General features: G+C 46.6%; 3 protein-coding genes across 6 annotated transcripts; all 3 read left to right on the forward strand.

The window, feature by feature from the left end:
• The first annotated feature begins 9257 nt into the window (after positions 1 to 9257).
• LOC144150175 (amine sulfotransferase-like) lies at positions 9258 to 20175 on the forward strand. The gene is made up of 2 exons (XM_077682019.1): positions 9258 to 9466; positions 19067 to 20175. Exon 2 carries the CDS (start codon positions 19069 to 19071, stop codon positions 20011 to 20013), a length of 945 nt encoding a protein of 314 aa, XP_077538145.1. The 5' UTR covers positions 9258 to 9466; positions 19067 to 19068; the 3' UTR covers positions 20014 to 20175.
• Positions 20176 to 30314: 10139 nt separating this feature from the next.
• LOC144150139 (amine sulfotransferase-like) lies at positions 30315 to 33109 on the forward strand. Its single transcript, XM_077681972.1, has 2 exons — positions 30315 to 30534; positions 31907 to 33109. The coding sequence occupies exon 2, from the start codon at positions 31914 to 31916 to the stop codon at positions 32856 to 32858; it is 945 nt and encodes a 314-aa protein (XP_077538098.1). The 5' UTR covers positions 30315 to 30534; positions 31907 to 31913; the 3' UTR covers positions 32859 to 33109.
• An 818-nt stretch (positions 33110 to 33927) lies between these two features.
• LOC144150111 (amine sulfotransferase-like) lies at positions 33928 to 60271 on the forward strand. 4 transcript variants are annotated; one of them, XR_013318436.1, is made up of 3 exons: positions 33928 to 34164; positions 34254 to 34402; positions 42065 to 42352. XR_013318436.1 is itself a non-coding variant. In XM_077681930.1 (2 exons), the coding sequence occupies exon 2, from the start codon at positions 58907 to 58909 to the stop codon at positions 59852 to 59854; it is 948 nt and encodes a 315-aa protein (XP_077538056.1). In that variant the 5' UTR covers positions 33933 to 34164; positions 58882 to 58906; the 3' UTR covers positions 59855 to 60271. The 4 variants fall into 4 exon arrangements, 2 of the variants coding, with proteins under 2 accessions (XP_077538056.1, XP_077538055.1); XR_013318435.1 differs by lacking the exon at positions 34254 to 34402; XM_077681930.1 differs by lacking the exons at positions 34254 to 34402; positions 42065 to 42352 and adding an exon at positions 58882 to 60271 and having other exon boundaries at positions 33933 to 34164.
• Positions 60272 to 71906: the final 11635 nt, after the last annotated feature.

The raw sequence follows: 71906 nt of genomic DNA on the forward strand, positions 1-71906 counted from the left end.
TCTGCCTCGCGGGCTCGCACATCTGCAGCCTTATCCATCGGGCGACTCCGAGCGCGCGCCAACAGCGAACGGATTTTATTACAACGCTCCCCGCCATCTAGTAAACAATCCAAGAACTAAACTAGAGGTAGCCACGCCATCTAGTAAACAATCCAAGCGCATCTTTTCATCATATACAAGTACCGCCATCTAGTAAACAATCCAAGAACTAAACTAGAGGTAGCCACGCCATCTAGTAAACAATCAAAGAACTAAACTAGAGGTGGCTACATACATACGTCGAGGATGGACAGACCCGCGCCCTAAGGAGCTTCGCCCCTAAAATGTTTTTGCGCCTGCTGGTTACACCAACGTTTGCACCGCCTTCTCTTTGGGAGCGTTTTATGCTCTAAGTGTCCACTTTTCTCGGACACCTCGGCGCGGCGGACAAGTCGTCAAAACAAGTTGGCGCCGTACATCCTAAAGCCATAACTTCCTTATTTGGACCGATCACGTAACGTCAAATATCTAACGTATTTCCCCATAACCGAGTTGGTCAACTGAAAGGCTCTAGTAAGATCTCTGGACAGGTGGCGCTTGCGTGAAACTGGGGTTCCATTGTTTGAAAAGAGTTACTTGAAATAAGATTAAAGAAACTATTCTGAGATAAGACAAAACACGCATCGAAACGAAGAAGGAGTACAGTGTGCACCTTTATCTCATAAACCTCAAGTCGCTAAACGTTTACTTGGTTCGTTATTGCATATACCCTAGTGCCCGAAAAATCATCGCATGGGCTCGTCCTACGTATGCGAGGTGAGCGTTTGAGATTGTGAGAGAGACAGGGCCAACTTTATTCGGCACCCCAAGTCCGAGCCGCGGTTTAGCATTTCAAGTTATGATGATGGATGGGACGCGCTTTAAGCGAAGGTTGGTCACTTTTGGCTTTCCCCCTTCTCCCAACCTTCTTTAGGGAGAAATGGTAAACATTTGGAAGTGGACTTCATAACTATTCACTTCATAGGTCCACTTCATAAAGTGGACTGCGTATAGACCGGTCTTAAGCTTTGCTAGCCATCATACTTCATAGCTAGATAGCTAAAGCTCGCGAGCTTTCGGTCTTTTTGCGAGATTTGAACGCGCAGGATTCGACCTCTACGTGGGATTTTTGCGGCTGCTACGTGGGTGCGCGCGTTTTGATGAAAACCATAGTTGTTTACGTTTTTGCAAGTATTGAGGCAGAAAAGTAACTGTGAAGTACGCCGTTGTGCCCTAAAAATCGGACCACGATCTCAGCGGAAGATTTTTAAGAATGGAATACGGAGCGCACGCCGGTAAAGGGAACAACAGCGTTTGAGGAGTTTTGCCCGAAGCAGCGTGTTCAATACAAGCTGACATGGTTGGTGGTGGCCCTAGGGGTAACCGGATGCTTACGGTGAAAGCGAGCCACCGGAACGACTTTTGGAGCTGGCTGTCCAAGGGTTGGTCAAGTGGAGCAAGTGGTGAAGAGTGAGGCCGCAAAGATTAAAACTAATGGCAAGAGCAGATAAAGAATGGAACCCACGATGTTCCCGGCTTCACATTCTTAAAAAGATTGCACCAACTACCTGAGTGACAATTTCCCGGTAAAGTTTTTGTTAGTTATGGTTTGAATTTGCATTAAACGAAGGCGAAGAGAGTGTGGCAAGGGTGTTTCTGTACGCCACTGCCGCTCATTGCCTAAAGCCGAGTAAAGATAGATAAAATAAACCACGTCTTTTTCTTCCGCTTAGAAATGTGCGCATAAGGTAAGTTTACTCAAGGACATCAATATTATGATAATGCTGATTGCAAACGTAGCACTTTTTTGTTTTGTATAGGTGTGTGAGTGCGTTCGGCTGAAGCGTTGTCTTTCGTTTTTCTTTTGGTTATTTGTGTTAATAATTTTACCATTTCACCCACACTACATGTTCGCCAACCATCTGAAGTAGCAAGCACAGCATTACGCAGGGGTGACCTCTTCATCTCTTAAACTATTCTCTACTCTGTCCTCGCGGTAATTTCATCTGTTGAACAGACACCCAGCATGAGAACTTCTTATATGTACCTAGTGCACGTTACGCCGGCTACATGCGCTCTCTGCGCAAGTGTTTGTTCTGCTTTTTTGTTTCGGGAGACAGCCTCTCCAATGCAATCCTGAGATTCCTTTACTAAACCGATAAATGAAATCGAGAGCATGACGGAATCCCGTCTGGCCGGGAGGGTACATTAGGAACGAAAACGAGACGCCGACCAGTCCAAACAAAACGTACTGACGTTTCGGCTTCCAGCACGGATTTGTGAACAAGGCTTCCGTGCTGGAAGCCTAAACGTCAGTACGTTTTGTATGGACTGGTCGGCGTCTTTTTTTCGTTCCTAATAAACCGATTAATTTGCGAATGATGCCATATGAATTCAAACCACAGTAGTGCCGTCCCGGCCAAGTAGAAGACGACATTCGCGAGCTTCACAGAGGCGTCCCGTCGGTTATACTTGCTGACTCGCTGGTAGTGTTTGAACCAATACTCCACGTATTCTTCGGCGCTTCCATTAAATGTACGGGGTTCTCTTTGATGAGGTCAAGCGCTTACTTTGGCGGAGGAGTTCACATCAGTGTGCTCCGTCGGTGCTATAATGGTTTTTCCTGGGGTAGAGCAGTAAGTTACCCTCTGCGTCGAAAACAGATTTCTTTCAACTCGTTTTATCCACAATTACCCACTTTTTTATTAATTTGCTCAGCGCTGCGCCACCCATAATCTTGACCGGAGAACGAAAACAAGAAGAGCGCTTTTCCTGAGAATGGGGCACTTAAGGGTACAATGTTCCAAAACGGGAGAGAGATAGAAAGAGGTAGTTTTGTTTGAGCAAGCGGACTCTAGGTTCGTTGGGGAAAGACAAAAGGGGGCGCACTCAATCGCGACTTCCGCAGTGCCCAAAAGGGGTGCTGCCGCGTGTGACACCTCAAACCCATGTCTTTCTTCCTGTTGGTGGATGGTGGTGGTTGTACGGTGGTCCACAACGTTCGCTCTGTACTTGAGGCTTTCTCGTTAAAAACAGGACAATGTCAAACGCGGATTTTGGGGCGAGCTCACGAATCAAAGCTATAGTAAGTGGGCTGAAAGATAAACAATGTATATGTTACCAGCAATATGTCCTGTATCCTCCGGCTTGCCTGAATCCATAGTAGTAAGTTGAATGTGCTATTGAACGGAGACGACATGTAATCACTCTGCGCACCGAGTTCCGTCCCCTTGACGGTGCGCCACCCACCACCGCAGGAGTCAGCAAAGATTCAGGGTAGTATGCCGCCACCCACTAAACGAGCCTACTCATTCAGCTATCACACGCTCGTGCCTGAGCAGGCTCTACATCACAGAAACGGCTGATGCGCCCTCACATTTTTGCATAGCAGCTTTGTGGAGGGGCTTGATTTTTAGTCGTCTTTTACACAGACGTAAATTTTACTGACTTATGTGTCTGCATGGCCTCCATTCAAAAAAAGGCGCTTCACCAATTGAGTTGTTATGCCAGGATAAGACACCCACGGGTGTCTTATCTTGGCTCACTTTGAGCTTAATAGAAATTACTTTTCTCAGATTTTTTTCCAACAAAAGTATACACTGAAAACAAATGCCAGAAGCAGTTGCAGGTTTAGTTATAAATCCTAGCACTGAGACTCCGCGGTTGCACAGCTCCAAAGGCGTCGTGTAGCTGAGGGGAAGTGCAGGGGTGCTGGTTTGATATCGACCGTGAAGACCGTTCTTGTAATAAAGAAAAACTAACACACCCGCTTGTGCACATTTTGGGTCATGTCAAAAACCCCCAGTCGCGTCAAAAGCCTTCGAGTCGGCAATGCACCCGCCGCGTTGGCTCAGTGGCTAGGGCGCTGTGCTTCTGGGCCCGAAGACGGGGGTTCGATTCCCGTGCGCGGCAGTCACTTTTATGAAGGAGGTGAAAAGCAAAAACGCCCGTGTGTACGAGATTTCGGCGAACGTTGAAGATCCCCAGGTGGTCGAAATGAATCCGGAGCCCTCCACTACGGCGCGCCTCATCGCCTGCATTGCGTGGGGGTGTTAAACCCTACAATCAATCAAATCAATCCAGTCGGTGACGCTCTTATCCCAGGTTAAGCTTTGGCACGTAAACCCATAGAAATCTTACCAAGGGAAGCCCATTACTTCAGATAAAACACAAAGAAACGCATGATAGCATTCTTCTGACCAGAACGCTCAGACTATCTCTAGAAACCTTGTCAGCAAACATGTGCCGAGGTTTCGCGGTGCCGACGGAAGCGCCACCGTCCACGCTTCGGTCGCCGACCGCAATAGGATTGAAGGTAATGCTTGGAGCTGCGACCTAAACAGCACGCGGGCCACGTACGCAACGCTTTGAGAGTAGATGTGTGATTGTTTGAAAAAAAAAAAAAAACTTTGAGATATACCACAGGTGTTTTTTGTTTTGTCCAGCCAAGATAACATTGGCAAAAAAATGAGTTTCTTCGGTGTGAATTCCCCTTGGTGCGACCAATCCGCAGTCAGGGAAGCGCTTTCTGAAATCAATGGCTTGACGGGAAATCGTACGGAGATTTTGATACCACAAGCTTTGCTGGGACTTTGGCGATGTTGCATGTAACAAATATATTATTTTTAGTATTACCCGAAATTTCATCAGGCACTTAAGTCTCTTAAGTGATTTGAAAGGGAAAGCCAGCGATCATCGAGCGCTTCTTCACAGTTGCGTCGTGCTTGCGGCGCCGCCACGTTCCCCTGTCATTCGGCACGCATCCGGATAATCCTTGTTCCATCCGACACCACTTGGTAACCACACTTGCTTTCTGCTCTGGAGACCCGGGTTCAAATCCCATTCGAAGCAAATTGGTTTCTATGTCTACTTTATTGACCCTATCTCTTGCTACAGCGGCTGAAATTGTGATTTATTCATGTAGTCGCCAAAAAATACCGTCACTTTCCGCGTTTCCTGAGGCATCTAGGGCTTTCTTCTTAAGAAGTATGCCGACTTTTCATAGACGTGTGCCAAATTGTCGTTTTTCATATTAACAAAAAACATGAATGAAACCGTTTCTTTTTTACGCCCCTGAAGAATTTCGGGAAACCCACATTTTTACACTTGAGACGAGCAGGGTGGTGAGCACTACTACCAACACTTACAATCACAAGAACGTCTTATATCCATGCCAGAGCAGCACGTGACGTTTATCGTGCAGAAATATGCTTCTGACAGCAATTTCTTAGGTAAGAATGTAGAACGGTATGCAATTCGTGCTTCCCTTCAAGTTTATTTCGACATATGAGCGGGATTTGAGAAGTGTTTTTGATTGTTCCATGCGTTGCCGCAACCGATTGCGTTGATTGGTGTTCAGGGTCGAAAAAGGAACCGCCGCAAGGTGTAATGACGCAAACTGGTTTTGAACGGTATAATTTTCCAACAAGAAAAATGAAAGAGAAATATTCACAAAAAAGACTATGTATGCTTGTTTTCAGATGCGGATCCGTAAATGTGCACAAATGCTTTCTTTGCCTCAGGAATTGCACCAGCAAAAATGCGCCCGCGAGGAAGTTTCTTTAAAGAACCTCACGGCTTTGATACTCGCATCGATGGCATCCAATATGGCACCCCAAGCATCTGCCCGCTGGGACGCATCGACAAAACTCAACAGCAATTACGAGACTGAGGCGGCACCCTTGTTTGATTAAAAACAGCGGGAAGGAAGGTTTCGTGACGTTTTAGAAGAACCCAGTTCGACTAGCTGGATTGACTTGTGAAAGTCTATGGTTCGGACGATTTGCTCGTTTCTCGCCCGTCAGATACGCTCACTCTAAGTTTTCTTCGCCTTCATTGCCGTCCCCGCGCAGGGCTTATCCACCCGTGGGTGAACGAGTACCCCCGCGGATAATTAGGCTTCCCGTTTACGAGAGCCCGCGGCCGCCACCAGATGTTACAATCATCGCAACCGTAGCTCTCTCTGGTACTGCGAAAAAATAGTAACTAAACATTTGTGCTTTATTAATTATTAGGGTGTTTTTTGATGAGAGCAACATACCACGATCATGATTATGGCACGAATACGATCTCCCGCAGTTTTCGTTGGTGCGAGAAAAATTGGAAACGTTCGCGCTACTTATTAAATGTTCAGTCATTGTCAAGGCCACGGGACGCTACATGCGTCGTGGCGCCTGAAATTGGACATCTTGAACAGCCTACTTAGGTCCGCTGCAGTACAAATGCCTCTCCCTTAGACCGCCACCCGCTTCTGTCCTGCGCTGCCCGAGTTCCTTATTCTCCCGAATGTCCTTATTTCGTCGCTCCATCGAGTTATTGGCTTTCCCATTGTTTAAGCCCGTCTCTCGTTACCCGCTCTCTCACCCTTATGGTATGCCAGTTGTCCTTTCGTCTCACTTAAATTTGAAACATGATATCGTCTACTCCAGTTAGCTATCCGATTCAGGAAGCTCTTTCTGCTACCTAAATTTTACTCCTATCGTTATTCTTTCCATGGCGTCTGGAGCCGACCTAAGATTTCTTTCCAATTGGTAAAGCGATGCTTAGTGCCCTCACTGAGGCCGTTTCGCCAATACGCCCTGTACAAAAGCCGAATTTTTTTACCATAATAATGAATGATCATTGGTGAAGTGAAAGAAAAACCTCTTCCCTAGGTGGGTATTAACCTGTGTCCGTCGTGTTATGAAGACGGATCAAATCCGATTGCTCCATTTCGACATGGTTGAAGTGAACGCCAAGCTGCAGACACTCATTCGCGCCGTACACCCCGATCCCAAACGTTAGGCTTACGTAGTGCACAGGCGAGGGTTGCTGCGGGTATTATACTTGAAAAGTGGTGCCCAACTCCAGATCCAGAGTAGCAATACTCGCAGTGTGAGATTCGCCAACAAGGGCATTCATCACGAGAAAGCTTCGTGTTCAACCATCGTCGTGGTTAGACGGAGGTGTGCTTGATTTTTACTGAAGCGGCAAGCTTCGACCCCGTATGTAATTACTTACAGAATACATTGGTCGTGGATTCTTCTTTTTGGTGATAGGAGAACCTTTCTTTTGAATATTTGGGAGTGCTGACCAAAGGCATTTAAGCCCATTCCTGTTTTAGGCCGTATTACTCTCTCGTGTCTAGGGTTACCGCTGGCAACCCATTCAAGGTTGTTATATTGTTGCAGTTGTTCTATCCTTCCGTTACACACGCATAAGAAGCCCTTTCCGCATGTCTGCATTGCTTTAGGTTTATTTATATTTACGTTTAGCCACACGGTCATGCGTTTTGATGGTAGTTACGCATTTTTGTCGGTGTTCTCCCGACTCACTTAGTACGGCAACGTTGTATGAAAACCTCAAATGGCTCAATAATTCTCTGTTTATCCGTAATATTGTGTTTTTCAAGTCAAGCTTCCTGGATACCGTTTTCAGACATGCAGTGCAAGTTTGGCGAGAGGGTATCCCGATGTCGTACGTCCTTGGGGATTGGAAATTTGTTGGTCTGCTGGTGAAGGCCTGTTCTTCCCTTACATTCCTTGTATAAGAAGCCTGAAAGTCCAATGCATGTCTGCTTCATTTTCTGGTGTTTTAAAGCTTCCAGCACTGCCGGGTGTACACTGGATCAGATGCTTTTTCATGGTCTATCAAAGCCCCTAAATGTCGTTAGTGTACCCTTCAGATTTTTCTATTCCTTTATGAATGTGATTCATTGTTGAATACCCTCTCCCAAACATTGCCTAGCTTGTCTCTGTGTTGTTGGGAATCAAAGCTCTCACTTGTGCGGTTCACGGTTACGTGACAGGGAGTAGCCTAATGGGTCTGTATTTCTTAAGGTTTTTGCAATCTCCCGTCTTGTAAATCAGAATTGTGTTGCCGTTTTTCAAGGCTACGGCCAGTTTTAGAATCTGTAAGAGTTCTGAAAATAGTGCAGAAAGCTTTTTCCGTACAATATCTCCTCCCTCCTCTAAAATATCTATGGATTTGCCGTCATCAGCTGCAGCTTTTCCTCGTTTCATCTCCTTTCCCCTTTCAGTGCTGACGTGATAATTAACTAAACTTCCCCACATGGGAATTTGAGCGTTAGCGTTCGTTACTCACGGCTACGGGCACGTGCACAGAGTTATGCACTAAAATGTATTGTGCGCGACTTGATGCGGAACCGACGATGGTCGGGTGTCATTTCGCACGTCGCTTTGCATCGTGCTAAAGGTGGCTGGGGTTGCCCATGTGAATTCCACTGTATCTCATTCCTCCACGCGATCCCCCAACCGAAGAATACATGCATTTGTGTGACAATACCGCGTCGTTTTAAAGTGGCGGCCATCATTTTAGAACATTTGGCCCTATATGTATCCTTCATGGTAACTAATAACGCTGGCTCTCAAGCAAGTTACATTTTCTCGGAGATACTGAAATTTCTACAAAAGTTTGTTGCAATCCTCGCTGAACGTAAATAACGTGCACCCAGGGCACCCGACACACCGTGGTAAGCGTCTTCCATTCTCGCACGACGTACCACCGTTGTATCTCACGGTAGTGTGCGCCACTACGTGCACACACGACTGGCGTCAGAAAGAAGATAGCAGAATCGACTAAAATGGCGCCCATGCTTGTCTTACCGAACGCTTTTTTATACGCACTTTTGCCGCAGACGTTCAAAAGCTAATTTGCAGTCGAGCGAATTTTGAGGCGATCCATAAATTTTGAAGCAGGAGCATTTTAAGTACGATTTGAAGTACGATACGATTGCGGTACGCCGCAACGAAATTGCTGAAGAAATGGGTCAACGTTCGTTCAAGAGCCGAAAAGAAGCCGAAGAAAAGATGCAGAATTGTCTGTCTCTAGGACGAACTGGATTTCGCAGTAGTTGCACGTCGTACACAGCCGGCCCACAAGCAAAAATGAATGTCATGTATCAAACCGCGGGGTTGACAAGGCGTGCCTTGGCATAGCGCAATAAGAAAGCAAAAAAAAAACCTTTTCTGACGTACTCGGCGAACTATTGGCGTTAAAAAAATGAGCTTAATCAGCACAAAATACAAGAAAACTACACATATTGTACTTCGCATGCTTTGAAGTAGATATGTGTTAGATTTCAACAATACCGGTCGCTCTAAAAGTCAGACTTGCTTGTGACCCCGCGGTATATTCGGAGGTCAGTATGGCTGGACTGCCTCTCGGCAAAGTTTTATCGTTCTCTATCGGCCCCGTCGCGTGATAGACGAGTATCTACTGCCTCGCAAGGTCAGCAGTAATTGTGTCCTGGCGGAACGGCTGTGTTCTGCATCGACCCTCCACGCACACCGCTTTACGTCTCTAATGCCTAAGCTGGAGTACTTGGCTTTTTGATTTGGCGCAACTGCTCTCAACGCTGTGTTTTATGCGTGCTGTTGACTCCCAACCATATCCAGCAAAATAGAAAACACTCCGTAGAAAACACGTTCTCAGGCGATCTCCAAATAAGGTAAGTAAGCGTACTTTTCAAAATTCTTTCTATTAGTTTCACAACTTATGCAGGGTAAACATTTGCTCCCATTAAGCCCTTTACTTACAGGAAGCTCAGCGAATAATAATAGCGGCTTACACATGTGCCAAAAGGGTACTGACCAATGAGGACCCGCAAGGAGAGTAAAATCCTCTTCCTCATTTTACTTTATCCGCGTATCGTCTAATAAGGACTATCGCCCGGTGGTACCAGCTTCATCTCTTGTGGCCGTAATGTTATAAAACTTTTTAGTGAACCAAAAAAAAACGAATTCCGGCCTTCTCAGCCGCCGGAGCGAACGAAAATTCTCAGATATATTTTAAGACAGCCATGCATAAGGAGAGGCAAAGTAAATTTGAACAAACACAACTACAGCCGGCTGTTACCAAGGTTATTAAATCCGTGGAACAATTGTAACAACTAACCAAACAATGCGGCGATGACAAGTGGGAGGCAGAGTCCCTGTTTTTATTTAACGCTTTCGGAAAGTCCCAAACGCGCACACAAAACAATTCCCTTTTAAAGATAACAGTCTTGGTTGGCCTAGGGCTGATTTCACGAGAGATCTAACATAGGTGTTGACGGGTATTTATTGTTCCTTTCTCATGTTTTTATGAGTGAAACGCAAGCCAGGAAGTAGCTTCAAACTGCAATCAGTTTTAAAGCAAAGCTTTTTACTTCTACCCACCAAGGGCTTCTTCGCGACCGTTGGTGTCAACAGAAAACTCCTGCGAACAAATAAAAGAATTCACTGGCACTGCCAGGAATCGAACCTGGAACTAACACAGTAACAGAGACAGAGCCCGTTGTTTTACCAATTTAGCTACGAGCCCACGCGGAGACGGGGAAGACAAGTGGGGAACTCACCAAGCACATCTACGGGTTTAACTCTTGCATTCTCGCTGAGTGCCACGCGATAGCGGATAAAGGAAGCTCACACCAACCCATATCATCTCACTTATAGTACGCCAATGTGCTAAAGCCTGTGGCTTCCACTCTTCACGTAAAAATCTCAGCTCCTTGTCGTCCGCCCTAACGCCAAACCACACCTCAAGGAACACATTCAAATACTCCTTGATGGCCAGGCCAACACTCCAAGCCCCAGCATCAAGATCCTGGGCCTATACATCTTCAGGCCAACACCAAGAGTGACGTATCCTTGCAGCGCCCCAAACACAGCATCAACAAAATCATACACAAGAAGCAAGGCCTATCTGAATCCGATACCTTTCGATTTGTTCAAGCTTTATTCCTCTTGAGAATCACATACGTCAAGCCCCTGTCTTCTTCTCGGCAAGGAGGAGATAAAGATGCTTTATATAATGATTAGAAAGTCGGTTGAGCAAGCCATTGGTCTTCCCATGAGTGTGTCCACAGACAGGCTGCTTAGGATGGCGCTCTACAACACGGTGGAAGAGCTAATAGAGGGCCATCTCTCTATCCAGAAGCTCCGAATGAGCAGAACAGCGGCGGGTCGCCGCATCCTTCATCATATTGGCTGGGAAGCACAGAATGTCACTCCGCTTGATGTACTGTTGGACCTTTAGCCGCAAGAACTAAATATGCTCCCTTTGCTTAGAAATATGAACCCCTCACACGACGAGGGTCACCGACAAGCATGGGCACAAGAGCTCAATACCACCCTTGTTGGGGCTCATGAAGTTATCTACGCTTACGCCTCCCAACGTAGAGGGCAGCAGTACGCCATCATCATGGTTACCTCCAGGACCAACCTCCTTGCTTGTGCCTCACTCAAGACCGAAGACATGAATGCAGCAGAAGAGGCATCCATTGCCTCGTCTCTCACTCAACCAGGGGTTCGTAGGGTAGTCAACGATTCCCACAAAGCCTACCGGAATTAGCAGTCGGGTTTGTTGTTCCGACCTGCACTGCGTGTGCTAAAAATCCACTCCCCAAATGGTTCCATTCAGCTCATCTGGACACCCGCTCACGCTTCCATGGATGGCAACGAATACACCCACCAAGCCTACACTTTTACCCCGCGTGCTATGAAGCTGCACGAGTACAGATACCCGCTTGTCTCGTCGAGGGACATGTCGCAGCATTATCGCCTTTTGAGACAGACCTGACCTTTCCATAGAACAACCAACTATCCTATGGCTCATACAACCTGGCTTCTTCCCATACCAGACGCGTCTTCACTTAATGCACCCGAATCACTACGACGCTGAGTGTCAATTGTGCACCGAAATAGGAACACTCTGCCACATAATCGGGGTGTGCGACTTTAGCTCTGAGCAGCGTCCTCCCTTTCCGTCAACTACCGATCAATAGCAATGGGAGATGCTGCTGTCCAGCCCTCCTCTGCCTACCCAGCTTCAGCTGGTGGACTGAGAACAGGCGGCCCGGTCTGAATATGGCCTGCAGTGAAGAAGGAACCACTCCCTGGTGCTGCAGTCTGGGCCTTTCAGAAATCTGAGTAGAAGCATGTCCTCCTGCTTCTGCTCCTCCTCCGCCGTCACTGCCGCTGATCTCGTCGCCTCCGTCCGCGATGGCAGAGACGGATAAGTGAGATCATCTAACACCGGGTTTGGGCTTTAATTTTGTAAAAAAAGAGTTCCCACTTATGTGCTACACAAATACAACTCAACCAACCACCGCTCATGCTTCATGCATCAATTTAACCGTGCCAAGAATATCTCTTTGAATTAATAGAGGGTGTGGTTAAGTGTATTGCACTTCTCTCTGGTTTCGCTATTTGTAGAGCGACATGAGTTAATTTAAGGCACGTCGCATGGATAATCGTTGTGGGTCCCGTTTACAGCTTTGTTTTCCAACCACAGCCACAGGGTGAACTGGCGCTATTTTTTTTATCTAGCATGCGTACTTTGCGAAAGAAATTTTCATAGGCGGCATGGGTGCGGCATGTTTCTGCGGCAGCAGTTCTTATCCAACTTGGTGTCTTTGCGCACTGCCTGGTGCAATTGTTCTCACTAAAATTTGTTCGTAAACAAACACTACACCAAAACGACAAACAGTGCAAAGAAAGCTTTGCGGTTTGCCGAGAACAAGAACTTTAGAAAAGAATTGGGAATTCGGACCGGACGCTCGATTGTCGCTTACTTTGACGTCCACTATTTCCTTATGCGCAGTGGTGATCATCTTGTAAGTGATGGGTAATGTCGGCCACATATTCGTAAACATTTCTACAAAATATCGCCTGCCTAAAAAAAATATAAATGCGCGCAAAAAAATGACTACTGTACTTTTTCGAAATTTGCGTACTTTAAAACCAACCTTAAAAAAACCCGGTCTAGATTTTCTTCAAAATTCGAAAAAACGGCAGCACTGCGGAAAGACATGTTGCATTATTCGGTTCGTACCGTACTGATAAGAGGCTGCATTCCCGCGTTCGAGACGTGTCTCCGTGCCGTGCACTCCGTTACTTACTCTGCTTCTCTGGCTTCGGCATTTATTGAAAATTGTCTGTTCGCATTATGCGGCCAAAGCAAAGCTTTTTCAGCCTTCTATGTCCTCATCAAACCTAAATCCACGTTTCAAATCGTTTTTGTTTGCGATGGTTCTCTGTATAAGCGCTAGCACTGCTGTGCCTGTGGCGAAGACCCACAAAATGCGTGCCTCGGCGGGGGTAACATGTCTCTCAGAAAACAAAGAGCAGGGTAGCAAAATAAGCAGGTATCTTTGTGTGCGACTGCCGTAACTAACCCGGTGCTGGCCACTTGTTCAAAGCGAGCGCTTGTTTCAAAGCGGGGCAGTTGTTTATGTAATAATTCCCTATCGATCACACCGCTCAATCCACGCAGGAACTGCTTCAAATACTCATACTTCACAAGAACCATTGTCGGTTGGAACGACGTCTCTAGCAATGCGGCAACCGAAAAATCACTATCTGCTTTCGAGTCGCGTCTGTTCATATGATGCATCTTTTTCCTGTTTTCTGTATATTTTGTGGCCGTTTGTGTGTCGTTTTGCCGCGAAGGTGACTCATGCAGATTATATCTCTCCCACCGTGTTAAGATCTTGAATAATAAATAAATAAATAAATAAATAAATAAATAAATAAATAAATAAATAAATAAATAAATAAATAAATAAATAAATAAATAAATAAATAAGAAATACAAACTGCAATTGCTTTCTATGTCAGAACATCAGTAAAGCGCGAAATAAGACGTACTCGTTAGCGTTGGGCACGAAGGAATTTATTAAAGTTAAATAGCGTGGACTCCTGGTAATTTGCTCAAAAAATGCGGCTCAGATTCAAAATCATTTCTGTTCTAGTTAAGCCGCTCAGTACACATGATCATAACCACAAAATTCAGGCAGAGTGCTCAACATTCTTAATACAACTTGGTCGTTCGCGCAATCAAACACAGCGCACCAAATTTGTTGTAAGGGGGGAAAGAAAAGCTCACGTTGCTACTGTGAAGGGCAGTGAAGAATAGACAGCAGTGCTTTCTTTGCAAGGACTGCAAAACAGATCTCAGATAGCGTCACGTGTGTGGTGCTTTATTACAACCGGCTTACTATCCAGCCTCACGATAAGTTAGTGTGCTCGCCTGTTCAGGATGGGCGCGTCACAGCCATTGCTGGAATCTTGGTCGCCATGTGGGGAAGCTCGCTACCTTATTGGTTCTTTCAATGCTCGGTATTGTTGGGCCTTCGGTGAAGACAGATGTCATCTTTTTTGTTGGAGTGCGTCCAACACTCGTCGCACGTGGTAATGCGTCTGTTGAGGAGAGGCAGTAAGTTTGTACATAATGAGGTCGATGCACTCCCTCTCTTGGACCAGACAAGCACCGGGTCCGTATCGGCACTAGTCCCACCAAGAAAACTCTTTGTTTTGCAACCCTGCTCTTTGTTATTGTGAAACAAACTTGCGCCCGCAAAGGGACGCTTTTTGGTGGATGTTCGCCACAGGCGTAGCTGGGCTAGCACTTATTCACTGAAAAATCGCTAATAAAAAAGATTGAGAACACGGAGCTTTCGTTTAGAATGACGCGAAAGGTTCAAAAGTCTCTGGTGCGGCTGCGAAACACGGACAGACATTTTTTAACAAAGCGCGAACCCTGGAAAGCAGTAGCAGTAGCGGAGCACACGGCGCGCAGAGGCTTCTCAAGGGCGTGATTTTAACCTCTCATAACTTCGGTACAAACAAAATAATGCGACATATTTTTCAGTAGTGTTTTTGGCCCCCGTGAAGGGACTCGTTTCCAGAATTTTGAAGACAATCGAGACAGAGAAGAAACATTTAATAGAACAAACGGTGGTGGTTGAGCCGTAACTCGGTGGGGTATCAGTCCAGGTACCCTTGGGCCTTGGCTGCAGCCCTGACACTGGTGACCAGAAAGATCTGGTCAGCATGAAGGGAGCTGGTCAGCAGGCCCTCCCACTGCTCTGGGGAACGTTTGGGATTGGGGGCAAGCGATGCCGTCTTTTGAAAGGCCCACACCATGTGGTAGGTAGTATTAAGACAGGGGCAGAATTGACAGGTGAGGGTGTATTGGGTAAGGGAGATAGCGTAGAGGATGGGTGCGTTGTAATAGCTGTTTGTTTGGGATCGACACCAGATGACTGCTTACTCCTTGGTTAGTTGAGGGTGAGGTTGAACGTCTATTTTTATTTTTATGTTTAAAATAGCGCATTTTTAGAAAAACAACAACACAAAAGTCAACAGGTTGGTGCGTATATTTACATTTTTTCTACACAAGCGGTATTTTACGGATATATTTAGAAAATCTGTGGCCGACCATACGTTTCAATTAAAAGTTTGTCACTATTGCGGGTACGGAGATTAGGGGCGTCAAAGTAAACGACAATCAAGCGTCTAGTCCAATTTCACAGTTTTTTTTGTAATATGTTTTTTTCTTCGCTGGGGAACGCAAAGTTTGCCTTGTACGTTTTCTCATTTCAGGGTAGTGTTCGTTTTCGACAAAAATTTAATCGCAGCAATTACAAGGTGCCGTGCGGGAAGCCTTCAATTTCGAGAAAAAAAAGCTGCAGCGGCCGGCAGCCGCGGGTCACCCATGCCACATTTTCAAATTTTGGCCTGGCGTTGTACCCGTACCCAAGGAAAACGGATTGCAGTTTTGAGCTTTTCCCTGTAGAGCAATCAAACATTTTGGAAAAAACAAGACATGCGCCTGTACACTCACATTAGATCTCGTGAAATCAGCGCTTACTGAACGCAGAAAAATGGGTCTTTGAGCCTCTTGAACTGTCTGCTTATCTATATTGCGACTCAGCCGAAAGCCCTACTCGTGGGTCACTGACTGATATGCAGTTAGTGAAGTGTTACCTACTCAAAGCTAAAGACTGATTTGCTGCTGCGTCCCCGGTTGGTCGCCCACAAGTGATCGGCTACCCACAAAATACTAGTTTCGGAGCTGCCGACACGCTCACGGGTAACCCGTGGGAAATGAGGACGATGTGCGCATAACGTGACCAGAAATGAAAGGCGGTACAGCCGGAGAACAGGGAATGGGGACAACATGGTTGAAATAGAAATGTATGTTGGTGTGCGAGTAGGTTACGAGAAGAAAGAGAGGAATCTTTCGAAAAAGGCTTAAGCTACTTTCACGAGGGCGAGTGTGGGAAGCGAAATTTTGAAAGAGGAGGTGGGGAGAGGGCGATAGCATAGAACCAGGCGATGAGGACGGCTTGCAGTGGAATCAAGAGGTATACAGAGGCATTACGAGCAAGAGGCGAAAGAACATTGTGACATCTTTTGGCACACCTTTTTTTCAAGCGGTGAGTAAACTAAGGGCTTTGCGCTTCTGAAGCTTGATTTGGCTAACGCCAAATTTAAGATCAATAATTTACACTGCTTAAAAGGAAGTGGTTCCCATCTATCTAAAAGTGGCTTCAGCAAGCTTGCAGGTAATTGCATGGTTGCTAAGTTTAGTGCAGTAGGTCTGGTGTGATAGAACGAGTTTAGGTACCAGATCTTTTGGGGAACAAAAACTCTTAAATGGGACCTGATAACCCTTTGCCGAACCATAGGTGTACGCATACCCAAATAAACGAATGTATTTTTCACCGCTTTTAGAATTTCCTTAATGTTATGTGTATAAGCAAAGAAATGCACAATCAGAAATCGTGCATTGCTGTCGAGTCGCGTTTCCGTCTCTTTTAGCCATTTCCTTCGCTGATGACTGCGCGCAAGCGTTCCCTCCAGTGATGTTTCGCTCTTCGGACGTTACGCCTCCAAACATTTCGGGTTTTTCGCAGCGTTGAGCGCACATTTTGGGGGTTGCTATCGGGGAACACAAAAACAAAAGTTTAAAGCAGTGAAACAATGGGGTTCGCGAATGCATCTGTTCAGAAAACTTTATTAACGCGCGGGGAGGATCGTATGCGGCTTGTTCTTCCTCGCGCAGCGCGCACACTGCTTCTCCCGAAAATCACGTCTCACATATCGCACGCCGCTGTCTAGCCTGATTTTGCAGTGTTGAATTAATTCCTGCCAGCGGTGTGCCAAAAAGACATATTTAAGCCGCCCAAAAGCCGTGCTTGAAACGCTCTGGTGTGAACCGCTTTATCAGTCGCAATCGAACGCCTTCCACAGTGCAAACTACGAGCACACTGAAGCAAGATGCATGCGTGTTTTGACAAGCTTCATCTGTGTCTTATAACGAGAAGCGTGGTGATAAAGTAAAAAATGGTGGCATCTCCACTGCGTAGATGATGGGGAGAGTGCGGAGTACGGGGACTCGAAATTACATCCAATATGCGCCTAGAGTGACATCCGATTGGACTCCCGAGCGTCATTCGATTGTAGCCGTGAGTTTCACCTTGATTATTTCATAAATGAAACTGCAACTCAAGGCTCAAATCGAATTTCGCTTGATTTGCGCTTGCTGGCGGTGTGCGCACGGATGGACGTGGACGGACATGTGGAGGTCCTAAGCTACTCCGACCAATACAGGCGAGGGATAAGCCGTTTGACTCTCGGGTACTAACGCACGGTCGTAGCCCAATGGGTAAGACAACTGACACTAACTCTGTCTGGTCGACCAGACAAGGGATCGAATCCTGCCGGTGCCTGCGGGATTTTTAGCTATTGTAAAAGCTATGCGCATGGACGAGGACGGCCATTGTGCGGTCCTAAGGTACTCCGCACCTGAAACGGCAATTATTGACAAGCAGACGGGCGTGCAAGCGTGCTGCAGAAAGCGCCGGTTAAACAGAGGCGCCACCGCAAACAGCGGACACTGAGCTATGCGGCGCTTCTCTCCGCCAGAAGTGCGGTAAAAAAGCCGTCCAATGCAGGAATTCTACTTCGTTACGCCCTTAGTGCAATCAATGATGTGCATGCGTTTAAATGGAAATGTCGAAAGCTATACAAAAAAGGGGAGGAAGTGGCGACAAATTGAGCAGCGAAATTTTGGCGTTTCCATAGTACAAAGAAAAGTTATACTTAGCACAGACGACGTTCGCCGCACTAGCTAACGAGTGCGCCTATTCATTACTTTTCTCGAAACGACTTTCAGGACGGCATTAAAAGGGTCAGTATGACCAAATGCATAGTTTATTTATTTATTTGTGTATTTATTTATTTACTAATTTATTTATTTTTAATTACTCACCACTTCTCCGGCTGATACAGGGCAAGATAATGACTATAGATATAGGCGTACAAGTCAAAAGACTATTGTACCCAAGGAACAACAGCATCCCTTGGCACGAGTCCAAATAACCCCGACGAATCAACAGCTCCCGTGCATCGCCGTGACCGGGGCCAGAAAGGCGTCATTGTTGCATGGGCCAGATGCGACAGTTCTCGCTACTTTCGCAGGCTCTCAAAAAACTAAGAAAACGAAGTTTTCTGTCTTCCCAAACAGGTTTTCTACATGTTACAGAAACGCATCTTCAGATACAAGACTAACACAATCATGACACACTTAATAATACTCTTCCACTACCAACGGCCCGAATTAATATTTAAAAGCAGTAAGGCCCAATATGAATAGTCTGACGTACTTATTATGGTTAGTACCAAGCGAATGGTGATTAAGTGACTGCCTAATTGCATTAATATAATTCTAAAATTGTTTCCACAGGCTAAATAAATTCCGTTCCTCGTGCATTCGTTATTGACAAGTTCACAAATGGTTGTGTGAGAAGGGCGCTCCCTGCGTCGACACCTGTTTTTAGATTTTACATTTCTTTTTGGTAATCTGCAACTGCTGCTCCCGTGAGTGATATATTTTAACTTACTACAATCGAACTAGCAGGTACCGACCAACTTGCTTCTATTATTTACTGTCAAGGTATGGTTTAAATCCTCAGCGGGAGTAAGGTAAAAAAAGTGCGGCATTCATGATCATCGCGACGTGCAACGTAGTTTCCCAATCGTTTGGAAAAATAGTCGTGCCCCAGCAATTCGAAACGTATATGTTAGTGAACGAAAGCTTTTCTCAGCAGAAAAGTGTCGTTCAACTCACATAGCATAGTGCCATATCGACAACATTGATTGCCAGTGATTGACATTTGTTTCAGAACTTAGGAGCGAAAATTGTTAGATTTATAATGGATGTTGTGAAGCTATGTATTCATATTGCTTTTTCTTCCATCGACCCCCTCCCTGGCTTCCAGTCATGAACCCCGATGCCTACCGAGACGTCGACGGCCTGTGGATGCATTCTTTCTTCCACGAAGACATGGTACGGTCCGCTCTGGCTTACAGCCCGCAACCTGACGACTTATTTATCGTCACTTACCCCAAGTGCGGCACAACATGGATGCAGTACCTCATCCTCAGCATCCTCTCAAAAGGCCACCCACCAAAAACAGTAACGGACTTCATGTTGGCGTCTCCTTTTCTTGAAATGATGGGAGCCGAATCAGCCGAAATGATGCCCAGGCCAGGCCCAATCAAGACGCATCTGCCGTTCGACCGACAGCCTTACTCGGAACAAGCAAAATACATATACGTCACGCGAAACCCGTATGACGTGTGCGTGTCATTCTACTACTACATGAGGTGCTTTACGCCTAGGAGGGTGGAGGACGTTTCATTTGCGAAGTTCCACGAGATGTTCCTGTCCGGTAAACTTGCCTTCGGCCCTTACTTTGATCATTTGCTCTCGTGGTACGAGCACCGAAACGATCCAAACGTACTCTTCTTCACATACGAAGAGATGAAGAAAGACCCAAAGATTTGGACTCTAAAAATTGCCGACTTCATAGACAAGCAGTATGGTGATGAACTTCGCAAAGATGATACCATGCTACAGGCAGTTTTAGATGCTTCCAGTTTGAAAAACATGCAGGGTGTTTTCAACGATCATATTCAACCGGATGTAAAGGACCTCCTGTGCCTGCCACCTGAGAGAAGGATTAAATCTATTGAAGTCTACAGAGAAAGGACTGTCCAGGAGGAAGAACTGCACCAATATACGGGATTCGTTCGCAAAGGTATCGTTGGTGACTGGAGGGCGCACTTTACTCCTGAACAGATTGAAAAGACAAAATCTTGGATCCATGAGAAAACAAGAGGCTCCGACGTGATGGCACTCTGGAAAGACATTGATCTACCCTGAGGGTGTTCGCGCTCTCATGTTTTTATAGCACTATACTCCACGCTAAAAGAGCATTTTCTCGCAGCTTTAGGCCCTCCATTTTTCAATGTTATGCTCTGTCATCTGCTGCAACTAGCACAATTATTAATTTTGTTTTAATGTAATAAAAGAACATTCACGCTTGATACTTGTAGTTGGAGTATTTTACCGACATTGAGTGGCTTTAGCTGCCTGCTTTGGGTAGCAAGAGGCATTATATCTATTTGCGAATAATGTGTCTGTTATATATGGTTTCTGCTCCCCACAATTCTACTTTTATCGTGCGTGTTTTTTTCTTAAAAGCACACATGTGGAAGGACGAGCCTGCAGTGAACGCACGCTACTCGAACGTCCTCGTCCTTCTCTTCGAAACCTGTGAGCGTCGCAAAGGGTCTTGGGTCACTGCCTCATGATCTTTTTCTTCTCAGTTCAGTGAAATTTGAGTATGTGGAAGTCATTTTTCGGACTGGAAATGTTCGTCCACCAGTGGCTTAAGACACTACGTTTTGTTAACGCAGTATTAGTATTACAATTGTTTATTTACCTCACTCTACCTAAAGTTGATGTATGGGTTGGTCTTACGAAGTTAAGCTGAAAAATTGGGAAAGAACTTCGTCGTAGGCGTAAAAGGCAGCCAGCCCCGTTTTAAACTTTACTCTTCCAGCAACAAATCTTTAAATAAAATAAGAGCAAAGCCAAAATCCCCGCTTTTCGTTGTCACTTAATGTCTGTAAACAAACTGTATGCGCCGCTTCGAAATCCCTACTAGTAAAATTGCCAATCCTGTGAGGTCGCATGAAGGGTGACGCCATCTGAAGAAAACTGTTCACTCCTAGTCTTGAGTGGTTGTTCAACAATCTTGACTGGCAATACACAGAATTGCGGATAAATGGGGAATACTTGAGCTACTGGAGGTTTTCCCACGATATAGCCTTGCTAAGCTAGTCTGCAGAACAGCGAAAAATTCTTAAAAATATCTTCAAAGAGCACGTTCAATCTTAAGTAAGGAAGGATTAACACGCTGAAAGCGACCTGAACCGTACATGTAACCAAACGCTAGAACAAGAACACGATTACAACTATCTCTGACAGGTCGTCTGTCCTGATCTCGATCAAGAGAAAGAAATCCGGCGAAAAATTGGCATGTGCTGGGGTGGACTCGGCAAACACTCCCAAGTAATTTAAGCTAAGCTACCTGTGTCACTAAAAAGGAGAATGTACAACGAAGTCTCCTGCCGGTAATGACAAATGGGGCGGAAACTTAGCTCTTTACGAAACAACTTGAAAGCAAACTTAGGTAGGTTCAGCGGGCCACGGCAAGAATTATGGCGGGACAGGAAACGAGCTACCTGGAGCAGAGAACAAATGAGAGTAGAAGATATCATAAATAAAATTGGTAAAAAGAAATGTATTCGGGCTGGCAACGCAGTTAGGCGACGTAACAACCGGTGGGCGGCCAGGGTTATAAAGAGGACACCCATAGAATGGTCTAGAAAAAGATAAAGACCATTTACTCAGAGGAAAGGTGCGATAAGTACTTTCATGTGCAAATAACGGGCTGGAGCGGCGCGGGAAAGCAGCTGTTGGAGGTCTATGGGAGGGGCCTTTGTCCTGCACTTAACCTAAAGGGCTGATGATGATGACGAAGGGTTTCAGTTTGTGGTTTCGGTGATTGCCAGTTCTGTATAATGCAAATTCCAAGCGCAAACCCTGCGGGAGGCGTAATGTGGATATGAGCTAACTTCCAGGTAGCACTTATTCTATCACCCAAGAGTGTCAGAAAGGAGACGGGACATCTTCGCAGGTGATTATAAAGTTGCGCTAAATAAACGGGAGAAAGGAAGAAACATACGTACAATCCGCGTTGTGTGATCGTTCTTGTGTTTCTTCTTGTGTCCCCGTTTGTTTTGCGAAGTTTAGTACTGAATATTTTCCAACTTGCCTGCTCGCTGTGATGCTTCATTTTAATAAAGATTTGTTTCATTCATTTCGCACAACAACCGCAAATGAAAGTGACGTTACTTTGTTTGTCTTGTAGCGCTCCATTACCTTCCAGGCAAAAGAAAACGATACGCAATACTTCGACACCGAGCTGAAGAGGAATTTGGTAGCTTGTACTTTTTTGACCAAAGTATACTCTAGAAGAGCTACGCGAAGAATTCCCGTGCTTTGAGAGCTTAACACTCCACCTTGCTCAGGGTACGCACGACTTCGGCATTATTCGCGATTTGTTGCAGTTTTGATATTTTTAGTTTTCAAAGTTTCGTTCTACCAATTTCGCAATTTTAACGATTGCAGCTGGAACTTTCGCGAAACCTGCATTACGGCAGTATAGAAGGGTGTTGCACGGTGCTGGTTGTGGGAGTACTCGACAAAGATTGCCACGCATTAAACATATTTCTGTGGTACGATTGCGCACGTGCGAGTGCACTTGCATGCACATGCATTCACACGTGCAAACACGGCACAAATCACCACTGGTGTCGTGTTTTAATCTGCACATCCTACTTGAACTAACAAGGCCACGTGTCTAACGACGTTGCCCTACTTTCACAAGGAAGATTTTCCACGTAAAATTGAGCACGCCTCCGATTGTAGAGCTGCGACTTGAAAGTATCAGCTTTGAAACACTTCAAATCCATCCCTCAATCATATGCAAGGGTACCAGAGTGCAGCTTCACATTGAAGTTTAATTGACCGTATGCCACGAAAACGAATTAAAAATCTCCTACCGCACCTATAAACTCGCGTACTGCCCTTGTAGCAGAATGGTAATATATTAGCATTCGTCGACTGGAGTATTCATCATCATCATCGTTAGCCTGCTCAGGTGCACTGCAGGGCGGAGACCTGTCTCATTGACCTCCAACCGCTCCTGTCCTGCGCTGCTGGAGTGCACATCTTACCCCCGAATTTCTGTATTTCTTCCATGTTTTGGTTTAGTGGCTTTCCCTTTCTTGTACACCCATCTTTCGGTATCCGCTCTGTAACCCCAGTTGTCCACAGGTTATCGGTTCTTCTCACTACATGTCCACCCAAGTCCATTTTTTTCTTTATTTGAAGTATGATATCTTCTACTCTATTTTGTTCTCTAATCCAGGTGGCTCGTTTGCTGTCGTGAATGTTATTCCTCACATTATTCGTTCCATTACCCGTTGGGCAGGCCTCACTTCCCTTTCTCGTTGTTTAGTAGGACGCCACGTTTCAGCTCCGTATTTCACCCCCGGCAGTACACATTGGTTGTAAATTTGTCTTTTGAATGACAGAGGTAGCTCACTTTTCATAATTTGGAAGTGCTTGCCGAGTGCACCCGAACTCATACCTATTTTGCGCCGGATTTCTGTCTTGTGATTGGGGACAGTGCTAACCCTCTACCTGAGGTAGTTATATTCTTTCACTTGTTCGCGCGTTCTGTTTCTTAAGCTGAAGTGGACGTTTTTTGCATGCTTATTCCTAGTTGCTTGAGATTTATTCATATAGATTTTTAGCCCCAAACCCGTGCTTTCTGATTATGGTTCCTCAAGCATTATTTGCGTGTGTTCGGCAGTCTCAGTCAGCAAACCCATGTCGTCCGCAAACCTTCAAAGACTCATGTGTTCCCCGTTGAATTTTAATCCGACATTTTTCCACTCATTCTTTCCAAACACCCCTCTCAGGCATGCTGTGAATAGTTTTTACGAGATAGTATCTCGCGCGATGGGAAATTATCGCATTTATTGGGGGTGGATGGGGGGGGCGGTTGTCCTGCCTGTGCGTTCCTTATATAGGCATTCTAAAACTCTCGCGTAGGTTTCCTCTATTTCCTTGTTTTCTAGTACTTCTAGCACGTGTGGGGTGAGAACAAATTCCAATGCTTTCGCATAATCTATACATGCCCTGTAAAGGAGTATAGTGTATTCGGCAGATTTTTTGGTCACTTGATTGACGACATGGATGTGATCCATGGTTGAGTACTCTTCCCTAAACCGTGCCTGCTCTCTGGGTTTGTTGGTAATCCAGAGTGTCACCTATGCGGCTAACTATAGCTATGGTAAAAAGATTGTAAATAAATATGAGTAGGCTGATGAATACGTAATTCTTAACGTGTTTGGGATATCCCTTCTTATGAATCAGAACAATCTTTCCGTTTTTTCAGGCTATAGGAACAACTTTGAGTCTTAAACCATTCCGAAAATAGTACAGCAAGCTTTTACAGTACAATATCCCCTCACTGCTTCAAAAGATCCACGGTTATGTATTCGTCACCTGCAGCGTTGCCCATTTTCTTGCCGTTGAGAGCCTTTCCAACTTTCCCTTTAGTTAGCCATGGGACATCGCACTCTGACTTTTTTTTTTACTCTCAGTAGTTTGCCCTGGTCTAACGTGGCTAGCATACAACACGGTGTAAAATTGTTCTGCTACCTTTATTATCTCGTCCAGGTTGTGCGTAATGTTACCCGAGTCGTCTCTGAGTGCGCACATCCCGCCTTTTTCGGTGGCTATCTTTGTTTTAGTTGCTTTTACGTTTCCCCATAGATGCCCCGTTTACTCTTTCACTGCCATGTCAAATGCACGAATGTCGTTTGTTTTATTTCTGTTGATCAGTTCGACGCCGCCGTAATTCAATTCTATCCGCCCCACTCGACACTTTTACGTTCTTACGTTTGGCAATCACTTGCTTAATTCTTTTAGTTTTCTAATTTGTTCTCTACATGTTGCTTCTACCACAGCTGCTGCAGATTCACTGAGTACAGATATTAGGTTGTAATTTAATCTGTCTACACTGACCTCGTTCTGCTCGTCCAGAAGCCCGAATATGTTTTCAAGAGGTATTCTGAAATTCGTGCGATGTGGCTCTGACTGACTCAGCGCAGGTTTTTTTTTTGTTTGTTTTCCCGAGTTTTCTTCTTTGTCTTCTGAGGTTTACCCTTAGCTAGCTTCTAACCATCCCATGATCACTGCTCCAAATCTTACTTTTGCATCTCTATGTCTGGCACGATACCTGAGTTTTCGCTTAAAATGAAGTCAATTTCGCTTTTTCTTGTCACAATGGCCCGGGACCTCATTATTCACGACAAAAACCCTCGTGGTCGGTTTTTTACTAACGACAATTACGTGTACGTGTGAACCCGCATTCAGTCTTAAAAATAAGGGCAAAAAGTAGCGCCACAAACGCTCTCAGTGGGGTTTCCATATTGCTTACCTTAGCTTTCAGATCCAGATATTTGCAACAGCGTTTGTACACATCCGAAGGCAGAAGTATGCTGCGGCTTTTTTGAAGTACACCTTGCATTAGCGAGCTATTTTTCAAAACGAAGCTCATTTACCCTGTGATAACTGCTCATAAATAGTAAATTCAGGTTGTCTTTAAGATTATTCTTGGCTTCTGCGGCTTGTTTCTTGGGCGTTATGTAAGAGTAGTCACAGCGATTAATTGTCATGTTATGTGTTTCCACATAGTTCACCGCAAAACAACAGTTACAGCATTTTCTGCAACAATAATATCGATATAAATACCCACATACTGACCGCAGACAATAATTATTCAACGTTAACAACTCTAGTGTGAACTATTTACGAGAAGCAAAATTAACTTTGCAGTAAGGATACAATTGTCCTAGCGATTAATGTACGTGCAATTCTTTCCGTTGTACTTTCAATAATACTAATGTTGATACCGTTTTCTGGAATCTTACTCAGTCAGAAGATAGCCATGCTTCAATACGCACAGACAATGTGGGAAAGTATGCTTACGAAGACCAAGCTTACACCAATTTTCTTAAAGTCAGCTTCATCATCATTAGAACGGAAAGTGGAGCTAGTTGGATCTGATTCATATTTAAAGCGCAGGCAGTCGATACACCAGAGGAGGGCCACAAGAGCGCAAGCGTTGTCCGGTTGTTGTGTATCGTCTGTCTCCGCTTTCAGTATGAACTCATCATCGTCATCATCACTATTATATTCAAAAGCACATTCGGTACTGCATGACGAAGGCCTCTCCCAAAGACATCCATCGCCTTGCAATCGCCTTGCCCTTCGTCTAGTCCTGTCTCTTGGTGTCCATTCTGTTACACTCGTGGTTCACCGGTTGTCAGTTGGTCGTACTACAAGGGCAGCGCAAGTTCATTTTTACTTCTTTATTAGAACTATGATATCTCCTACTCTAGTTAGCTCCCTAGTCCGGGCTGCTGATTTCCTGTCCCTAAGCGTTACTGGTATTTTATTCACTACATGGCACGTTGGGAAGATTTAACTCACCTCTGAACAAAAAAATGGAGCGCTGGGCAGACATTTTTTTTCCAGGGGCAGATTAAGCCGTCCCGGATGAGAACATGAAGGCCATATTGGCCTTTTTACTCTGCAGGAATTTTTTTATGCTGGCAACCGACTTTTGCCCAGCAGAGACACCAGCTTTCGAGAGAGTGGTACACGATACCAGCAGACAGTGCCGTCAAAGGCAGCGGTAGAGCAGCACCGCTGTTATTTCGAGTGTGAAAAGGGTGTTTTCGGTATCCTGTTGCTTTTTTTGTAGTGAATGCAGCCGTTCAGCATTACTTTTCAAATATATAAAGCTGTAAATGTGATCTCAGCGACTGAAACCTACCTCCATGTCCTGATGCCCGAAGGGCGTGCGCCCGGTGAACCGAAACCAGCCAAACATTCTAATCAACCTCTTTTGGCACCCAACCCACCATATAAAAAGGTACTCATTGAATAAGTGCTTTCCCTTGAACCTCGCTGTCAATCAAATAGGCGTAGACTGGGACTTAAATACCTGCTTTTGGGTGTGCAGGATTCTAACGCTTAGGGCTTGTGAAATAAAGGTGGCCGGTCGCTCCAATTTTCCGCAATGATATCGGTTTGCAACAAAAAATTCCCTCACACTTGCCCGAGGGGGAGAGGAGCCCGAGGGGGAGGGCTCCTGGAGCAACAGTGTTCCCGGTGTCTTCTTGGGCCGGCACAAGACGGGTGCGTTTCCGTTTTAAGGGCTCCTGGAGCGACAGTGTTCCAGGTGTCTTCCTGGGCCTGCGCAAGACGAGCACGCTTCACGCGCCTTCGACGTTTCACCGTCGTGGGAAGCGGCGTGCGTCGGCGAGTCTCGGATGGCCGTGATTACAAGCAGCCCACAACCATCCGGGAAACGTGCATCGACCTCATCTTCAGCAACTTTAGGGTTCATCCACTACAACAGCCGTTGACTTTATATTTCACAGACCCTAAGGGGGTCATAATCAAAGCTAAACGCCAAACACAGCTGGACGTCACCTACGTTGAACATGATGAAGATAATGCCTAAATAAAGACAAACTCATACCACGTACAACGTCTCTCTCTCTCTCTCTCTCTTCATTGCCTCTCCACTGTAACACCCCTCCCTCCAATAAAATTGCACCATCTTCCCGTAGGGCAACCCTCAGTAGTAGGCGAAGCAGCCATGGGGTCAACGCAATTTCCCATTTCGTAGTTCCGGTAAGTGCAAATTTTGGTCGCTACCATGGAAACCAAACAGTAAATATAACGGTAGCTACGTACATGAACCTAACGGAAACGACGAAGTGAAAACTAATGGGCACTTGAATCGACACCATGGCTGCTTCGCGTACTACTCAGGGTTCCCCTACGAGAAAATGGTGTAATTTGTTTTATTGGTGTATTTATCGCATACGCCAATAAAATATGCTCACGCTTAAAGAGCTAGACGGTTAAAAACTCAAACCGTCGTTCTGCATTTACCTTGGCAATGACTGCATTCGAATAACAAAAATTTGAGAGCCCTCTCATGCTGTCAAGAGGGATGTCCAGAGGAAATTCCACGCTTTTTGAATTTGATATTTTAGGACCTAGCCCTGTGGGATTTTACATAAAATAAATCCTCGATTGTCACAATTCTTTTCATTGGGCTTTGCGGGTAATATGAAGTACGTTCTAGTCGGAAACATTTCAGATGCACATAAATAGAAAAAGTCTGTCGATAATTAGAAGTTAAAAACTTAAGATATCCTGTGTAATACAGGTTTTTTAATCGTAACCATGAGGTTGGGCATTTACGGCTTAGGGTGACACAGAAGATGGAATGTATTGACGGGGAAGAAAATACACGTATGGAAGTCTAAACTGATCCAATAGGTACAGTTCTATGAAACAAAAAGTCGCTCACACAAAATACGGATTCATGTGCGGGTGTCGAGGTTAAGAAGAGTGAGTCGGGTAACGCGAGCCACGCGGGGAACACAAGCCGGGTAACGATAGCCATATAGACAGCAGCGTACTGGTACTCTCAGGGAGGGCAGCGTCTGCCCATTGACACATCGGTCAGGTTGATAATCGGAGAGGAATTTCTGATAGACCAATGACAGTGGCTGATGCGACTGTTCTACCATGCGTTCTTTGGTGTAACACCACGCGGGACTGGATTTGTTGCTGGAACTTACACGCAGCTGCTGTGGCTCAGCATCGTGTCTTCACTGAAAAGAATGCGTTAAATGTTGGTTGCTTCCAAATAGAGTTCAAACCAGCTTGGAGCGTGCCCTCAGACCGAATTTACGAGGTTGGCAAAAACCGTCATGAAAGGACACGGTGTTGGTGAAAAGGCCAGTAGTCCGCTGCGAAAACATGCGAACACGCATTCAAGGACGAATGTACTGCCCCCACAAAAAGGTGTCAACCATTCCTTGGCGCGCAAAATAGAGCGATACCAAAGTGCCTAGGAGCTGTTCGGTTGGAGAAAGAAGGCCTCAGGTAAAGGACGGCGCGACTGGGCGACGTACAAAAGACAATATATTGACTAGGACCAAAATACAAATATGGAATTATAAGCTTATCTAACAGGCACAGTCCCATATAACAAACCGTCATACACACAAAAGGACGGGCTCACGTGTGCCAGTCAAGTTCGTCGGTGCGTTCGAGCAGATTAGCCGGTCGACACCACTCCCGCGGTGCTGTCGGGTGCCTCGTGAAGAGGGCTACGTAGCGGACCTTGCTAGGAATTGTCAGGCTCGAAGATATGGCTCGGCCTTGAGGATTCCTTGGCGTTGATGTCCAGCTAAGAACTCGTTACTCCAAGCGGCCACCTCTTTTCCGCTTCCTCGCCTCTTTACCCTCTTCCTTCCACGTGCTCTTCGCCGACCACGGCATGAGTCCTTCTTCTTCATCCCTTTCAAGCGCTGCGAAAAGCGCCACCTCACACTGGGTAATTGTATGTTATTTGGAACAAAAGCGTGAATCGGACCGTGATTTATCGGTCGAATTAAGAAGCTTTGGGCGCCAAAACTCAGCCGTGCTGAGCACTAAGTCGGCGCCATAGTAACTAAGGCAAGGCGCCGATATGGGGCAGAAGGTTAGATGAGACTCGAGCCAGGGTACTCCTCCCTCTTTTTTCAAATCGATCCCCAACCTTGTTTATTAGGAGTTTACACGGTGGAGGCTTCAGGCCTCCAATTTAGCGATGATTTCGAACAATATGGGTACGGCGTGTTGTATGCTCGGATTTGCGACGAAAGTCGAGAGTCTGAACTAAATAAGAAAAGTAGACCTGTTCCGGAATGACAAGTCGACTGCTGGTCGGTATAGACAATGGCGTTTTGATATTGCGCACGTGAGAAAATAACAACGCAGGCGTATACTGCGCCGCACAGGTGTCCGTCGAAGAAGTCACGGGGTTACGCAATGACATGCGGCAAGAGAGATGTCGCGTGTAGCAAGGAACATACACAATTCGGGAAAGGGGCGGGAGCGGTGAACAGGAGTATAAAATAAAGCTGTAACCACATTCCCTCCGTGGATGGTCATACATCTCAGTGCAAAATACAAAGGGGCATCCAGATATGCGCAAACTGATCACGTTAAAGTTACCGTTGCCTACAAACACAAATGCATTGTAGCGAGGATATATCTGCAGGGTCAATACCAGCGGTCCTTTACAAAAATATGAAATCCCGAGTTTCTTATTTTACATTAAAATGAATTTTTCTGTAAGCTGAAGAAACGGTGCTGAGTAAATTGTTTCCATCGGAGCGAAATTCTGTGATACTAGACGATTGCTGCCTCGTTGTAAGAAAGCCCAAAAATTCACACAACTATTTGACTTAGTGCTCGTCTATAAAAAATCTATTCTTGATTGACAACCGAAATTTTGTTTTCAATGAATATTTATTGCAATTACCCCAACTCCAGGTTGCCTTAAAAGGCAGCGTTTCTCGCGACCACGCCACACTTGAGCTACCCCGTATTGTTCGCGTCGTCACCGACAAGTTTTATCTTTCTTATCTCCCACTTCGCGTGATAAACGAGGCTCCGATGCCTTATCGCGCCACCAATGTTTGTATCCTGTAGGAAGGGTAGGCTCTGCACCGACATCCACGCGCACTGCTGTACGCCCATAAAAGTTAAGCTAGAGTACGTGCCTGTGTAATTTGTTGTAACAGTGTGTAACGCTGAGCTTTCCTGCGCCGAGTGGAATCCCAGCAACGCTCAGCGGAATAGAAACCGTCCATAGAAAGTTATAAGAAGTTCTCATAGGAGGTAAGCAAAACCATTTACAAAACATTTTTTCTCGACTTTTCCAAATTGTTTAAACTGTCGAATCGATCCTTAAATTGCTCCTTCAACCTGTGGTGAAAGGGTCCTACTCAATGACAAATTTTAGGGTCTAGAAAAAACATTCCTGTTTGTATTTAAAAAGAAATACGTATAGCACCTCGGAAGCTTTTTACGGCTGTATATATTCTCGGTTAATAATTAGCGCCCTCTGTCATCGGCTTGGCTTTGTCACGGTATGTCGGAAGCCCCTTTAGTGCAAATAAAAAGATGTTAGCACACTCAGACTCCAAAGACGACAAAATAAATATAATTAATTTTCACACTAGCAATAAGTAAACACTTTGGGAACGAAGATTTTTTTTAAATATAAGAAACAATACTCATTATTAACGCTCCTGAGCTCAGTCATTTCGTGCTACAATTCTAACAACGAACAATTTGTAACTGCAATCCTAAATTAGTGACTGGGCTCCTGCTTTACTTGAATCCTTTGAAACGGCCAAATGGTCACACTAAAACAGTGTTTTTAAAAATATATGTAATGTTTAGGTTACGTGAACACCGGACAATTGTTCTTTGCGCACTTCAAACTTTCTTCTTATCTGTCGCCCGACTCAGCCCATGATCCCACTTGTACGCGACTGGCGCACGTGCAACAAGTGCACCTCTTCCAAACTACTGAAACCTAGCCAGTGAATTACGGTTGCATCACAGGTTGTTCATCTAAAATTAACCCCTTGTCGAAAACTAACTAATGACTGACATAGCGATAGATTCATGGGTAATACCTTGCAAAAGGGTAATACCTAGGTGGAGCACTGGACCAAAAACAGACGGTAATGACGGAGAGAGGGAAAAAGATAACGAGATGGTTGGACATGAAGCGAATGTGGGTCGAGAGAATAAGTGAAAAAGGACTACTTCAGGAAGGGCTAGAAGTTGTTTACGCGAGGACATAAGGAGAAACATTAAAGGGAGCATTTGGGGAGTGAAGGATGGCAGTACACAAGGAAAAGAAAAGGCCTCGGAAGGGGAGTCAACAAGTGTGAAAGAGGGTTACCCGAGAAGGGCGGCGGGACGAAAATAATGTTATGTCACACCCAGTTTTGTTAATGGCGCGAGGAAGTCCAGTGTCCACACATATAAAAAATTGTACATCATTAAGCACAAACGTTTTCCAATATGTAAGGTATGGAAACACATAGACTATAAAATATAGTCTTCTTAAGCGCGGTAGTCGCCTGTCTTAGACTATTGCTTCAGAACTTTTGAAAGAACGCTTTTTATACCATAAAACATGTGATGAAGATTAGTAACCATATGCTTTTTCTTCCCATTAACCTCATTCCTTCAGATCACATATGGACCCTGATGGCCACCGATACGTCGACGGCCTGTGGATGCATTCTTTCTTCCACGAAGACCTCATACGGTCCGGTCTATCTTACAAGCCACGATCTGACGACGTATTCCTCGTCACTTACCCCAAGTGTGGAACAACATGGATGCAGTACCTTATCCTCAGCATCCTCTCGAAAGGCCACCCTCCCCAAAAAGTAACAGACTTCATGTTGGCGTCCCCCTACCTTGAAATGATGGGTGCCGAGTCAGCCGAAAGGATGCCCCGTCCAGGCCTCATCAAGACGCATCTGCCGTTCCACAAGCAGCCTTACTCTGAGCAAGCAAAATACGTCTATGTCACTCGTAACCCCTATGACGTATGCGTGTCGTTTTACTACCACCTCAAGAGTTTTACGCCGAAGAGGGTGGCAGAAGTTTCATTCGCAAAGTTCCATGAGCTGTTCTTGTCCGGGAAGTTATCTTACGGGTCGTACTTTGAACATTTGCAATCGTGGTACGAACACCGGAACGATCCAAATATACTCTTCTTCACGTACGAACAGATGAAGAAAGACCCAAAGTTTTGGACTGTAAAAATTGCCGACTTTATAGACAAAAAGTACGGCGACGAACTTCGGGAGGACGAGACTTTGTTACAGGAAGTAATAGATGCGTGCAGTTTCAGAAACATGCAGGGCGTTTTCAATGATCACATTCAAACGGTTGTAAAAGACCTTTTGAGCCTACCACCTGATAGGATTATCAAATCTATGGAAGTGTACAAAGAAAGTGTTGATGAGGATGAAGAGGTCCACGAGGAAACAGACTTTATTCGCAAAGGCATCGTCGGTGACTGGAGGGCACACTTTACTCCTCAACAAATCGAAAAGACAAAAGCTTGGATTGCTGAGAAAACAAAAGGCTCGGATGTGATGCGACTCTGGGAAGACATTGATCTACCCTGACGGAGTCGGGGCTTTTATGTTTTTGTGCCAGTACACTAAGTTAAAAACGGGAGTTTTTGCAGATTTTAGTGCGCTCTTTTGAATGTTACGCTCAGCCACCTTTTGTAATTACTTCAATAAATACTTAATTTTAGTGTAATAAAAGAGTGTGCATGTGTTTCATACTGTTATACTGTTTTGTGAACATTGCTAGCATTTTGCTGCCTGCATTCCCACAGACGTATGAAATGATCTCCTCTAATTCTAAAGAATGCCCTTGTGGGATCACTTTTACTGATTTGCACAAATATACTCTGCTTGAGTCGTTTTTAGAGACATTTTATATATGCGAGAAAGGCATGGCTGTAACAAAAGTGTCCATTTCCAAAATAGTAATTTATTTCCTTTTGAAAACTGCCAAAGTAGAAGGCGAATTGGGTGAGTGCCTTACCAACAGTTTAAAAATGAAAACCTTCCTTGGGCTACTAAACTGGAAAACTTTGTTCTGTCTGTCTGTCTGTCTGTCTGTCTGTAGCTCAATTCAGGTGCCAAGCCAAAATTGACAATATGAACAATGATTTTATATAGCTCAAGTTTTAGCCAAAAGCTCAATATGATGACAATAGTTATAGTGCTGTCAACACTCTACAGTAGGAAGAGAATCTTCAGTGAAGCGAGGAGACACGGTGCCAATTTTTTTCTCGTGAGTTTACTCAAATGTTTAATTTTTTTAATTGATGGTGGTCAGTCGTTTTATAGCGCTATTCCAAGATCGTAATAATACACGCAGCCATCTTATTTTGCCCCATGGCGTGCCTTGGCATAGCACAGGATAAAATTTCAAAGGTTTGGTCTAATATACCTGATATTATTGGCTTAAAAGCGTGAGCTTAATAACTGAAAATATATAAAATCTATACCACTGTGGCAAACAGGTTTTACTAGGAGGTTTGTTAGATTTTGCGAAAGATTATCCCCTCTTAAAGTCTTGTTGGCTCGCGACAATGCCGTATCTCCGCAGGCCAGTATTGTTCAAGTGCGGACCTGCACAATTTTATCTTTCTATATCGCTCTTGCTGCGTGACCGACAAGTATCCTCTGCCTGCTCACGCCACAAGTCCCGTTGTCGTGGAGGGCCAGCTGCGTTCTGCTTCGACACTCCAGGCACAGCGCTGCAAGCCCATACGTTTTACTTTGAGTACGTGCCTTTCTAATTTGATGCAACTCTCGCGACAGTGTACATCGGCTTTGCGTAGAATCCAACCAAGATTCAGCAGAATAGCCAATTGTTCACCGAAAGCAAGTTTTAATCAGTTATCTTCTGAAGGTAAGAAAAACATGTTTCCACGCTCATTTACTGGAAGTTGACAACTCATGCACACTATCTAATAACTCCAGTTATACCATTTATTACAGGAAATTACGCAGTTGAAAATACCTACTTACACATTTGCAAGAGGGATGAATGAGGGCCTCTCAGGAGGCGGCGGAAGTGATGTTACAAATTTTAGTTTGCCTAAAATCAGCTACTGCGTTCGGAACTTCCTGGCGGAAGTGTAACCTTTGTGAGTACCATCATCCTGCAGTACCGGCTTGATTTTGTGGCTTTGATCCACGGCTATTTTCAGTGTACAAAAAAGGAAGTGTCAGCATGTTAAGCTGCCTATTGCATATATTTGTCAGACATATCATTAGAAAGCCATACTTCCCACCATTCGAAAACGGAAGGGGGGGACTAAATAACCATATTGAAACAGTATTAATTAAACTCCTCGTAAAGTTACTACCTGCGCGGTGCCTTTAAAATAACTAATCGCGCCTGCAATGATACGGCGGTGAATGTACTCATGATTTGACTTGACTTCTCCAAAATTCTGGAAATGCGCACGCGGGAACAATGCTCTTTTTAAAGATAATTGACTTGCTTGGATTAGATGAACGCCGAACAATCGACATTCGTTCCTTTCGAACTCTCTGGCTACCGCTAGCCCCACACTGCACGTGATCGTACTCGTAAGCCACTGGCCGACATAGAACAAGTGCGTCACTTGTTAAGAATTGAACGCTTACACAGAAATAATGCTGCCTGGCAGATGGATCAACGCCTACCTCCTACCCACGAATTGCTAGTGACAGGTCCAGCGATACATTCATGGGTAACCCGTAGGCAACGAGAACGGTAGGTGGAGAGTAAGACCAAGAATACAGAGTTATAGATTCGGGGAAAGGGGGGAAACAGGTCCAGATGCTTTGACATGAAGCGAGTGTAGGCGGAGGGGCAGAATACGAAGGGAAAGGTAACTTTCTCAGAAAGGGCTCGGAGTAGCTTAAAGGTGGAATAATGGGATACATTAATGGGAGCTTCTGTTAGGAGCTTATGGTAGAACAGGCCACGGCCCTTGCATACTTGTGAATGTAAAAGTATGCAAGAGATACTACTGGGAAATTGCTGCAAAATATCCTATCCAGTTTTGACAAAAGCGATTTTTTATATAGCGAGGAACCGCAGTGCCCAGACGAAGTCCAGAATTGCGCAATATTGAGTACAAGCGCTCAATAATAGGAAAGGCTCTGACAACACGGAAACTGGAACCGCATAAAAACAGCATTGTTTATCTCTATTAGAACTTTGTTCCAGATATCGCAAGAGAACATTGTTTAACCCATAAAATATCTGATGAAGATGAGTGATCATATTCCTTTTTCTTCACATCAACACGCTCCCTGCATTCCAGTCATGAAAACCGAAAGCTACAGAGACATCGAAGACATAAGGATGCATTCTCTCTGCCACGAAGACCTGATACGGTCCCCCTGCCTTACAAGCCACGACCCGACGATACATTTATCGTCACCTACCCCAAGTGCGGGACAACGTGGATGCAGTACCTTATCCTCAGCATCCTCTCGATTTGCCACCCTTCCAAAACTCTAACGGACTACATGCTGGCGTCTCCTTACCTTGAAATGATGGGCGCCGAGTCTGCCGAAAGTATGCCCAGGCCAGACCTCATCAAGACGCATCTGCCGTTCCAGAAGAAGCCTTACTCAGAACTAGCAAAATACGTATATGTGACGTATATGTGACGTATATGACGTATGTGTGAGTGAGTGAGTGAGTGTGAGAGGAAAAGAGGTTCCCAGCGTGCACCACATATGTATCGCTGGGAAAGAAAATGAAAGGGAGGTGGTAGAAATATTGGTTGAGGTAGTGGTAGAAAGGAGGTTGGGGCAGGAAAAGGATGGGGTAATGGGGAACAGAAGATAGATCTACCGTTGTGTGTCGTTCTGCTACCAACTGAAGAGCTCTACACCTAAGTGTGCGGAGGAAGTTTCATACGACAAGTTCCATGAGTTTGTTGTGACGCCATCATCATCATCTTCACCAGCGTCACAATCATTTATCAGCGCTATCAGCCATCTCGCGCCTAGAATAGATTCGGCACACCTCGGGAACGGCACCCTTGTTCTACGCGCCTCGTCCTGTCCAATGCACAACCAACGCAACCGCAGTAAACGTGGGCTCGGAATCACCACCTCGTCGCCCGCCCACAAGTTGGTGACCCGCACAAGCGGCTTCGCCATGGAATCGCATTGCTGCTTCCCCAGCCTCAATGTGCATAACGACTCCCAGAGCTACTCGGGCTGATTCCGTTTGGATATATTCGTCGCTACCACACCGCGTGGTCCGTGATCCAGGAGAGTCATTTCCATGTCAACGACATCCAGTCCAAGGAAAGCAGGTACCTCGACCCTTTAGAGAAGTCACTTGCGGACCTCACTGAGCGCATCCAGCTGCCGGCCCCAGGCTCAAGTGCATACAACGATATTAAAGCCGCTCTCCTAAACCCCTACGCTATAGGAACGCCTTTGTCTACACCACCACGCCTTCCAACACCATCCGTAGATTACACATCGCCGGCAGGTCTACCTTCGCCTGACCAACAAACGAGAGCCCCGACTACGACTTGCGGCACTTCCGAGTTGGCGTTTCACTTAGTCAACCCGACGCAACAGTATGGCGCAGTCCCACACGTTGTTGTGTCTGCTGCATAAACCCACCCAGGTGTCAACTGCTTTCCGCTAATTACAGGAAACTTCACCGCCTTAGCCCCACGGCACGGATGAGAAGGATCTTTCAGACTTTTCTCATCCTCACACACGCGAGCCCTCACCCCGTCACCGGTTGAACAGCTTAAAGCAGTCAACAACCGCTCGAGATCCTCGGAAGTGCAACTTACACTCGAAGCTGATCACACTGCACCCGAGAGGCCTGACACCCTGGCTACAATGGAAACACCATAGAAACAATTGCGGGAGAAACGTCCCAACAAACGTAGCCGAAAGAAGAATTTCTTGTCGCTATGCAACCAGACGCGCCACAAAAAGGTCACCCCACATCGACCGATTCCCTCCTACAGAAGAGTATTCGCAATACGGGGTCAGAGGCGCTCTGATCTCCGACCCCGGGTGAAACCAGCACAAGTGCACTGCACGACAAGAACCTGAGACACCGGTAGATTGAGAGACGCTTGTCATTGGCGCCCTCCGCTGCTCCATCTCTCACGGCGCGTGCGCAAGTTGCCCAGTCAGTGACGCATCCCCACAGCTGAAACCACAGCGCAGCCAAGCCCGAACTTTGGCCGTCAGTGTTCAGCATCACGCTTGATCTCGTCGCTGTCCTTCGAGTTACCCCAGCGGTTCGCTCCGCCATCCATTGTAGCCGTCGCCCCACATCCCGCAATGCCTCCGCGGCAGTACTCCCAGCCTCGTCCACCAGAGGTTTCCCCACATCCCGGACGCTACCTCACTGACGACCCGGACCGTGCCGTTTAGTCAAACCCTGCGACTTGAGCATTGATTGCCCATGGACTCTTCCTGACTGCGGACAAATTGTACATAGCTGTCGATATTACTCATGGCGATCAGGACAGCCCTCTCCACAGTTTCATGCCGCTATGTACATTCGGCATTTGTATACCCAACCGAACTGTCGCGCTCCTTTCCTGCGCAGGCTAAATGTCCCTCGGTTTTTTTTATCGCGCTGCGCGCTAAGGGGGGGGGGGGAGCCCTGAGGTGACGCCATCATCATCATCTTCAGCAGCGTCACAATCATTATCAGCACTATCATCCAGCTCGCGCCTAGAACAGATTCGGCCCACCTCGGAAACGGCACCCTCGTTCTACGCGTCTCGTCTTGTCCATGGCACAGCCAACGACACCGCAAGAAACGTGAGCTCGGCCTCACCAACTCGTCGGCCGCCTACAAGTTGTTTTTGTTCGACAAGCTTTCTTACGTGCGGTACTTTGATCATTTGCTTTCATGGTACGAACATCCAAACGATAAAATGTACTCTTCTTCCGAACAAATGAAAACAGACCAAAAGTTCTGGACTGTAAAAATTGCCGACTTTATAGAAAAAGTACGCCGATCGACTACGACAGGACAAAACTTTTACGGGCAGAATTAGAACCGTCAAGTTTCGAAAACATGGAAAGTGCTTTCAACGATAAGATTCAAACGGTTTAAAGGACCTCCTGAGCCTGCCACATGACAGAATTATCAACTTTAGGGAAGTCTACAGGCAAACTGTTGCGCAGGAGGAGGAGGATGTGCACGAGAAAATAGACAACATTTGCAAAGGAATCGTCGGTAACTGGAAGGCACATTTTACTCCCCAACAAGTAGAAAAGACGAAAGCATGGATAGCTGAGAAAACAAGGCGCTCGGACGTGATGGGGCTGTGGGAGAATATTGATCTACCCTGAAGGAGTCGGCGCATTCATGATTTCATGCAAATAATCTAGCTCCAAAAAGTGCTGTTGTTAGAGTTTTCACGGCGCGCTTTTCAAGGTTAAACTCAGCCACCTATTGTAATGGCTGCGGTATTATATTTACTTTTAAGGTAATAAAAGAATTGGCGTGTGGTTAATACATTTACAGAGATTTGCCTAGATAGCTTGCGTTTTGCTGCCTGCATCTGCAGAACACGGCGGCATCACTTTGTGTATTTCCGAGGAGCGCTCTGTGGATCACGTCTTCGTCTCTACACAATTCCATATCGAGCACGTCCTCGAGTACATTCTACCAATGTATGGAGGATTGGGGCGGAAGAAAAACATCCCTACCCAAAAGCTATCCCAGTGTATTTGAAGTCAAGGGTCTGACGGAAGCCCGTCTGGTTGGGCATGCATTTTGATGAAAGAGACGGACGCCGACAACAATTTAGTTGAGTTTAAAAGAAGTAACGTTTCCGAACTTGGCCTCACCTTTATTACGGGACCTGTTCCCGACCCAAGAAACTAGTGTACACGGTGGAACAGGCCATCTCTCTCGTAGAGCCCTCACTCCATGACGAAGTTCGTACGTGCCGTCAGCGTCCTCTTCAATCTGTGCGCCAAACCAGAGCTATCCTCGATGGCCGAAGGTGAACGCGCCGCTGTGCGAAGCCTGTGCGACAACGAGGAAATTGTTGTGCTTCCCCCGAACAAGGGCAACACCACCATCGTCGTGGACGTTCAGGAGTACAGGACCAAAGTGCTCGCCTTGTTGGGCTACGCTGGCACCTATGCAAGTCTTGAGGAGGACCCGACTCAGCACATCCAACGAGAACTGCAGAAGCGCTTGGCTGACGTCTTCCACGCTGTACCGCCTCAGCACAAGGGGTTTATTACAAGCTCCTGTGCCGAAACGGATCACCGCGAGCAATACCTGCCCTGCCCAAGCTCCACAAGCCTGGTGTTCCTTTGTGGCCAATAGTGGACTTACCCGTTCACCGCTCCACAGGCTCTGCGGCTTCCTGCATCGCGTGGTTTCTCCACTCGTCGGAACCAGCCCAGCCCATCTCCGCAACAATGAGGACTTATTGAAAAGGTTCAAAACATTCAGCTCGACGTCTCTGATACTATGGTATCGTTTGTCGTAGTGTTGTCACGGGAAGAACAACACGAGAGCTATCGGCCCAACCTCTGAAGGAGAAGACCCAGTTAGGTGGGCTCCCGCATGGCCGACATCATGTATATAACGTAAATACATCACTCGCATCTTCCGTGGTTTATTTCCGGTGTCCTGCCGCCACGTAACATGTTTTCGTGGAGGTAGTGGAGATCATCTCTATCCTGGCCCCAGCTTCGCTTTGTCTCAGCTGCTGCAAATCGCTCAAATGGTCTTGGACCGCGTCGGCCCGCCCCAGTCCCGGTGTGCCATCGACTCACCATTCCCTAGCCCCGTGCCCCCAGCCTGTGACTTGTCGAGACCGAACGACGTGACCAGCCGTGATCTGAACAGAAGACGATGCTGTTCCCCTGCCCTGAACTCCGGCGCGCCTCCGAGCCCTCTGGATGTTGCTTCACTGCGACAGTGGACCTTGTTCTTTTGGGGCCAGTGCTCACCACGACGAATCACTCTCATCTGTGGCGGCGAGGACTCCCTTTTTCCTCCCATCACGCATCGTCACCGCATCTGTACATTCACTAACGCCTCGACCGGGACGGTCGCTTTTGACGATGGGGATGTGTCAGGGGAAGAAGAAGACGAGGGCTATCGACCCAACCTCTGAAAAAGAAGAAAATCCATCTGGGTGGGCTCCCTCATGGCTGATATCGTGTATACCGGGTGTTCCAGCTATCATACACGAAGATTTAAAAAAATAATAATGGCATAACTCGAAGAGAACCTATTGCATATTATTAGCAGTACAGTGGAGAAGCGGTTAGCATTTTTTCGTTAATCAGACTTTACTAAATAATAGTAATAATGATCTAACTTCAGAAGTACTGTCCAAATCACTAAATTGTCAATGAGGCATTCGTAGGAACTCACGAGGGGCATCTAACTACGGTATTTTTAGCGGCGAAATAGTTGCGTATACATTTATTCTGAGTGATAAAGAACACCCGCTAAATATAAAAAATACCACGTGACGGTGCTTACGCGCGCATCGTAAAGCAATGCTCTCAAACAGGCTACCTCTGAGGTGGCCAGAATTAAATTATCAAAAGAAAGAAGAAATCGCGACCTAGTTTGTGCCTTATCAGTACACGCTTCCCGAGAATCTTTCTGTTGCTTGTCCTTCCATGCATGCCATTATCAAAGTGATGTGCTGTCTCTTCGGGCGGGTTACAGGCGAAGCAGTTGTTTTCAATCAGCCTATTTGGAGACTCTGCTTTACAATGCGCGCGGAAGCGCGCATTGCATTTTATCTATCATTGCAAAGGAGGTCTTGTTAAGAGTGTATTTACCCGAAAGCTCGAACTTAAAAATAACTGCTCAGAATCATGCCGAGAACGTGCTGTTCCACTACAACACTGAAGCAGTAGCAAAGCATCATGGGGTTTTAATTTTTAATAAAATGAATTGAAGTGCCTAGAAAGGTTTTGGCGGAAAGGTAGCTTTTGTGTGGCTCTAGCATCTTGCGGCCTTAATGTTGGCCATTGGTCCTAATGTGGGAAAATTTCATATTTCACCAATAAACGAAATGTCATGACAATTAGATGCTACACACGTTAAAATGTAAAATGCTGGATTTACAGACTTGTGTTATTTTTGCGTAAGAGGGGACCAATAATATATTGACCAAGAACAGTTTGTCAACTGCTCCTGGGGCCATCATTATCATGTCACCTCTAATAGATATGAAAACAAACCTGGAATTGTCACTCGTACACTAGGTTGGTGTCTTGACTTGGCCACTTCAAGCCATGTAAGATGCGAACGCATCAAGTATGACGCTTTTAACGAATGTCTGGCATGGCCGGCCGAACGCGAAATATACACTCTTCCTACTAGCCGTTTAGATTTCCCGTATGCGTTCCAGTATATAAGTGGTTTACCACGTAGGTCTGGTCGACAGTATGTCTCTGTCTGATATGAAATTACTGGGTCACTCCTGATTCCCAATAACACACCAGTGAACCAACGCTGTATGTTCGGTGGGTCAGTGGATAGTTTAAAAATAATATCCTCTGCCACTTCATCACTTTGCAGTGTAAAGGCTTCGAATAACCTAAGGTCTTGCCTAATGACACGTATATAAGTGCACGCCTGCATTCCTCACTAGGACAGAATCTGGCAGGTCTGATAGTAACCTCCCGTAGCCAGAACAGTCATTGCCGGTTTTGACTACAGTTTCAAAGCATTTGATAGGATACTTTATAGTTAATAAAACATGTGATGATGATCAAGTAATTATCGTGATTTGTTCACATTAACCCTGCTTGTATTACAGTCATGGACATCGATGCGTACAGAAGGATGGATGGCTTGTGGAAGCACTCCATCTTCCATAAATACCTGATACGGTCCCCCCGGTCTGGCATGCCATGCCCTGATGACGTATTCATCATCACTTACTTCAAGTGTGGACCATATGGAAGCCGTACCCCATCCTCGCAATTCTTTCGAAACGCCACCAACCCAAAATAGTAACGGACTCCATGCTGGCGTCTCCCTACCTTGAGATGATGGGAGCCGAATCAGCCTAAACGATGTCCAGGCCAGATCCAATAAAGTCGTATCTCCCATTCCACAAGAATCCTTACTCTAACAAGCAAAATACATATATGTCATTCGTAACCATTATGAGTTATGTCGGTCGTTCTACTACCACCTCAAGATCATCACTCCGAAAGGGCTACAGAAGATTTTCTTGATGAGGTTCCATGAATTCATTTTGTCTGATAAGTGTTCTTACTGATCGTACATTGATCACTTGCTGTCGTAGTAAGAGCACCGACATGATGAAAATGAACTTTTTATGTACGAAGAAATGAAGACAGACACGAGGTTTCAAACCACCAAAATTTCTAACCTTATTGAGAGAAAGTATGGCAAAGAACATCGTGATGACGAGACTGTGACAGGCGGTATTAGATTTCCTCCGTGCATGGTGCGTTCAACGATCAGTTGCAAACGCTGTTATTGGACTTATTGAGCCTACCTTCAAATAGAATGATCCAGTCCATGAATGTGTAGCAGGGGAGGATTGCCCACCAAGTTTAAATGCACGAAGAAATAGGATTCGATCGCAAAGGCATAGTCGGAGACTGGAGCACTCACTTCACCGATGACAAGTTTGGAAAGAGAAAAGTGTGGGTTGTTGATAAATCGAGAGACGCTGACGATATCGTGCTGTTGGAGGACCATGATGTACGCGGACACAGCCTGCGGTTTGATGTTTCAGGTACCTTGCCGAGCTTGCGTAAAATTATTGCATCAGTATTGAGAACGCCCTTTGTGCTCCTACATGTTTTTTTTATATACAGATACCCCAGGCTCTTCTCGGGCCCATGCATTAGGAAACACAAAGAAATACATCGACTGAAAGTCACCATTGCGGTTCAATATGGTTGTTGTCGCCGCTACCTTCTTAGAATTCTCTCCTAGTTATAAATGAGCAGTTCTTGGATTCGCCTTCTTTGAAAGAGTGTTTGAGCAACGTTGCTTGCGCGTTTTATTGCGGCATATGATCGCGGACGAAGGCATTATCCCCCTTTGGATTGTGAATGGGCTCCTTACGTGAAGTTTCCGACTTCCCATAAAATTACTCAGTTTTGACGCAGGTTGTTTGTCATTTTACGTGTGCATGCGAAGTAGTAGGCTGCAATATAAACACCGCCGCGCTGAGCGTGGTGGCGTTCAATTAGAGGAAAGCATACGGTGCTTGACCACAGAGTTGGTTCCGTCCCCATTCTCGCTTTTCTAGTAAGTCTCTTCGGAGGAACACTATTCCCAGGAACACTTGCTATTGGAATACTGCCTGAGAACTTTCGGTTGTGCAATAGTGATAGTTTTGTTTAATTACTCTTTGAATGAAATACAGCTGTTGTATACCACAGCTTACGAATGAAGCTGAAAAATATTTACTTGCCTCCTACATAAAGGTTTAGGCCTGAAGACGAGCATTCGCACTTTTAATATTTCCGTCTGAAGTTCTTCGTTTTGTATAAATGAGTAAGCGAGTGCAGTGGCATAACGGATGATGCAGGCCGTCAAGTAAACGGCTGGAAATGTGTTCGTCCACATTTGAGACACTATCCGGAAACTTTGAAATATGTAAAATAGCATTTGACGTAGTGTTGGCAACTATCATTGCTTTTTTTACATTTAAAGCGAACTTTTTGTGGCTCGTATTATGTGGATATTTTGTGGGCTTCAACTAACCCAAGACAAACATATGCACTGCCACGTTCTTCCAAAAACATATCCGCTGACATAAATAAAAATACAGTGCGTTGCTTTTCCGCATCTGACCCGGCAGTTGCGCTGGCAGCAACAAAGTTCTGGCTCTTCGAACTCCCTTACTAACTACAACCACGTGTATAGAATTACCACGTACTACATTCGCTCTGTGTGCTTACCTATGCTAGCTTCTCCTGAATATTTCCGCCATCCTCGCTTGACAAAAACTAAGCCAGTTTGTAGTGAAATTATCAAAACATTGATACACTAGGAATTAAAACACTGATAGCTTTCGTCGCCTGTGTCGTTGCCGCTGCGCTGTTCTACGCATCCTTCAGCAACGAAGACTCAACCAAGCAGAACCATGTACATATATCATATAACACACAAGTATTTTCGTCCATTACCATGGGTGGGTATTAGCGGCAGTGCCGGCAACACGCTGTTGCCTTACAGAAAATAAATTTCCCCGCATTTCCCCGAGGGGAACAATGTGAAAGTGCGAATGCAGGAGTTGAATTTGTGCGGTTCGGTAATGTTCACGAAAGAGAGATCACACACACACACACAACTACAAAAAAAGAAAGATGCATTTATTTACAGACACCTAGTTGTGTTGTCGTTGTACTTGATTGCTAGCGCGGATCTCAGCTTTGAAATTTCGTTTCAGTACTCCTTTAAGCGGGTACATTAGCCCTTCTCACGCCCGATTCCTGGCCAATCCCCCACGTGGGTATGTGCCATGCACAGACACCTATTTGCGTTGTCGTTGTACTTGGTTGCTAGAGCGGGTCTCAGCTTTGAAATTTCGTGTCAGTACTCCTTTAAGCGGGTGCATTAGCCCTTCTCACGCCCGATCCCTGGCCAATCCCCCACGTGGGTATGTGCCATGTCAGCGGCCAGGCAGCGCACGCCCATCTCCCCCCGTTGGCAAGGAAGACGAGGAGCGCGCGCACCCGCAGCTGTTGCAATGTGGACGGACGGCGGTCACCGGAATTCAGGGTCGCTTATAAAGTGCATTCGCACTTAAAATGGCTAATTCAACACAAATTCCCAATGGCAGAACTCTCGCGAGAGCTGCTTCCTGTCTCTATAAAGATTGAAGTTTTATACCACGAGGTGGCGGGCGCTGCATTTTCTAAAAAACATTCTCTACAGAAGATAACGTAAGCTACTAGCTTCCCTACTTTTAAAATGGCTGCCACATTTGCGACAGTTCGACTAGTATAGCCGGCATCCGGTAGGTGAAAAGTTTTGTAGATGAGAGAGAGGCAGAGAGAGAAAACCATTAATTGTGCTATAGAGGTCAGCTCTGCTAGCGGCAGTGCTTGCTACTCCAGATGGGGATGATTACAAGCAGTGAAGTGAATGCGTGAGGTTTGTAAGGCTGCAATTATTCAGAGAGAAAACAAAAGTTAATTAGACATGGTACGCAATCAAATTCAAGAAAAAATCTGTAAATAAAATAATGTAACAATAGAGCGAATGGTGCCCAAAAAGCGCAGAGTGCCTTACAACAAAATGCAGAAAACGCGTACGACGCAAGCATGCGCACAATGCAAGAATTGCAATGTTCTCTTCAGTCCAGAATCCCTTAAAAATGCAGCAGAATTTTGGTCCCTAAAAATATATGATTGATTTGGCCCCAGTGTCCAATAAAGTTACACAACTGAAGCCTTGCTCACCGTCGTACACGAGACAGGCAGCTAGCCGCTATTGCTCACGCAGGGGCAAATCACGGGCATATACACAACAAGTGCTAGGTATTCTCGCGCACGGCACCAATGGGGCACAGTGGTGAATCCTCCCACCTATTCTGTCTTCGGGTGTAAGCAACGTGGACGAGCAAACGATGCAGTACAGCTTCAGACGCTCTGGATAGTTTGGGTGGAACATGGAATTTTCAGAGAGGGTCAGTGCCATGAAGAGGTCGATATCCGCTGCGACGGTCTTGAACACTACATCCAGTTGGATAAATAAGGGCACAACCATCCTCGCGAGAGGAAGGAGGATGTGTTCTGTTACGTAGAGAGTGGCCAGCGCTAGCGCCTGCATCAGATGTAGTACTTCCGTCTATTCCCGAATGACAGGCAGCCATTCAAGCCCGATGGGATGGACCGGGCGCAATACCGCTGTGTGGATTTCGCTGATTTCGCATACAAGCTGACTGCAGTGGCTGAGCAGCCTTCTTAGAGCTTGCAAAGCACCCCGTGAGACTAAGAAGATCACCAATCGCCGGGCGTAGTGTGCACCAACGAAATCAAGGGCAACCCGCACAGCCGCTACGTCAGTCGCGGTCGGGGATGCTTTGTTTCTGAGTTTTTTTTTTCAGGATTGTGCACTGGACCCACGGAATCCACACGCCAATGGCAGATGATTCTGCGGTCACTGAGCCATCCGCATAAACGCGCGTGTGGTCCGCGTACGTAGTAAATGTATATTCAAGAGGGCAAAAAATCACTATGGCTGCGGGAATAGAACTAGCCATTTTTGGCACATTCGAACAATTCCTTTCCACATTTCGAGTTTTTTTTTGTGCTGATTGTGACAGCCCTAAAGTTTCTAATTAATCGCAACTCACTGCGTTGAAAAAACTGTGTTCCCTCCACTCTACAGAATATTGGATTAGAAAGCTTTCGCTTAGATCTAAAATTTCTCGCGTACGCTCACTCTAGTCAGCTGTGGCCATGTGGTAAAGATAGGAACAACGCCAACCGTTTCTATGTTAAGCATTATCGCATAGTTTGCTCAGGAAACGCATTCCAATTAAGCTTACTTGGAATGCAATAGAAAATCAGGCGTACCTTTTGATGCAACACGTTCTCTTAATTTGTTCGAATTTCTGTCCGTTGTTGTCACGCCAGATGGGTATTAGGTTGGTAACATGGAAACTAGTGTTTTATTAAAATGTTTACTTGGCGTGTGTGCGCGCTGCATGTTGCTGTGTAGTTTTTTTTATATTTTAGGGCATTCTGGAATGCTTTTTATATTTTAGGGCATTCTGAAATGCTTTTATGCATCTTCTTTCCTTTTTTTAATTTGTTGTGCTTATTGGTTCATTCTTTTCCTAAATTTCATATTGTTGTTCATGGAACGCTGATGTAGCCAATTAGTTTCGATTTTCCGGCTTCACCTAGCCCCTTTTGCTAATACGTAAGGGTCGGCAGCGGGTAAATATAAATTGTTCCTAAATAACACAATAGTCCAATATGCAAAGCTGGGAATGTTTGCGGCTGTGGAGCTCTGTTGAAATTGAGCACGCAATGTTTTACGCAGTTACGATTATTACATTTCTGGTTATCATTCCGTGATAAAATTGCCTCGTATTATAACTGCAGTTACCCGAAATTCCCTCAAAGGGCCCCTAAATAGGCTTCCGAAGGTTGCCATTTCAATCGCGCAATCACTAGAGTAGCCCTTCACTACAACGTATGTCAATTATTACACCTCTGCCTAAAGCAGGGACCGCAAAAACACGCAACAGAGATCCTTAGTTTCCTTCCTTGCTCACCTGCCGCTTCGTTGCCGCCACACTGCCGCGCTCTGACGTGCCGTAGAATGCTTGTGACGCAGGCTCTATGACGCACGAAACACTGAACAGTAAGGCGTCGCTTTTGGTGGGCCCCTTTAAATGGTGTACCCAACCAGCGTTCCCGGCTCGGGGGAAACACGGGTGCCCGCGGTGCTTCTGCACCGGCGGCATGGCGTATCTCAGTAGAGACGACTGTAGATCGTCGCCACCCGTCACACGAGCTCAGCTCAGTTTGTAGTTTTACTCAGTCGTTTACAACGTGTGAATAACGACTGACAACACGGAGCGTCCCTGCAGCTGGAAACTCCCACTAGACGCGCAACCACGGCAAGCATCAGGCTGCAAAGTCCGCAGGGAGCCCTCTCTGTGGTGCATGTACAGTACTGCATACGCGGCAGCAGCTAAAACTCGTCACTGCCCGCTAGAGCGGAACAATTGTGGAAAATCAGTTTATAATTGTGTGAAATGGGGTGACAGTGCCGTGAAATATTGCGCTGGGGATCCTCGTCGGCGCGGTCTCGCAAAGCAGTGCCTGGGTAACTCCGGCGATGCCAAGCCTTTTTTTCGACCTCGAAGGGACCAGTTCGCCGAGAAAGGGCCGCATGCAGAACCGCTACCGGGCCGCTAGTCATCGGTGCCAATCTTCAATTATTGTCCTGGGCGTGCATGTTGAGTTCGGAATCTCTTCATCTGGCCTCGAAGCGCTCGTTTCCGCTATTACGAAACTAATGTGCTTTCGCGGCCACGGACGGCACCAGGAGCCGTTCGATGCGGGCCGACCACCGAAGAGCCCGCTGAGCGGCAGCCGCTGTCGTACGCCGAGCTTGGCTGGCGTGTGCTAAAAGAAAGGGAAAAAAACGCTTGACGTACTACAGAGTGGAACCAATGGCTGCGCGGATGTCGAACCAGCCCTGTTTCTCAAAGCGGATTTACGCCTGGTCGGTGGCGTTACAGCTTCCACATTGCTTTGGAGGCGCGATCAAAAGATAAGTGTGCCAAGCCTTATTCCGGGCCATTTTTATTGGACGATAACTTGACTAATACTCAACGCTTTTAAACCATTTTTGCGGGAGGTCGTTCATTGAATAGTACTCTAACAAATGCGCACGTAAAATTGAAACCTTTTGAACCATGTATAGGGATTACTTAAAACTAACGTAGAACTGAACACAAAACCACAATGACCAAAATTCTACGTGCAACAATGTAATGTGGCGTCTCGTAAGTACAGTTTTAGTGGCAAAGTTTAGTAGAATTCCCAACGCAGTTTGTCCATGCAAGCGGCGAAAACCAGAAGATATGAAAAACAAACAAGGCTCAAACAAGTCAGTTATTGAGACACGTGCGCACCTCGTTGGCTTTACGAGACAAACATGTCAATATTGCATTTAAAATCGCCCACATTAAGCTGCACCTAACAAGTGCCACACTAAGCAGCTGTTTCAAGTCGACAGTTGCACTTAGCAAATGTCCTCACACACCCCCCGTGCTCGAAGTTATCGCCACGTGCTGACCAACGCAAAGGACTTATCCACGCCTTACTGCTGTTTTGAATACAAGTGTTCTCGATTGTTCATCCGGTTTCCTGCTGCCCATTCGGTGACAAAGTACTAGTCTCATTCAAATATTCGGTGCATTTTCGCTACTCCCAGTTACCTGCAATTGCACGCACGCACTTAAAAGAGGTCGACAGCCATACCTCGTGCTCTTCCGCGTACGTATAAAGACAGCGGACGCTTAGCGGGATATACACCTGTCCACAGGTGTACAAAAGCACAAACACAACAAAACAGGGGATTCGAGAAATCCTGTGTTCAAGTCCTTCAAAATCGTGGTGCAGGGCGCGCATCTGGAGAAGTAGTACTGGTGTGTCTAGTATATTCGAACAAAAGATTGTATATATCTCCGTTGAATGTGCAGGCCGCTAACTCATTAGGCCACAAAGACATTTTTTAAAAGAAACAAAAACTGGACAACAGAAGAGTGAGCGTTTTGAGGCTTTTAGAGATGAGGTTCATGGTCCCCAACTCGGTTGCATGTTGTTACAATAAAAGGGGCTCAGACGTGGTATAAAGAAAGTTTTTCCCGCGTTGTTTGGAGCTCTGTAGTGGTTCAGCTTTTTCATGTCATCGTGATCGCACAAACCACCGGTATTACGTTAAGGGTGCACAGTTAGGTAAACAACAAATATCATTTGAAAGAATACTACTACCCATCTGAGCCATATTTTTCGAAGTTCCAGTCCTAATCTCCCGGCTTACCTCATTCTTCAGCATATTCTGTGCAAAAAAAATGTCGTAGTTCTTATCAGGACTTTATTTACAAGTGGCGTGACCGGTATTCATTACACAACGCGCAATGGGAAAACTGGCCAAAAGTAGGCCGAGACAAATTTGGATGCACAAGTGGCCAACAGACCACGTGCTAGCCACTTCAAAAACCTATCCTTCGCAATGAAGAAGTTGTATAAAGAATCATGTGCTACCAATATCTCGCCATGATATCTGTATTGTTCCTCCCACAAAAGCACGCAAAAGGAGCAAGCATTTCTAGTATCTATTTTTGGGTGCCCTCGGCGACGCTTCGCGGCCTTGTCATGCCTCGTGTGTTTATCGAAGAGGTCAATGGTAGGATTCGTAACCAAAGACACGCCCCTATCCATCCCCTCACATCAGATGCGAGGCCTGAATAGCCAAGAGACGAACTCAAGGCCTCCTGCTTAGTTGTTGCGTACATACGAATGGACTGTGTGAAGAACTTGAGAAGGACTTGAGAAAAGACAGTCGTAACGAAAGGTCTCTGTGAGGTAAGTAAAATATTTTTTACTTATCTTTTTATGTTTTGCTAGCGTTGAGGATCCTCAGACGCCTTATGGTGCCTAATATTTCATGCCTCAAATTTCAGTAGTTGCAAACTCTTTGGAACTTTTCGGCGAAACCTTCTGGTTTTTTCGCCTTGATTTTCTGATCAGTGCGTTGTAGCTGAACAGTGATAAACGTGTGTAATGCTCTTTCATTCTCTGTTTCTGGATGTGGGGGTTTGTTTAGGTCAATATGAAACTGTTTAAAAATGTTTTCCTCTACTTCTACTGTGGTAGCGCGCGTTCCGTTGCTGGCGTTCGATTGATCTCTACTGACAGGTAGCCGAAAAGTAATGCCTGCATTATTAACTTATTCCAATATTTAAAAAAAATCAATACCCAAACAATTCTTGATGCAACAAATATATATTACCGATTTATCACCACGACTATGAGCTCTATCTTCAAAGAAATTCACTATATGAAAACTTGTTTTGTGCTAAGTGTTAGCTTTACTCTGCGAATCGTTTATGCGTGGATACGACATACTCGGTACGGAATAATCACGTTTCCCAAGCCGTGAGCATGGTGTATCAGACAACAACTAGAACAATAATAATACTAACAATAATAATATTACTAATATGTTTTAGACGAAGAAGTATCATCACCAGCCTATCTACGCCCACTTCAGGGCAAAGGCCTCTCTCATGGGTATTCAGTTACCCCGGTCCTGTGCTAACTGCGACAAATTAATCCCCGCACACTTCTTGATCTCATCTGGCCACCTAACATTCTGCGGCCTCCTGCAACGCTTGCCTTCTCTAAGGAGTATATACACCGGAGTATAGACACCGGCAAAATGGTCCCACCACAGGCAACAGGTGGGCTACGGTGGCGTAGCGCGGGTGTAGCGTCCATCACTACTGACGGCAGTACTCACTGATAGCGATAACTGAATACAGAGAAAAAAAGCAAACGAAAAGAAAAAAAACATCAAAAAAAGGAGCAAGAGAAAGCAAGCAGAAAAAGGCAAACACAAGAAGGTTTCCTATAAACTGAGAAAAATAAATTGTATTTTGCAACAAAATGTATGAGAACGCTAGCTTGCGTTTGTTAGTCATTGTTCATTTAGCAAATTCTCCACTTGTGTTACCTAATTTATATGAAAGTATTGCCTGGTCGAAAAACCGAGTTTTACTGATTTCGCTGTAGCAATACCGATGTGTTAGTGTCGTAACAACAGCGGCATACTTGGCAGATCAGTTTGTTTCGGAAGTATTTTATTCGTGTCTGAACCCACTTAACACACCCAATAGCGATTTTCGATAAGCTCTGCTAAAACTGCACTGTCTGGATATTTCAGAACGGTAACAACGTGCCGCTGTCATGGGGAAGAGGAAATTGTCCTTCCTTGAATATAACAGAACTAGACATCCAAACAAGTTCTCAGTCGCGCTTGCTTGCAAATATTCCAAAAATAATTTGAATTTAAAGTAAGTTTGAAGAAATGATCTGATAGTTATTGCAGTTTTAAATAAATCAAAATTTGTCCATCATGTTTATAGGCGGTAAGGGTAGGATCACGTTGTCCACCTCCCGCATATTTGTACAATAGGTAAACATAAACCGCTATGTTGTTTTATTTTTATCTGTAACAAAAAAAAGAGTTTTGTGTGCACTCCTTTTTTGACAAAGCGCAAATGTTTGAAATATTCTCACGGATCCAAAGAGGACGCAGTTGTCTTGAAGGAAAACACGTTTATTGGAGCGAACTTGTGCTCCCCTAACAACTCAAAGAATACACAGATGGTGAAGCACCGGTCAACAAAGTGACGTGTGCGGGTGAGCGTCGGCGATTCGGATGTCGCGGCGTAGGCTGCGCGAGAATTTATCCTTGGGTGCGAGTGTTTTTAGAACCGTCGTATTACATCCAGAACAAAGAAGATTATTCTAAGCGGTTCACGTTAGTTCGGAACGCTGTTCCCATCAGAAGAAATAACACCTGCGGCATACACAGAAAGAATTGAAAACGCGCTTCCCTTGCAACACAGATGTCACAGACCAGCGCAGCCGGGCGGTAAAAGCAACACATAAATAAACAAACCCAGTATATAGTTCACGCATTACCCCCACCCCCCACCCCTCTAAGAGTGCATCGACCCGATGCTAACGTAAGCGACCGTACGAACAGACAACAACAAAAAAGTCCATTATCATGCCCCGTAAGGTTTCAGGTGAACCACGCGCACGACTTCAGCTAGAGTGCGTCGTCGTGATGTGCCGGAATCACAATCGGGGATCACTTCTTAGGTAAGTTGGCCAACACGTCGTAAAATCCGGTTGGGTCCAAAATACCGTCGCAGAAGTTTCTCACTGAGTCCGCGTAGTCGGATTGGAGTCCAAACCCACACACAATCGCCTGGGTGGTACTCGGCGTCTCGGCCTCGGAGGTGGTAGCGGATGGCATCCACCAGCCGCTGGTCCATTGTACGAACTCGAGCGAGCTGGCGGGCCTAATCCGCACGCTGAAGATATCCTTAGACGTCGGCGTTGGGGAAGTCGTATTCTACGTGCGGAAGTATGGCGTCAAGCATCGTGGTCGGCCGTCTTCCGTAGACAAGCTCCAACGGTGTCATATGCGTAGTTTCTTGGATAGCCGTGTTGTACGCAAACGTGACATTCTGTAGCATTTATGTAGAATGTAGACGTATATAGAGAGCATATCCGAAATCATCTTGTTCAAAACGGTCCTTTCGTCCATTCGTATGGGGGTGGTACGCCGTCGTTTTTCGGTGATCCGTGCTGCTGTAGCGTAAGATCCCTTGCATCAGCCATGCTGTGAAGACCGTTCCGCGGTCCGTGATTCGGACTTCAGGGGCGCCATGACGCCGCACAAGTTGGTTTATAAAGAACTTCGCGACTTCTTGTGCAGTCTCCCTCGAACGAGCGGCCGTCTCTGCTTATCGCGTCATGTAGTCTGTAGCTACGACAATCCACTTGTTCTCCGATCATGATGTAGGAAACGGCCCCAGAAGGTCCATTCCAATCTGCTGGAAAGGCCTCGATGGGACGGCGATCGGCTGCAGAAGTCCGGGGGGTCTCGTAGGCGGCATTTTTCGTCGCTGACGGTAATGGCAGCTCCGGAAGTACTGGTTGACGTCGTTTTAAGGCGGGGCCAGTAGTACTTCACCTTTATTTTTCCAATTGTGGGAGCTGTGCCGGGATGTCTGGAAGACGGGTCGTCATGGCGCGCTTTCAAAATTTCGTCACGGAGGTCTGCCGGGATGACAAGAAGATAATTTGTTCTCGTTCAGGGGCTGTAATTCTTCTTCACGAGGACGGAGTTTTTCAGGCTGAATGCGGGTAAGTTGCGTCTGAAGGTCCTGGGCATGGCGACGTTGCATCCTTGGAGGTAGTCGATCATGACTCGTAGATCGCGGTCGGCGCGCTGCCGGGCGGCCAGGTCGCTCTCAGTCACGACTCTGAAGAACGCGCTGTCTTCATTTTAGTCTTGTGGTGGTGGGTCGACGGCGTGTGGGACAGGCAGTCGGTGCCGGAGCGTTTCCTGCTGGATTTATAGACGATTGCAACGTCGAACTCTTGAATGCGCAAGCTCCACTTCCCAAGACGCCCAGCGGGGAACTTCTAATTTGCGAGCCAACACAGCGCATGGTGGTCTGTGACAACCTTGAATGGTCTACCATAAACGTATGGGCAAAATTTTGAAATCGCCCATATAATAGCGAGGCACTCTTTCTCAGAGGGTGAGTAGTTTTTTTCCTCCTTCGACAGACCACGTCTTGCATAGGCGATTACTTTTCCGCAACCGCTTTGCTTTTGGACGAGGACGGCACCCAACCTACATCCCTGGCGTCCGTGTGCATTTCTGTTTTGGCATTTTCGTCGAAATGAGCGAGCACGGGTGGGTTTTGCACGCGTTTTCCCAGCTCGCAGAATGCTTTTTCTTGTTCGTTTTCCCAGCTGAAAGGATTGCTATCTTCCGTAAAGCGTGTGAGTGGCTCTGCAATGCGTGCGAAGTTTGCGACGAAGTGCCTTTATTATACGCATAGTCCGAGAAATCTTCGCACGTTCTTCTTGTCTTTCGGCCTTCGGAAGTTCGCAATGGCTGAAGTTTTTGCCGGGTCAGGTAGGACTCCCGCGGCATTGACGACGTGGACCAAAAACTTGAGCTGCCCATACGCGAAACAGCACTTCTCAGGCTTCAGCGTTTACCCCGACGTACGGATGACCTCGAGTACAGACTCCAACCGTGCAAGGTGTTCGTCGAAAGTCCAGGCGAATACCACAACGTCGTCGGGGTATACGGGGCAGATGTGCCACTTCAGGCATGCTAGCACCGTGTCCATGACTCTTTGAAACGTTGCTGGCACCGTGCACAACCAAAACGGCATCACCTCGAAGTGCTATAGGCCGTCCGGGGTAATAAATACAGTCTTCTCTCGGTCTCTCTCGTCCACTTCAGTTTGCCAGTAGCCATTCTTCAGATCCATCGATGATAAGTACTTCACGTGGCAGTGGTGGTCGAGGCCACCGTCGATTCAGGGGAGGGGGTACACGTCCTTTTTGATGATTTTGTTCAGTCGCCGGTAGTCAACGCCAAACCTAAATGTGCCGTCTTTTTTCTTCACCAGTACTACCCGCGCAGCCTGAGGGCTTTTCGATGGCTGTATTATGTCGTCGCTGAGCATGTCGTCGACTTGAGTCCGGATGGCTTCCCGCTCGTTGGAAGAGACGCTTTCCGGTGAGTGTCGGGTAGGTCGGGCTCCATTTTCGGTTATGCTTCGCTAGATGTGTCTGACGTAGTTTTGAGTTCGGGCACTCAAACGTTTTGACCGTCGTTTTGACGGTTGGGCTCTGTGCGTCGTGGTCGTCGTCTTCTCAGCGGCAGGTTCGGTCATGTCGGCTAACCGTCGCGCCGTGTGGTTGTCATCGTGTTCAGAAGTCACGTCCGGGTTATCGGGTCGTCGGGCTGAGGGCACGTTTAGAATCATCGTTTTCCGCGTTCCGCGAATTGTTGCGTCTTTGGAGGGTTTTCATTTTTCCGCTGTCGTGCTACTTTGCCTCCAGATGTTCCTGCTTTTAATTTCCTCCGCATGGGCTGGGGGACCTTCCTCGTGCGAAATCAGCATTACTACGGCGGTTGAGCGACTGGTATGGGTATGGCGACGGCGATCGGTTGAATCGGGCTGGTCCACGGCTTGTGTTGAACAGGTATTCTTCGATCTCTAATGGGTGCTGGCCGGGTCGGGGGCGGGTTGCGTCGACGGAGAACCCTCGCAAACCGAGCCTCTTGTAGGGGCAGGGACGGTAGATGTGGTCTGCCTCTCCGCAGTGGTAGCACAGCGGACGAGTACCGGGGGTTCCCAATACACCCGTCTTCCTCGGGTTCTGGTTTTTGGCTACAGGGGGTCGTGCAAGCCACAGTGGACGGCGGTACGGTGGGGCTTCTTGACGACGCATTGGATCAGGGCGGGGTCGAGGAACAGCCTCGGAGTAGGTCATGGCTTGTGGTTCGCGGGGCGCTTCCGACGGCATAGAATTTCGCAGTGCGTTTTGGACTTCTCGGATTACGTCGGTCAGGGAAGCCACTTGAGGTTGCGGCGCCTTTGGAAAAAGCTTCCGAACCTCCTCCCTGTCCACGGTTGGATGATCTCGCTCAATGTATCGGAGCTGACAGTTGCGGCACCGATGGTCTCCGAGAACAGCGCGTTGAGAGGGCGGTCGTACTTCCTCGTTCGAATTTCTAGTGTTTTTGCCATCGCGGCAGCTTCAGACGCGAATTGTGCCACCGTTTTAGGTGGCACAATTGCTGTACTCCTCGCATGAGAAATCTCAGTTTCGTTTCCGTCATTCCGGGTCCGCACGGCGAAATAGTCGCTTCATTTCTTCAACAAAGGTCTTGACTCCTTCGTGGGGCGCTGCGTTAGAGTTTCAAGCAAAAGCGCAGCTGGCACTTTTTTCACCACGGTAGTGAAAGTCTTAAGCAAATCGCGTTTGAATTGAGTTCAGTCGGTTAAAGAGCTCTCATTGTTCTCGAACCAAGTTCAAGCTGCATCTTCGCAGTGAAAGAAGACATGCCAGAATGTTTGTTCATCGTCCCACCTGTTGAAGATTCGGACGCGCTCCCGCTTCTCCAACCATTCTTCGGGGTCTTCAGCTGGGGCTCCCCGGAATGAGGGTGGTTCCAGGGCCTGCTGCAGGACGATGAGAGGAGTGGCTTGTTGCTCCATAGTGCTGGTTGCAGCGTTAGTTCCCTTGGCCCCTTCTGGCAGAAGACTGAACTTTGGCATTAAACCTTGAACTCTGCGGCTGGCTCTAGTTAGACTGGCTTGGCGGCTTCCAGAGGTCGTACGGAGCATTTAGGGTGCTTACCCAGCACCTCTACCAGATGTCACGAAGCCTAAGATGACGCAGTAGGCTTGAAGGAAAACACGTTTACTGGAGGGAACTTGCGCTGCCCTAACGACTGAAAGAATAAATACACAGGCGTCCAAGCAACAGACAACAAAGTGACGTGTGCGGGCGAGCGTCGGCGATTCGGATGCCGGGCCGTCGGTTCCGCGGGAATTCATCTTTGGGTGCGAGTGGTTCTGGAACCGTCGAATTACATCGAGAACAAAGAAGATTATTCTAGGCTGTTCACGTTAGTTAGGAACGTTGTCCCTATCAGAAGAGATAACACCTGCGGCATAGAAAGAAAGAACACGCGTTTCCCCTGCCACACAGACGACACAGACCGGCGGAGTCGGTCGGTAAAAGCAATACATAAATAACATAAATTAACAAACTTAAGGCATGGTTCGTGGCAGTATCGTCGCCGCATCGGGATCAGCAACATTCAGATGCGTATACCAGCAAGTTTCAAAAACCAGTTCAGTGCCTCTGCGATGACACAAAATGTCAAGGTATACTGCTTGAGCGAACAAATAAAATTCTGAACATTTTGTCACGTCTACATAGCAGCGTTCTTACTTTTAAGACATGCGTCTGGAGATAAATCTCTTTGTCCACCTTCGGGACACTAGCCGGAGAGTGCTTGAAATAAGCAAAAGGGGCCTTTTAACGCAGTATACTTAGTATATTTGTCGGCCTTTTTTACATTTAAGTTGAAGCTCTGTGTGGCTGAGATTCAGTAGATTTTTGGCGTATTTTAGCTAACACGTGCACGCAACAACCGAGCTACCTATACAACGGAAAACTTCCAAGCATGCCATGTCACGTCTGAATATATCGTTTGTTCTTCTACGAGCATTGGCGCGTTGTACAGTGCAAGGCATTTCAAAGTTTTCTGTGGTTTGGTACTTTGTTTTTTGTGCTTTTCACGGTTTTTGTGGTTTTTCCCTAGCTTTAAGTGGACTAGTAGCATTTTTTCGTTACACATCTCCCTTCTCTTTTCGTCGAAACGGTGAGATTACGGATAGTACGAACCCCTGAACGCAGTGAAGTCGCATATTTCCCAATGTAGAGGAGGTTTAGAGACTGTAATCAAATTATAGTGCGCCGGTACGCCACCATGAGCGTATACGTCCACCCCCGATTCCAGACAATCTACAGGGATTGAATGCCTTCGAGGAACAGGTAGTCGCAGCATGACATCCTGTAGTGTTCGTACTTTTGTTAAAGCTTCAGTCTCGTCAACTTTCCTTGTCACCGTCTATCTAGAGGAAAAATGCGGGAAGCTCGCACTAACGCGTATTACTTGAATGTAGCAAAGCTGTACGTAACCTTCACGACCAACACGACGGTTTAAGTCCACCAATGCAGCCAATTTGCTTCTTCTTCGCTGCTTCTCGAGGCACGCGGCTAACGCTGAAGTTTTCCTTTTCGGTCCATATTTGCCAATGTCTCTAAGTGGGTATGGTTATCTTGAACAACGTGCACAATGTGCTGGAGCGCTCGGAACTTTCCTGGTATTTTTAAATGTGGACGCCTTTTCGTGGCCAATGCTGGCCAATCTCCCTGAGTGCGTATGCTTGGCTTCAAGTGCGGTCAAAGCCACAGCGAACGCTGGCGATTTTTTATTTCGCCAATATTAGCCAGTCCCCCTAAGTTGGTCTGCTTAGCTTGACGAACGTGGACTCCAGGTTGGCAGACCTGAACGCTCCTCATTTTCTTGGTATTTTTAACAGGGGACACCGTTCACTAACGGTTTCCTCAGTAGCTTCGCTGTTAATGCATCTCCCCCCCCCCACACAGTAAAGCAAACAATAACGTTTTTACACAAATTCGGAGTAACAAAATGAAGGTGATAATAGCCGTCCGTAAAAGTTCAAATCGAGCTTTTTTTATGAAAGTGAGACCCAAATAGTGTGGTGGTTTTGCAACTTACAAGTATAACGAAACTTACATATATATTGCGATAATAAATTGACAGGAATGAAGTCGCGCCTTGCTGAAATGTTAAATATAAAATTTCGTCATAAATAATGCCCTCTTATAGGTAGCAATCGCAGTATCAACATGTGGTCGTTGTTCATAGTAGGGAATGTTTGCCCGTTTCCATCCTCAGGTACCAGTGGCGGAGACGGATTGCCATGGAGCCCGATTGCTTTCGAGACGTGGGTGGCCTGTGGCTGCACTCTTTCTTTCAAGAAGATCTTGTGCGGTCGGCTCTGTCGTACAAACCCCGAAATGATGACATGTTCATCGTCACGTACCCGAAGAGCGGCACAACATGGACGCAGTACCTCAGCCTCAGCATCCTCTCGAAAGGGCACCCACCCAAAACGCTAACTCACTTCATGTTGGCGTCTCCTTACCTAGAAGCGATGGGCGCAGAAGCTGCTGAAAAAATGCCTAGGCCCGGACTGCTCAAGACCCACATGCCCTTCCACAAACAACCTTACTCGGAACAAGCAAAATACATATACGTCATACGCAACCCTTATGACGTATGTGTGTCCCTCTACTACCACATGAAGAGTATAACGCCGAAGACAGTAGAGGACGTTTCTTTTGGAACATTCGTTGACATGTTTTTATCTGGAAATGTTTTTTATGGTTCCTATTTTGACCATATGCTTTCCTGGTACGAGCACCGTAATGACCCAAATGTCCTCTTCTTCACATACGAACAGATGCACAAAGAGCCAGAATTCTGGGCAGTCAAGATTGCCGACTTTTTCGGCCAAGAATACGGCAGAGAGCTCCGCAACGACCCGTCCTTGCTGCAGAGAGTGTTAGATGCCTCCAGTTTCGAAAAGATGCAGGGGGTTTTCAACGACAGGTTCAATACGATTATTCAAGACCTCTTGGACCTGCCTCCAGACAGGGTAATAAAATCTATGGAGGTGTACAAAAAGAGTGTAGTGCTGCCCGTCGAAGAAATGCACGAATATGCAGGCTTTATTCGCAAAGGAATAGTCGGTGACTGGAAGGCCCACTTCACTACTGAAGAGATAGAAAAGACAAAAGCATGGATCGCCGAGCGAACCAGAGGTTCGGATGTTATGGATCTGTGGAAGGACGTTGACCTACCCTGATGTCCTTTTGTCTTCATGAATCGTACATAGCTAGACTACCGCTCTAAATGTCTCAATTAATACCGGTTACATGTGATTGGCTTTCGTTTTAACAGCTTAAGTTACTATAATTCATGGTAGCTCTTATATTTAAAAAAAAACAGCCTTCACATGTCCAGTGAATATCGTACTGCAGCAAGGTTTGCTCACTACCTGAGTTTTTCTTGTTTTTAGCATTTCCTTTTCGTAATAATTTGGCTGGTTTATGTCCGAGCGAAAATGCACCTTATTTGTTGCTTTTCACCCACAGGTTTTTTTTGCTATTATTGCCGTCTCACGCTTGACTCACTATGCGGGCGCGGTTCAATTATTGTTGTTTTTTCCATTCCTTTTGCTGGCTGTTTTGTGGTTGGCCATTCTGCGCGTACACGTCTTGAGGGCACGAATGGGTGTCGGAATAAAGACTTTACTTTACCACTGCACTTCCAGTGTGCACGTACGTACCATCGTACTCGAAGTTTTATTTTGGAGCCACAGCAGCAGAAGGCGTTTGCTGGCGTCGTACTCGCTGGCCGAAAACACCGGAATTTTTCAGCAGGTCTTCGGCTGACCTATATGAAATGGCGTCCTTGGTGGTGCCTCAGCACACGCCCGCGAAATTGCTCTGTTAAAATGTGCAATAACATTGTCAGAGCTTCACATACCAAAAATGAAGGCAATGCAGATTATCAGTTTTAGGAGCCTGAGTGCCATATCGTGCGAAGTGTTATGCCTCTTCCAAGAACGTGCGACATCTCCAAGGAGCCCCGCTACCAGACCTCGTCCTTTTTCATACGGCAGTTCCGCATCGAGGCTCTCACACCGGCGCTCCGCCGGTGCATTGACACCCGCTTCAGGCTTTGCAGGCTGTCTGAAGTATGTGTCATTAGTACTCGTTTTAGTATTAGCAGTAGTTATTACTAGTAGAGGTAGAAGTAGTAGATCAACGTTCCTTTAGAAAATACGAGGTTCGTTAAAGGGGTACACAGAAGAGGTAAGGAGAAAATGAGACCTATGAAGTAGCAATGGCACGATATAAGTGAACTTCAGAGACTAGCAAACTGTATGTTTTTACCAAAATAACCAAAATTATCAATTTTTTTCCTACTTCTCACAAGAGCGAAAACAACAGAGGTTGTCCTATAGGTGTGTTTGTACCTATGGAGTAATCACCCTTACGGTAAAAAAAGCAAACGACGGGTTGATCAGCAAAAGTAATTCATAAAACATCAGGAAACGTATTGCCCAGCCCAGAAATGATTGAAAATCATGAACCCTGAAATGAATGAAAATCATCAGCCTAGAAATGATTGAAAAGCCTAACAAAACATCGCCTAATTTCAGACTTCGGTCACAGAGATAGCGACGAGGATATGTGCGATTTTCAATTCGAGATTTACACTTGAACTGCATCCTACATTGCAGTGCAACGTGGAAGCTACAAAGCATATTTGTAGTGTCCTTTATGATCCTACCCACAACTTCATTTTAGTAACGCTGGCGGAAATGGCTGGAAAAACAAGAGTTCCAATGAAGAAAATTATACAGTTTCTTCAATCGTATTTTATTTTTAGCGGATTGCCTAACATGATATAGTTTCAAGATTTACTTCAGCTGGGACGCTGCGCAGGCAGTCTCACTATCCACGCGAACAGCCTTCCCTCGTAACGTCTATTGCTAGGCCTGTAGTGCTGTCACTTTCGGTTCATGACGTGATGCTGGCAGCGACACGCTTCGCCCCACAACGTAAAAATCCTGATGATGACACCCATTTCCTCTCGTCTGAAGCTGGACTTCTATCCGCGTTAAAATATATAAAACTTCCTTCAACGCATGAAACTTTCTCGAAAATACCCTGTTTCACCCTGAGGCATATACACGGGCGCAAAGCACGCGGCTGGGCTCCGCCTAGAAGTGGTTCACGGGATGGCACAAGATTGCCTAGAGAGCGTGGTTTAACTTGCGGCACATTGCAATGCATTGCAGCAGTGGGTGCTCCGACGCCTCCTTGGGAAGCCAAGTTGAATATTTCGATAGGAATGCCTAAATGCTGACTTGTGTGCCCGGACTCACAGCTTTCTGGGACTGACATCTCTCTTTATACCCTCTCTCTCTCTCTCTCTCTCTCTCTCTCTCTCTCTCTCTCTCTCTCTCTCTCTCTCTCTCTCTCTCACTCCAGTTTATCCTGTCACTCCCCTTCTACTCCACTTCCCCTGCACTGGGAACCCAAGTGTATTTCCTTTCCTTTTCCTCTACCGCAAACCACGACCACCACGACATAAACACGAGAGCTGCCGGCCGGTGAGAAATGGCAAGAACATTAACTTCGAACTCATACGCATTAGAGGATACCCTGGCGCTAATGTCAAAGCAAAGCGCACGTCAGCGTGCGTTCCGTAAATTACTGCGCAGGAACGTTCTGTCGTTGCATTACATGATCCACGAATAAGCTCTGAAGTTGTGTGTGGCTGGGAAAAACCATTGTATAGTAAATCATTACTTACAGTTATCTTATGAACAGGAAACGGAAGTTTCAAAAGATTTTTCCGTCGTGAATATTTAGAATCTTCATTTGGGGTGAAAAAGCAAGAAATACTGCCTTTTTTACTTTGGCGTCCACAAAGAAAAAAGCAATGTGGCATGCTCGGCAACATCGAGGAGGAAGGCTCTCTGCAGCTATGGCGGCGCCCCCGATAGCAGAAAATTCAAGTGAGAGATTTGCCTCTGGTATCATCGGGTACTCGGTAGCACCGCGATCCACGCTGGGTGCACATGGTACACGTGATGATGTCGCAATAAATAGTAAAAAGCAGCGGCTGTTAGTATAGTCACGGACAGTTAGGCCAGACAAGCTTCCGTATTGAGCTCCTACATATCTTCCAAATGAACTTCACCACTGTAGGCCCGTGAATAGCAATATGTCCTGTATTAGTTTGCAATGAATCTGTATCATGAAAAGGTATTTGACTACGACTCTATTACGGACCGAAAAGCAAGAAATGTTGTCCTGTTTTTTTTTTTTACTTTGCCGCCAAAAACGAAAAAACGCCATGTAGCAAGCCAGGCCACATCGGGGAGGAAACCGGGGAGGCAACACAGACGGTAAGAGACAAAATCGGTAGTTTCACCAGCCTGGTAGTCATCATGAGAGGGCACCCTTCCCCTGAACGCAGAAATAAAAAGAAACCCTGCAAAGAGCAACGACTGCCAAACACAACAAATTACGCGGAAGAAACAAAAAAATCTGAGCACACCTTAGCACATTTTATGTCCTGTGATTGCGAAAGCATGAATGTACAGTTAAACGCCCGAAAAACATCCGCGCTGTTATACTGCTGAGCACGAGGACGTGGGTTCGATTCCCGGCAGCGGCGGCCGCTTTTCTGATGGAGGCAAAAAGGCAAAAATACCCGTGCGTACGAGATTTCGGCGCACGTTAAGGATCCCCATGTGGTCAAAATTAATCTGGAGCCCTCCACGACGGCGCGCTTGCTTTGCTTTGAATTTTTCGGGGGTGGGGCGAGGGAAGGGGGAGAAAAAGGGTCCCGAAACTGTCTGACTGTATGGTTGTCGACACCTGATCAGGCTCGCGGGGGGAAGGGGAAGGAGGTATAAAAGAGCGAATAGCAGGAAGGGTGCGAGATGAATGTGGCCGGGAATTTGGTTAGTTTTGAGGGAAGAAGTTCGAAGAAGGGTGGCTGCAGCGGCGCTGCGTGCGCGCCCAACGGGCGCCATGTGATTTGGCTGACGGGGGCCGGCTTTGGCTGTGGATAAATGTAGTGGGGGGGGCGAACGCGGCGGGGCTGATAGCGATAGTTCTCGCTTCTGCCCAGCGGAGTGCGGGGAGCTTGTGGGGGAACGGGGGGAGAACGTCGGGGAGGCATACTGCCTTGAGGGGTTACTACCTCATCGCCTGCGTTGCATCGGCGCGTTAAACAGTAAAAGCAAAATCAAGAAACATCGCCTACGCCTCGCATTGTCGAAATGCTTTATAATTGCCCAGTCAAAAATGACAAGAGGAACACGAAAGAAACCGAACAAGTATTCCTGTCGTACCACAAGAATTATTGTTGGCACGACAGAATTCCTGTTGTTACGAAAAAGACCCTGGCTATTGCGGCCCCCGTGTATGTCGGAACAAAATAATTTTCTCAAGGACTAACATTCCTGTAGTCACAATAGAACTAGCTGTCACTACGACAGCCATCGGGCTGTCATGAAAGCCAGCTCTCGGGATGTCTCTCGTTACGACGAAACCACCGGGAACCACGAGAAGAAGTGCCGGAGTAACAGAGCTAGCTATCGGGATGACTGAATCTTGTAGTCACTACAGAGGCGGCTGCCATGAAAAAAACATAGCTATACAGGAAGCTCCTACATGACTGACATCAGTCGCAGCAAGACACTTCGGTCTTTAGGACAGCTTGGCAGCAGTTTGTTTCTTTCTCGCAATGAAAGAGAAATATTTTTACTACATTCCTCTGCGCACATTCAATGTAGAAATAAACCTCACAATTGTACCATTGAGTACTTTGATACCAACAATTGTTGAGGCGATCCGCCCCAACGATTTTAAACGGCTTGTATCTTTGTACCATATGTTGTGCCGCTGTTCTTTCTTGCCGCCTTATAATGGGACGATTTACACCGGTGGGGCTTCACGATTCTTGCTATCAGGCTCTCTCTGTATGCGGTGTAAACGGCGGGTAAACGTAGCGGGTAAACGGCGAGAGTACCTATACCTTTCTTTGGCGCAAAGTGGAGGCATTCTCGCGGGATATAAAGGGGGTGGTGTGCGATATCCCAGCTCAATGGGTGCCCGCGCCCGTCCGCCAGACCACAAATATAAGGGAGACAGCCTGGGCGACATGGCCCACTAGCCGGGTTCGCCAATCTTCAAGGCCACGACCAAGATGGACGTGGCGAGACACTCCGTAACAACGCAGCGTAACGGAGCACATGCGCGCCAACACCCAGACCCAAACTTCGCCCTGTAGATCCGCAAATCCGCCTTCCAAGCCGTTCGCAAAGCTGCACCAGCTGCAGCCTACGGCAGAGGCTGCAGCCAAAGTGCGCGCTCTCAAAATCCCGCCGCCACCTATTCGGAAGAGACTCGATGCCGCTTTGCCTCCACTGCCGTCATCTGGGCAACGCAGAGCACGCCCTTCTGCACTGCAGGGGCTACTATGGGGGCAAGGTGGAGCTGCTGTGTAGATACGCGGCCCTCAAACTTGGGTGCAGCACAATGGACGTGCTGCTCTTCCCCCTCCTTCTCCCTGGGAGCGGTCACCACACTCATCGCACTGCTGGAGTTGCTGCATGCCAGTGGGCTCGGCTCAGGACTTTTACTGCGGAGAAAAACGCTTACCCGTGGGCTTGTACAGGAAGAACTGTGGGCAAGTTGGAGCTGGGAGCCAGAACCCTGCGACGTATTCTAACGGGGTGAAAATGTATCCGTCTGTCTTTAGTGAGGAGGATGTTAACGGGAAAGTGAATTGCACAGCAGCGTAGGCCAGTAGAGGAAGGTTCAAATTTTTTGTGGAAAAAAAAAATTACACCCATTTCCCCGAAGGGAACCGTGAGTAGGATGAGGAGCGTCATGGGGGTTCCGTTTGCGTTTCCGTTATGTTTGTCATCCAAATTTGGTGGAAATGTAGTGAACCCCGTAATGCTCATATATCCTACTCATGGTTCCCTTCGGCGAGATGTGTGTAATTTTCCTTATTGTATGCGTAAATACGCGAGTGAGACGCGATTGAAGTGGTATCTAAAGGTCTTTATTTAGGTTTGCACGTCTTCTTACTTTGAGTATGACGGCCTTATGGTCGCTGAAGTGCACAGTCAATGGATCTCGTTGCAGTCGTTGTATGCAGTCGTCGCCGTTGCAATTGGTAAAGACGAGATCGATACACGTTCCGTGGATTGTAATTGTGTGTAATTGCTGTCAGTGTTTTCGCTGATGCTCTTACTTAATTGCGTCAGGACACTCACTGACGGGGCTGTTGCTTCCATCCTACTTCATCTGAAGAATCACGGAGTCAAGCGCAAGCATAACCTAGAGTTGTTTTTGTTGTTGTTGTTCCTCTTCTATGGCACGTACCGACGTGGGGGATTGACCAAGAAACGGTGGTGTGCGGACGCCGGACCAGCGTCGACGCCGTGGGACATACCTGCGAGTATTGAAACGGTGGTGTGCGGACGCCGGACCACCGCCGACGCCACGGGACATACCCCCGAGCATAAGACGCTACGCATCTAAGAAAACAGAGAAGAATAGGCAAATACATGCGAACAAACAAGCGATGCCAGGAAGAAAATTTCATAGAGGTGTCATTGTTTGCTTTTTGGCGAGGGGATTGTAAAGTAGCGTTGCGACTATGGTCGGTGTGCAACGCCGCCCTGTTACAAAGGGGAGGGCACGAAGCATCATCATCATCATGATCATCATCTTCGTCACCATCACTGTTCCCACAGCCCGTGAGGGCGAATGCAACACACCCTGGCGCGGGCCCCCGTGACCCTCCCCTTTTTTTCTGTTCTCGTCCGTGCTCTGATTCTTCTCGTTTCCTCCCGCACAATAGCTCCTTCCGCTTCCAGTTTTTCTTCGTGTCGCCAGATCCTCTGTCATACATTGGCAATTTCAAGGAAATTCCATGCAGTGCACACATTTTCTACAAGTCACTACACTTTAAATTCACCTATTCCCATTTTTTGTACTTCCGCTCTCCCCCTTTTCCACAAACATTAAAGCGGGGGGAATTCAACTCAACTAATTCTAACCACCTTCAAGGAACCTCATCTGACCAACCCAGACAACGGTACGACCCGCCACACGGATTCGGCGGATTATGTGGCTTCCGAACTGCCGGTAAAATACCTTTCAACATGCCGATTTGCACAACCACACCGACAACTTCGGAGGTGTGGCTAGCGAAGTGTGGGGATGTGACGCCATATTTCCGCTGCAGTGTGTCTGTGTTTGTTTGTTTGGTTTTGTGCGTGCGTGCGTGTGTGTGTGTGTGTGTGTGTGTGTGTGTGTGTGTGTGTGTGTGCGCCTGTACGTGTGCGCGTGCGCGTGCGTGTGCGTGTGCGTGTGCGCGCGCGCGCGCACGCGTGTGTGTGTGTGTGTGTGTGTGTGTGTGAGTGTGATTGGGACTAGGTGCGTTTTACACAATACTGAGTTTCAGGTGACTTTAACTATTAGAATTTCGGGCAGAGCTGCCCTTTTCATTAATTCAGACTATACAGTTGTGTGTAGTTTCGAAACAACCCAAGCCTGAAACAAGAGTGGATGTTGCGAGACATTTTTCTGTATCACGGCGCCACATAGTAATCACATGTTCCACGCTTTTTCGACGCATCACTTGATTTTTCCCCTTACTTCTCCAACTTCCGAACACTTGCGAACCCTCAACTTGTTTTCTAGCTGTTATTCACGACATGCAGGTGGCGATGCAGGACGCAGACTTTCGTCGATTTTACCATTAATAAGATAGAGCGAGGTGTTGACTTCATCTTGCGTTACAGATTCATTATCACTTTATTGCTACTGTCAGCGATGCGCCAATACTGATTGATTATGTGGTTCAATGGGGCGACCCTTCGCAGGTGATGAAGCCCGCCGTAGTGCAGCAGTCTGGATTAATTTTGACCCCCTGGGGTCAAGGTTTTCGACGCTTAGCCAAAATTATTTAAAGGTAACAAAGTACATACACTGCTTGATGACAGTTTATCTACCAAAGTCTTGATAATGGACGCGTATTTAGGATGAAGAAATGGCCACCAAAGATTGTAATAGAGTAACCCGAGATACAACCTCGTAATTGGGACTTTTTTGTTCTTTTCTCGGTTAAAATGACCAAGACGTCACGCAGTCGTCGAAGGTAACTCACCATACCAGATGTTTACCCAGATGTGAATGCACTTTTATCACTGGAAAAAGCTGAGTAAGCGGTACGGGAGCAGCTCCACTCTATTACACCAAACATAAGAAGGTGACGGCACCCGCCGTGGTGGCTCAGTGGCTAAGGGGTTGCGCTGCTGAACCCGAGCTCGCGGGTTCGATTCCTGGCTGCGGCGGCCGCTGTTCTGATGTAGGCGAAAAGCAAAAGCGCCCGTGTGTTCCACATTTCGGGGCACGTTAAAGATCCCCACGTGGTCAAAATTAATACTGAGCCCTCCACTACCGGCGCGCGTAATCGCCTGCGCTGTGTCGGTGCCTTAGAACCCTACAATCAATTAAGAAGGTGGCGGCCCCGTTTAGGCACCCTCTGGAGGCACCGACGAAACACGCGTTCGTGCGTATGGTGTCACGTGCACTCACGTGGTCGCCAGTATACGCAGTAAGATATATGCGGGCGACAGAACAAATACGCAAGCATTTCCTATGACGGAATATCGGTCCATATCCGTATCGGATGATTAATTTAGATCACCCCTATTTTTACAAACCAGGTCATCAGAACATCTTGCTCAACAATGCATTTTACGTTAAAGGCTGGCGGCATCGAAAAGATTACACATCCGCACAGTGACAGGGAAAATAGGGCCGTAAGTTACGCATTATGGTAACATAAATATTGCGCTCAAAATTCTCTAATCGCTTAATCGCGCAGATGGCTACATTATTTAATCATGGCAAGGCGGCAGCCGTTCATTTCAGGGGCCGAGATATATGCCTGATTTCCGCCCGTCTATGGAGACTGCCGAAGACCTCGTAAATGTTCTTTGTATGCTGAAGAAGAATAAATCGTTAAGCACGCGGCAGGCGTTTGTCGGCCAGAAACGGCGAACTTTTGCGCTGCATAGATTTACCGTGAGAAGGCTGAGGCCACGTTAAATGTTGGGGTGTGCCAAACTACTCTCTCGTTTTTTTTTCATTTTTGTTTGGGCTTTCCGAAATCCCCGTCGTATGATTTTTTTCTTAGATATCCTGGGCTAGATCTGTATGTTTCAGCCGGCCTTTATTATATCTGGCTATATGCTCCCTGTAGGGAACAAGCGATCATATATGGTTCGGTTGCGGCCAGGAGCGGCCGCTTTTATGATGGAGGCGGAAAGCAAACACCAAAGAGTGAACGAGATTTCTGCGCGCTTTACACATCCCCATACGGTTAAACTTAATTCGGAGCCAACCACTGCCGCGTTCCTCATCGCACTGCGTTGCGGGGACGCTTTAAACCCGACAATCAATCAATCAATCAATCAATCAATCAATCAATCAATCAATCAATCAATCAATCAATCAATCAATCAATCAATCAATCAATCAATCAATCAATCTTACCTATGTGAAAGTTTGTGATTACCTGTGTACCCCCCCCCCCCACACACACACGTGTACACACCTATTTCGGCCATGCTCCCTGATTTAAATTCCGCGCGTACACGTTCGTGTTTCGTGATTGCGCGTACAGTTGGACATGTTAAAGGAACCCCGCAACACTTCTTGAGCACTGCAGTGTAACCTGCCCGACGTTTTGATCACACGGCCAGCAACACCTTTGACCAAATATTAGTACACCTTCACGTAAAGCCCAGAGCGCGCAAATGGCTCTGAAAGTCGCGATAAACCAACCGCGTTCTCTTTAATTTCCCTGATTATGCATCTCTGGCATGGCCTGAAGGACGTCATTGCAGCCATGGCTGTCCTATTGGATTTCAGTGGTCAACTTCGCGTTTCCTATTTCCTGTGACGATCCGGCATCGTCAGCGCTGTGTACGAACCTCTGCTATGGCTGAACTTGTCTGCACAGTTTTGAAGTTTCTTTCGTGTTTTGAGTGCACGCAGAGTTTAAGTGACGGACTAAATACTCCCCAAACAACAATACAACTAGATAACAAACGTTTATTGCTTCAAAAAATTACACCACCTTCCCGCGAGGGGAACCCTGTGGAGGTGCGACGCATCTTGGGGGTTCGCTTGGTGTTTCCGTTGGGTTGATTCTCTAATTGCGTGAAACGTGTGAGGAACGCGTTTCATGTATTCTTTATTTAACACGCGGCGTAACGTTAACGACAACGGCCTTGTGGTCGCTGAAGTGTACGGGTAGTGGATGGTGAAGTAACGGGACTACCTGCAATTTGCAGCGAAGATCAATTCTATGCACGTGCCGGAAATCGGAACGCCGGTGCTGGAACGACCGCGGCTATGACGCAACGTGGCGCGGCTATGACGCAACACAATCCACTTTAATCCAATGCAATCCAATCCAAGCCAAGCTAGGCCAAGCCAACCAAATCGAATCCAATCCAAGGCCCCTCGCGAGAGAGTGTTCGCTATCGGAGAGGAGAGGGGGTGAGCGGCGGAGAGCGCAGCTAGCGGGGCGAGGAGAATGGGGGAGGGGTGTGGACGGACAACAACAACGCCGTATGGAGGGACAAGGCGACTGAATGAGATACAGTCGCATCTAAAACGCCCTATTAGCCTGAGCACGCGCTTGTGAGCAGGCAGGCATGCCTGCTTTTTAGATGCGCAGCTTCTTATGGTCGGGGGTATGTCCCGCGGCGTTGGCGATGGTCCGGCGTCCGCACACCACCGTTTCTTGGCCAATCCCCCACGTCTTATACTCGGGGGCACGGTGTAAAACTATATCTTACACCGTGCTCGGGGGTATGTCCCACGGCGTCGGCGGTGCTCCGGCGTCCACACACCACCGTTACTTGGCCTATTCCCCACGTGGGTACGTGCTATAGAAGAGGAACAACAACAACAACAAAAACAACTCCGGTTGTGCTTGCGCTTGACTCCGTGATTCTTCAGATGAAGTAGGATGAAAGCAGGAGCCCCGTGAGTGAGTGTGCTGACGCAATTAAGTGAGAGCATCAGCGCAAACACTAACAGCAATTACACCCAAGTGCAATCCACGGAACGTGTATCGATCACGTCTTTACCAACTGCAACGGCGACGACTACATACAACCGCTGCTACGAGATCCACTGACTGTGTGATTCAGCGACGATAAGGCCGTCATACTCAAAGTAAGAAGGCGTGCAAACCTAAATAAATACCTTTAGATACCACTTCAATTTCGTCTCATTCGCGTATATACGCATAAAATAGGGAAAATTATACCCATCTCCCCGAAGGGAACCATGAGTAGGATGTATGGGCATTACGGGATTCACTACATTTCCACCAAACTTGGCTAACAAACATAATGGAAACGCAAACGGAACTCCCATGACGCTTCGCATCCTACTCATGGTTGCCTTCGGGGAGATGGGTATAATTTTTTGTGGCACCAGACCGGAAATAGACCCCTCCGCGTTGGGGAGAAAAGGAGAGAACTTCCCGGCATGTGATATACGCCTCCTGCGCTGCCCAGGGGGCCCTGCGCAAGTGGCTTCCGGGCAGTACTTCCGAGTAGTACGATGCGCGCGGGTCCAATAGGATTTCTTGTTGACAGAAGCAAAATGAGCTCGATATACTTACCGATTGTTTCGCGACATGGTCGCCAACCCATCCCCGGTGCATCCTATCTCGTCCGGCGATCAACTTGGCATTGAGGAAAAAAGCGTTGCATCGCTAAATACGTTTACAGCGTCGGCGAAAGTGCTTGGACGGTGATGGCGCTCTGCCACTCGCTAATTCATCGAACAATGGTCGTATGAAGTGAAATTTGAAGTGAAAACTTCTTGTTTATACTGATACACTTAGTGACAAGGACTTTTAAAGTATAGCCGATCAAACAAGCAGAGTAACGCAATCGGCGATGATCGCGCAGAAAAGCGAGCGAGTCTCGCGGACCGCAGGCTGGTCCTCTCCGGTGAGCCGTGCTTTTGCGCGCCTGCGCACTTTTGCGTTCATTTTCTATGAATACCGCTGGGTTACGCCATCGTTACGAATACATATTGCGGCGGTAGCCTGCCATTCTTTCTTCGGCTCTGTCACAAAATGCAGCGAGCGCCAGAAGCGTGAAATATGTTTGTGTTTCCGAAAGTAGCGGCCGTAAAACAGAGTGGCCGGGCGAACATATGGGCCGATCCGTTTCCTTGTTTGCTATCACTTTATTTAGGCTCGTGCATCATATA

This window comes from Haemaphysalis longicornis, unplaced genomic scaffold (genome assembly GCF_048455015.1).
Source record: "Haemaphysalis longicornis isolate Haplotype H1 unplaced genomic scaffold, Haemaphysalis longicornis Haplotype H1 scaffold_8, whole genome shotgun sequence".
In the NCBI taxonomy this organism is placed as follows: domain Eukaryota; kingdom Metazoa; phylum Arthropoda; class Arachnida; order Ixodida; family Ixodidae; genus Haemaphysalis; species Haemaphysalis longicornis.

Bases quoted from the DNA above. Each gene is read 5' to 3' on its own strand.
- LOC144150139 (XM_077681972.1), top strand. From the start codon at position 31,914: ATGGACCCTGATGGCCACCGATACGTCGACGGCCTGTGGATGCATTCT.
- LOC144150111 (XM_077681930.1), top strand. From the start codon at position 58,907: ATGGAGCCCGATTGCTTTCGAGACGTGGGTGGCCTGTGGCTGCACTCT.
- LOC144150175 (XM_077682019.1), top strand. From the start codon at position 19,069: ATGAACCCCGATGCCTACCGAGACGTCGACGGCCTGTGGATGCATTCT.